Below are 71108 nucleotides of genomic sequence, written 5' to 3'. Positions count from 1 at the left end.
CACACACACACACACACACTGTACTCCTCCTCTTCTCCCCCCCCTCACACACACACACACACACACACACTGTACTCCTCCTCCCCCCCCACACACACACACACACACACACACTGTACTCCTCCTCTTCTCCTCCCCCCCCACACACACACACACACACACACTGTACTCTTCCTCCTCCTCTCCCCCCCACACGCACACTGTACTCCTCCTTTCCCCCCCACACACACACACACACACTGTACTCCTCCTCCTCTCCCCCCCACACGCACACTGTACTCCTCCTTTCCCCCCCCCCCACACACACACACACACTGTACTCCTCCTCCTCCTCCCCCCCCACACACACACACACACACACACACTGTACTCCTCCTCTTCTCCCCCCCCTCACACACACACACACACACACACTGTACTCCTCCTCCCCCCCCCACACACACACACACACACACACACACTGTACTCCTCCTCTTCTCCTCCCCCCCCACACACACACACACACACACACTGTACTCTTCCTCCTCCTCTCCCCCCCACACACACACTGTACTCCTCCTCCCCCCCCACACACACACACACACACACACACTGTACTCCTCCTCTTCTCCTCCCCCCCCACACACACACACACACACACACTGTACTCCTCCTCCTCCCCCCCCCCCCCACACGCACACTGTACTCCTCCTTTCCCCCCCCCCACACACACACACACACTGTACTCCTCCTCCTCCTCCCCCCCACACACACACACACACACACACACTGTACTCCTCCTCTTCTCCCCCCCCTCACACACACACACACACACACACACTGTACTCCTCCTCCCCCCCCACACACACACACACACACACACTGTACTCCTCCTCTTCTCCTCCCCCCCCACACACACACACACACACACACTGTACTCTTCCTCCTCCTCTCCCCCCCACACACACACTGTACTCCTCCTCCCCCCCCACACACACACACACACACACACACTGTACTCCTCCTCTTCTCCTCCCCCCCCACACACACACACACACACACACTGTACTCTTCCTCCTCCTCTCCCCCCCACACGCACACTGTACTCCTCCTTTCCCCCCCCCCACACACACACACACACACTGTACTCCTCCTCCTCCTCTCCCCCCCCCCACACACACACTGTACTCCTCCTCCTCTCCCCCCCACACACACACTGTACTCCTCCTCCTCCTCTCCCCCCCCCCACACACACACTGTACTCCTCCTCCTCTCCCCCCCACACGCACACTGTACTCCTCCCCCCCCCCACACACACACACACACACTGTACTCCTCCTCCCCCCCCCACACACACACACACTGTACTCCTCCCCCCCCCCCACACACACACACACACACTGTACTCCTCCTTTCCCCCCCCCCCACACACACACACACACTGTACTCCTCCTCCTCTCCCCCCCACACGCACACTGTACTCCTCCCCCCCCCCCCCACACACACACACACACTGTACTCCTCCTCCTCTCCCCCCCACACGCACACTGTACTCCTCCCCCCCCCCCACACACACACACACACACTGTACTCCTCCTTTCCCCCCCCCACACACACACACACACACTGTACTCCTCCTCCTCCTCTCCCCCCCCCCACACACACACTGTACTCCTCCTCCTCTCCCCCCCACACGCACACTGTACTCCTCCCCCCCCCCACACACACACACACACACACACTGTACTCCTCCTCCTCCCCCCCCCCACACGCACACTGTAGTCCTCTTCCTCTCCTCCCCCCCCCCCCCCCTCCACACTGTGCTTCTTCAAGGGCCCACAAATTTCCCCCGCTGGGCTGAGCTCCGTGCTGCTGTCACATGTGCCACTATGCAGTAGAGGAGGGCTACACTGTGACTGACAGCGGACCCCAAACCCCCCCCTCCCGGACACATTGTACTGCAGTGGCACCTGACTTCATCCTCGTTACCTCCTCCCCCCGAACCAATCTGTACTGTGGATTTTAGACATGAATTATTCATGAGCACATCTGATGGGAATGTCCTATTTGAGAATTAAAAACAAGGACGTTATCAATGTTTAGCCCACTGTGGTCACTACTAGTTATATGATCCACCTCTTATGCTCAATAGTAGTTTTATTATTATTATTTAAGTAATGTTATCGTTTTATTTATATGCGCATATTACAGTTGTTAATGAACTATTTATGTGTTCACATTTGATCGATTTTATAGATAATAAAATTATCTTGTAATTATAACTATTTTATTGAGTTCATTCATGTCCTGTTGCCTCTAGTTGAGTCTAAATAGCGCAAGGGGTTTTTTAGTTTGAATTGGAATAGTGCCAGGCTCCATGAGTATCTGAAAGGATAATATTCGCCTTGAGTGATGCCGGCAGCTTGTTCCTTGAGGAGTGAAGGAGGGCGCTGGAGAGAAGGGGGCAAACAGTTCCTCCTCCAATGTATCATTTGTAAAACAAGACGCTGCCATAACCAGTCTGTGACATAGCGGAACATCACCGCTCTGCTAAACGCTTCCAAGTCTGTAATCCCCCCCCCCCCCCTCCGCCCTTGGCATCTGAAGTTTAGCATAAGAAATCCTTGGTTTCCTTCCCCCCCCCCCATAAGAATTTAGAGAACATGGAGTTTACAGACCTACAGTCTTTTTTTGTAAGGCGTAATGGCAGCATGTGCAAAATATATGAGAGTTTCGGAACACTACACTTTTGAGGACCGTGGCCCTTCCCAGCACAAGGGCAAATTAACCCACCCGTCTAGGAGAGCCCGGACAGCCGTCAGGACCGTGACAACGTTAACTGTATACAACATTTCCAGTGATGTGGGTATCATTATCCCCAAATACTTAAGAGCCCTCTGGGTCCTAGGGAACTGGGACAATATCGGGTGCCTATTAAAGAAGGACGCATCTCCCGATAGAGGCATGAGTTCTGATTTGGAAAGATTAACCTTGTAACCCACAAAGGATCCAAAGCTATCAATGATGGAGACTATAGGTCCTATCGACCTGCTGGGGTCAGCGATAAATAGCAGCATATCGTCAGCAAACAACGCTATCTTAACCTCCAGCCTGCCCACCAAAATGCCTCTAAAGGAAGACGCGCCACGAAGGGACGAATAGTAGAGGGGATAGAGGACAGCCCTGACGGGTGCCTCTTTGGATGTAGAAGGGGGAAGAAATATAGCCATTGCCTAATACTTGCGTGGCCGGGTCTGTGTATAGGCGGACCAACATTTCTACAAAGGCTGACGGGGGCCCCGAACCTATGTAGGGTATCAAATAAATGGTCCCAAATCACCATATCAAATGCCTTTTCGGCGTCAAGTGATCAAATTACATTGGTGCCCGTATCTGAGAAAGACTGTAACCTCTGCATTACTATTAAGACTGTTCTTATAGTTACCACCGCCTGGCGGCCCCAAATGAATCCCGACTGATCTGGGTGGACAATGGAGGGCAATACAAGTTTTAACCTGTCAGACAATATCTTGGTAAACAGCTTATAGTCCGTATTAAGCAGGGAAATAGGCCTATAAGATTCCGGGAGTTCCGGATCCCTGCCAGGCTTCGGCAACACCCTGAGGAACGCAGAGTTAAAGAAACCAGGCAGGGCCCGACCGGAGAGTAATTCATTAAAAGATACCTGCAATGTGTCCCGGATATGGGGCATTAGGATTTTATAATAATCATTGGAGAGGCCGTCCGGTCACGGTGCCTTTCCAGTCTTCAGTGCCTTAATCACCCTCTCCACCTCCTCCCCCGAGATGGGTGTCATAAGGGATGAGGCCTGGCTGTCAGACATCTGAGGTAAACTCATATTAGCCCAAAAGGCCTCTTTATTGGGCAGATTACTAGGAGGCTGAGAATACAATTGGGCATAAAAAGAGCTCAGCACCTCCGTTATTTTGGCATTAGACCTGACCCTAGTACCGTCACTAGTGCGGAAGGATTTAATTACTGAGGAAGAATGGCGCCCTTTCAATAAGAAGGACATTAATTTACCCGGTTTATTACCATATCTGTGAAAAGAAGCAGACCTATAGAAAGTGTGCTTCGCTTCTAAGTGATTCAGAATATTATCAAAAACGGCCTTTTGTTATTATAACCAGCCCTATTAGTTGGAGTATGTGAATGCTTAAACCTCTGAAAGGAAGTCGTTAAGTTTGCCTGGGCTTCCAAGTATGAGCCGTCTAATTGCCTATCCCTGTGTGCGCAGTAAGACATAATTACCCCTCTCATGACGGGTTTAGATGCCTGCCAGAATGTCAGAGGCTTCTCGGACTCATAACTTGCGTTATTACTCTTATAATCCAGCCACGCCGCCTCCAACATGTTACGAAATTTCAATGAATTAGCCAGATGTGCCGGGAACCGCCACTGCCGCACCGGACCCTTATCCACCTGCACCGCCAGCTTAATCCAACATAAGGCATGATCCGAGATACTTATAGCTTCGATCCCAGCATCCATAACCTTAGGGAACATATGTTCTGACAACAGCAAGTAATCAATGCGGGAAAGCGTACCATATGCAGCTGACAGGCAAGTATAATCCCGCTCTAGCGGATAGCACGCCCTTTACACATCCACCACCCGCAGCCGGTGGGTTATATAGTTAACACCCATTTTAGGGTCACTAAGCCCTCGACTGGAAGCCACATTCCTATCCATAACATGAGACGAAACCACATTGAAATCCCCCCCTAACACAATGTTGGAATCTATATGACCATACAGTTTGTTCAGCATTTCTAGAAAAAACCCTTTGGGGCGATTATTCGGAGCATATATGTTACATAGCAATAGGCGTGTGCAGTCTACTGTGACGTCTGCAATAATATACCGACCCTGCGGGTCCACCTTTGCAGAATGAACAGTATAAGAAAGAGACTGTCTAATCAATATGGCTACCCCCCGTACCTTAGAGGAGTATGGGGCCGAGGCCAACACTGACCACCGAAGTGTGTTAAGTTTGGCCGTCTCTAGAGCAAGGAGATGCGTTTCCTGCAAGAAAGCTATATCCATACGGAGCTTGTTCATATACATAAGAATTTTTTTCCTCTTAGCCGGGGAGTTAATACCCCCCACGTTCCATGTGCTAATCGTTAAAGACGACATGCAGCCAATCTAAATAGACCCAGTGAAGTAATGACGAGCACATAAATGCAATGGTGGTCAAGCCACCGCTGCTCCACCCACCACGCTACTTGAGCAAACATACAGGGGGGACTAGACAAGACACAGAGAGGGTAACAACATATAGAAACAAAAAAGCAGAGCAGGACAGGAGGCTGCAACTCGCCTCCATCATCCAAGAAATAAGGACTTCCAGCCATTTAGAAATCCGTAATATTAACTTCAAACATGGCGTGCTTACCCCTAGCACACCCCGGTCAATAGCTACTTTCAATGAAAAAATTAAACTCCCAGCTTCCCCCCAGCCCAACTGAGCAAACTAAACTGAGATTAAGGAAAAGAGGGTGTTTAGTACTTGTAAACTGGATGAGTATCACTTAAGCAATTTCCCCCCCGCATATGGATACCATACAAATAGCAGGTATGCAAGCAGTCCCATCCGGAACCTCCAGGCCTTTCATCAAGTGACGCGTGAATCTCTCAGCACAGGGCCTATGATGCGGAACGTGGAGAAGCAGGAGAGGATGAATGTCCCGACTTCTTCCTTCAGACATGCAGCCAGCTGCGTCAGCCGCATTAGAAAAGTCACGAAATGATTCCCCTTCAAAGAGCCGTAATCGTGCAGGGTACAGCAGTGCAAATTTCTTGCCCTCCTGGACCAGGCGTGAACAAATCTGGGAGAAATCCTTGTGGGCTCGGGAGACTTCTGCGGAGTAATCCTGAAAGAGACGAATGTCCCTACCATCCCATGCCAGAGCTCTGTGTCTCCTGGAAGCAGACCAAATAGCTTCTTTATGCAGAAAGTTTAAACAACGAAAAATTACCACGCGTGGCCTCGCGTTCTGACCCGTCCTGGGCGGTCCGAGACGATGGGCCCTCTCCACTACCATGTCTGCACATGTATCCTTAATGTCCAGCAACTCCGGAAGAGACTCCTGTAGAAAACGGTATAGGTCTTGCCCTTTAAGAGATTCTGCTAGGCCCATGACCCTGAGGCTATTGCTCCTCGATCTGTTCTCCAGGTCGTCTAATTTATTCATAACTTGGTAATAAGATTTCTGCATAGTGTCAGCGTTCGTTTTCAATTCTGCTACATCTTGGAACACTTCCCCCAATCTCTGCTCCGTGACTAATACCCTCTGGGACAGCTGTTTCATCTGAGACTTAATGTCCTGTGCCACCTGCGTTAACTAAGCAGCGTGTGTGTCCATGAGGGGCCCCATCGTTACCTTGATATCTTTCACGACATCCTCATATGAGACTGGGGCTGCAGGGTCGGGAGAGGCAGTCCGAGACCCATCATCCAGCTGCGGACCCTCCTGTGTGTCCGGTGCGGTGGCCATATTGGATTCTGCCCGACGCCGCTCAGAGCGGGATCTTTGCTGCTTTGCCGGCATGGAAGAGGTGAGAAACTTCTCCATATGGTGGAGGAGACCTTCCCCTCACTGCCGGCACTCACTCTTAACTATTATAGATGCTGCGGTGCCCTCCTGGAGGCGAAGACCTCTGGATACAGATGAGGGAATAGGCGGCTCTCAAACAGATGTCTTAGGCAAAGTACAACGTGGATTAAACTGACCACGTTGTACTTTGCCTAAGACGTCTGTTTGAGTGCCGCCTCTTCCCTCATCTATATATATATATATATATATATATATGCGAACAAATACACACGGGGGCGCTCAGATGTCACAGTGCACTACCAGTAATAAATACAAAATCAAGTGTATACAATATGTGACACTTCCTCTAGAGTGAGAGTGGCTGCAACCTTAAGCAATAAATATGTGCTTGGAAAACACATAAAAAAGATTTTTAGGAAGTGAAGAAAAGGGCGCCTACTAGTGTCTAATAAAATTATATAAAAATATGAAATATAGAGCTGGTGTGATTGAGAACAGGACGCTACTTATCTGGCATAAACAGACTTTTGCTTCAGTCTTAGGACCAGTATAGGTACATGAAAAAAGAAGAACAAAATAACATAGCGCGTACTGTTTTTACGCAATTTTGGATACCTATGCAGGCAGACCTATAGGACAACTGCTGGGAAACCCATGGATGCGTCATTCTTCATTTACCATTCGGTTGCCAGCGTACTTTCTGCTGTTGTGTTTGGAGTCTTTGGACATCGTTTCACCATTGATGACATCTCTTTCCAGAAACTGGTTGAAGGAAACAGCTATCTCGTTCAAAGCTTGGGCTCTAACTGGGGAAGAGTAATTAAGTGACGTGATGACTCAAGATCATCCCATGATGAAGTCTAATTAAGGACGAAACGCGTTGGGACTGATGCACCTGAACTTCCCTTATGGGCAGATAAGCTGTTTTAATACTTATTTTTTGTACGTTTGAATTTTTACTATCTATCTTGGATGTTTATGGAAAATCTGATGTATCCCATTCCTGATATGGACAGATAAGCTTGTCATTCATTTTATCTTGTATGCTCGCATTACTTCTACCTTTTATGTTTTATGTGTTTTATTAAATATTGTGAAAAACTTTTAAAAAAATCCCTGGCTGTGGATTTTAAAATTGTGGGATTTGCCTTTACCCAGAAAGTTTTTTATAACACATAATTGGTTCATTTGATCTGTAGATTGAAAATTGCGTAAAAACAGTACGCGCTATGTTATTTTGTTCTTCTTTTTTCATGTACCTATACTGGTCCTATGACTGAAGCAAAAGTCTGTTTATGCCAGATAAGTAGCATCCTGTTCTCAATCACACCAGCTCTATATTTCAGATTTTTATATAATTTTATTAGACACTAGTAGGCGCCCTTTTCTTCACTTCCTAAATATATATATATATATATATATATATATGTCGAAGTGGCGGCACTTCTTCACAGACCCGGAAGTATATATATATTTTTTTAATTAGCAGACAGCAGCAGCACGTAGGAAGGAGGCCGGAGGCCCTGGAGGACTCACGCCTGCACCTGTCATCGGAGCGACCAGAGCCGTCCGCGCTGAGTGAAGAAGACACCGCAGAAGAGGAGTCCAGCCAGCCGCAGGACCGGTGAAGGACATCCAACCTTCAGTGGATCGGGACCCTGCAGCAAGGGAGCAGACTGACCAGCGACGGGAGCACCGGCAGAAGACCCCGGCTGGCTTAAAGAAGACAGCGCAAATCGGGATCCTGCAGTAAAAGAGAAGATCCCCCTTCGAAGCACAGCAGACCACACTGAAAAGGGTGCATCCCCGGTGCGGTGCTCTGCATCCCGGGTGGCGCCCAAGATGTGGAGTGACGGAGGTGGCAGAAGCGCTGCAGCTTGGGGTGAGAAATCGCTGCAACCCTTCCGCTGCTAAACTCTGCAATTAGTCAATTAAGGGGGTAGGCTCCCCTCACCACAGTGCCCCACAGGCCTTGTTAATTGGCCTTGTTAATTAAGGGGGTAGGATCCACTTACTCAATAATGTGAATCTTGGCTCATACCGTGTGCTATAATGTGAATTTCAGCTCATACAGTGTGCTATAATGTGAATTTTGGCTCATTCAGTGTGCAATAATGTGAATTTCGGCTCATACCGTGTGCTATAATGTGAATCTCGGCTCATACTGTGTGCTATAATGTGAATTTTGGCTCCTACCGTGTGCTTTAATGTGAATTTCGGCTCATACTGTGTGCTATAATGTGAAAGGGGCACCAGTACTAGATAGTATAAGCGGTCCTACTACATTGAAAGACACACCCCTTTTGAATGGCCATGCAAACTTCACTTTGTCATTCCACTTCGACCACCGCACCTACATGTATACATACACACCCTGACATCTTTATATACAGTGACACCGGTGGCGTGCGCACATACTTTCCCTTTGTAGTTTTTTTTTTTTTTTGGGTGGGGGGGTGGGGGGCATTATTGATCTTGCCCTGGGCTCCAAAAACCCTAGTTACGCCTCTGCTCCTGGGTTACACCAGGAGAGAGCAGTAGTATATGTGACTGGGTTACACCAGGAGAGAATAGTAGTATATGTGACTGGGTTACACCAGGAGAGAACAGTAGTATATGCGCCTGGGTGACACCAGGAGAGAGCAATAGTATATGCGCCTGGGTGACACCAGGAGAGAGCAGTAGTATATGCGCCTGGGTTACACCGGGAGAGAGCAGTAGTATATGTGCCTGGGTTACACCAGGAGAGAACAGTAGTATATGTGACTGGGTTACACCTGGAGAGAGCAGTAGTATATGCGCCTGGGTGACACCAGGAGAGAGCAATAGTATATGCGCCTAGGTGACACCAGGAGAGAGCAGTAGTATATGCGCCTGGGTTACACCGGAAGAGAGCAGTAGTATATGTGCCTGGGTTACACCAGTAGAGAACAGTAGTATATGCGCCTGGGTGACACCAGGAGAGAGCAGTAGTATATGTGCCTGGGTTACACCGGGAGAGAGCAGTAGTATATGTGCCTGGGTTACACCAGGAGATAAGTGTAGTATATGTTCCTGGGTTACACCAGGAGAGAACAGTAGTATATATGCCTGGGTTACTCCTGGGGAGAACAGTAGTATATGCGCCTGGGTTACACCAGGAGAGAACAGTAGTAAATGTGCCTAGGTTACACCAGTAGAGAACAGTAGTATATGTGCCTGGGTTACACCAGGAGAGAACAGTAGTATATGCACCTGATGGCTTTCTCTAGCTGGCCTGGCATTGTGGGCTGTTTTAATGGGATGCAGTCAGGATGCCTGAAGTCAAAATCCCATAATGCTGTGCGGAGTTTGTATATTCTCCCTGTACTTGCGTGCGTTTCCTCCGGGTACTCCGCTTTCCTCCCACAATCCAAAAATATACAGGTAGGCTAATTGGCTCTCAACAAAATTAACCCTAGCGTGAATTTGTCTGCATGTACATGTGATAGGAAATATAGACTGTAAGGACTGATGTGAATGGCCAAATATTCTCTGTAAAGTGCTGCGGAATATGTTTGCGCTATATAAATAACTGACAACACATAAATAAATCATAATTGCAGCCTATGCTGAGTTAAGATTACCAGAGATCTGTCTGATTTAAGACGTATCTCTTGACTAAGTATAGGGCTGGTGCAAACGTGGGTTGATGATGATGACAGCTAATTCCACAAGCAGGTGAATAGGTTGGCACGGTCTAAAGCTGGGTATACACTATACAATTATATGGCAGATAATCTGTGGTTGGAGTGAAAACCTGGCATTGGATGAGAGCCACTGACCAGCGACCTTTTGCTCCTAAACACTGGAAATTGGACAAAACCTGTCGTTTATACAAATTGGTTAAGTCACGACAGGTTTTGCCCATTTTCCAGTGTTTTGTAGCAAATGGTCGATTGTCAGTTACTCTCATTCATTGCCAGGTTTTCACTCCAACCACAGATTATCTGCCAGATAATTGTATAGTGTATGCCCAGTTTAAGAGATGTGCAACTCGCATGCGGGCGAATAGCTGCAGTTATGTCCGTGCAAGACTGCAAACGCACCTGACTTGCGTGCAATTCTGAATCAATCCTATTGTGTTTACCTTGAACAAGCTAGGCTGAAACCACACATAAAATATATAACGCAGCTGCAGGAAATGTCCGTGCCGTATAGGGGCCTCTTAACCATACACCGGCACAATGTCTGCCCCATCATCAGTCAGTGTCCAACAGGGCAGATAACGCATTGCAATAATATTAGTATGTCACATGACACCTTTGTCTGCATTCTTCATGCACACATTTTAACCTCATTATTTTCCAATTTGGCCACAATAAAGAAGTTCTGAAGTTACATTAAATGTAAAGCACAGTACAGTACAGGGCAGATCTATTAACCTGAAGACGGCATAAGGAAGTGATAAACCAGTGATAAGTGCAAGGTGATAAACACTCCAGCCAGTCAGCTCCTGTCAATTTACATATTGGAGCTGATTGGCTATTGCGTTTATCACCTTGCACTTATCGCTGGTTTATCACTTCCTTATGCCTTCTCCAGGTTAATACATCTGCCCCATTATTTCCTCCTGGACAGTGCCTGCTGTGCTGCTGAGTCCATAAGGACCATACACTGCTATTAAAGCTATATATTAACATGTGAATGCATGCTGCATCCTCAGCATATACTCAGACATGCAGAATGAAACATTTGTCATAGGGTTTAGTCATTCTTATGTGAGAATGACTAATGTCTGTATGGTTTTCTAGGTATTGCATAGCATTGCACACATTAAACAGATTGCATTTGTTAAATGAGTGTAAAAATACATTACTTTAAATGTACATTATAATTATATTGAGTGTAATTTACAGTAAACGTGTGACATGTATTTTTCTGTAACAAACAATGCATTGAGAGCAGTGGGAAAACACAGCTGTGAGCTAATTAAGGATGTAGCGGATTAGCCGCAGGAGACATGCTAGGATGATCCTTAAATTTCATACGAGTAGAGACAAGTCTTTTTATTTCTCTTTGATAAAGTCTTGGAAATGAAACGCGCCAGACATAGTTCTGTGTACATCTCCAGTGACTAAGTAGGGAGAAAGCAGAATCAATTAAAAGAGCACTCAGGGGTCTATTCATAAAGAAAACAAAACATAATACATTGTCACTTATCACTATATATATATCGCATCGGTTCGATAAGTACCAATTCATGTATACTCACCCTTCCGGCGAAGCGATGCGGTATCCAGGGCTCCAACGACGCTCTCTTCACCGGCGGTCCTCCTCTGCGGTCTTGAAGTCTGCAGGTCCTTCTGCGCATGCGTCGCCGGCTGACCTCCCCGGAAGGCCGCAGTGGCTGATGGGAGGTCAGGTGGGCAAAGCCAGTGCCGGATGCGGACAGAGAGCAGGGAAGCATTGAGCTTCCCTGCAATTACCGCACAGCAGTTCAGGTTACGCCATCCTGAGATGGTGAACCTGAACTTCATGGAAAATCGCACTCACCATACTAAAGTATGGGGATGCCGACGGCCGGTATCCCGTCGGCCAGCATACCGACCCTGGGATCCCGGCCGCTAGAATGCCGGCAGGGGGGCTATGCTCGCCACAGATTCTATTCCCATTCTATGGGTGGCGTGGACACCCACGAGTGTGAATAGCCCGTTAGCCGGGATTCCGGCTGGCGGCATTGTCTGTGGTCGGGATTCCAGCGTCGGTATTCTGACCGCCGGGATCCCGACTGCCGGCAATGTAACTACAGCCCATTAAACATATCCTGTAACAGCATTTCTTTTCCCATCAACACATTTTTTACCAAAACATTGGCATACAGTTTATGTATTAATGTAAACTATACTTGTACACGTTCTTAAATGATACATGTTTGCTAATAAAAATAAAAAGTTCCACAGTGGTCAGACGGGTTAAATATTCCAGTAATTGATGATGGATGAGGCTATCAGGAATTGTTGTGACTCTTGTTGTGCTCACTATGGGTAAGGGCCCTTAAACTGCCATCAATTTCAGGAATGTTTATGAAATACCTGTAGAGGGCCTGCTGACTGTTCTACGTGTGTATACACATTGGGGGTAATTCCAAGTTGACCGCAGCAGGAAATTTTTTAGCAGTTGGGCAAAACCATGTGCATTGCAAGGGGGGGGGGGGGGGGGGGGAGCAGATATAACATGTGCAAAAAGAGTTAGATTTGGGTGGGTTATATTGTTTCTGTGCAGGGTAAATACTGGCTGCTTTATTTTTACACTGCAATTTAGATTGCAGATTGAACTCACCACACCCAAATCTAACTCTCTCTGCACATATTATATCTGCCTCCCCTGCAGTGCACATGGTTTTGCCCAACTGCTAACAATATTCCTGCTGCGATCAACTTGGAATTACCCCCATTGTACAGGGATAATTTAAATATGGTATAATTGAGATTTTCACCAAGCATAGAAAATAGATTGTTTGGTTGTGATCATCTTCCATCACCATGATATCATTGTTTTCTGGCCAAGTAAAACTATTAAATTTGGAAACAATTTGGAAACATTTCTTGGAATAAAAAGCACAGTTTTCATGCCTTACACACAGATTGTAATCTAGTGAAAGTGATTGCTTTGCAAGAAACAACATCGGGGGAATGCTTATGCTTAGGTCAGATGGTGCTATGGGACGTAAATAGCCCAGGAACTTCCTTGATTGACCACAGATGGGGGACACCAGAGCAAGCAAGCCAAAAGTAATTACATTTCACAATGACCCAAGAGTAAGGATAGTAGACAGGACAGTAGGCGGCAAGGAAGTGTTGAAGCAATTGCAGAAATCACTGTATACAGGGGGTTATTCAGAGTTGTTAGAAAACCAAAAAAGTTAGCAATCGGGCAAAACCATGTTGCACTGCAGGTGGGGCAGATGTAACATGTGCAGAGAGATTAAGATTTGGGTGGGTTATATTTTTACTGTGCAGGGTAAATACTGGCTGCTTTATTTTTACACTGCAATTTAGATTCCAGTTTGAACACACCCCACCGATATCTAAATCTCTTCCCACCTGCAGTGCAATATGGTTTTGCCCAGTTGCTTAGGCTTTTTTTTTTTTGCTTTACTTACAAGCATGAATCAGGACCACATTTTGCCATGGATGCAATGCGCATTCAGTAAACACAACTTTACAGCAATTTACATCTTTCATCAAGAATGAAATGCTTCACATGATGGAAATAAAGTTTAGCTTTACAATGACGTAATATCTCATGAGACATATAAATTGTAAAAATAAAAAAGGCAGTGATGATCTCAACATGATCCTTGTAATCGAGTTATCAGACTGCTCAGTATATCAAGAATATTATTTGGTTAGCATTTTTATGCGATGTTTCTCTTTGTATATATACAAATATATATATATATATATATATATATATATATTTTTTTTTTTACATTTATTATACCTCCCAACATGACCCTCTCCATGATGGACAGAATGCTCTGCTCCTGGACTTCCCTCTTAATTTATGATTGCCATCACCTTTGCTGAAACACCTTTCTTATTCATTAACTAGTTCAGCACAGGTGACGGCAATCAGACATTAAAAGAAATGTCCTGAAGTAGAGCATTGTGCCCCTCCTGGAGAGGGTCATGTTGGGAGGTATATATATATATATATATATATACATACCTCCCAACATGACCCTCTCCAGGAGGGACAGAATGCTCTGCTCCTGGACTTTTCTCTTAATTTATGATTGCCATCACCTGTGCTGAAACACCTTTCTTATCCATTAACTAGTTCAGCACAGGTGACGGCAATCTTAAATTAAGAGAAAAGTCCAGAAGCAGAGCATTGTGTCCCTCCTGGAGAGGGTCATGTTGGGAGGTATGTATATATATATATATATATATATATATATATATATATAATATACACACACATTGTTTGACCAGCACAACTGGGGTTGGGAAAGTCAGTCATAGCTTAGTCTCCTAGGAAGCTAATCTAATGTAGACTGAGGGGTCTATTCATGAAGCAGTGAAAAGAGTGGAGGAGTGAGCCTGTGGAGGAGTTGCCTATGGCAACCAGTGTTGAAGTAACATTTATCAAGTGCATTCTATACAATTATACACAGCAACTGATTGGTTGCCATGGGCAACTTCACTAGTGACTCACGTCTCCACACTTTTCACTGCTGCATGAATAGACCCCTAAGTCTACCATTCCATATTGCATTGCACTTGCTTACCACTAATGTGGCTTAAGATATTAGTGTGGTAGCCCCAACTACTTTTTTGTTGGCCCCATCTATATTGGTGCCTATACATGACGCCACCTTCTGTTGTGTTTTTTTTCCAGGGAGGTTTTATGTTTTTAATCCGCCCCTGGGTACAGTATATACTGCATGTGTCAGCTAACACAGCCCTGCACACCAGCAGTAAGTGTACGCTCACTTTATGTAGTATGCGCTGATGGTTAGCTTACATATTCCTCTTTTGCCATGTCACTCTTTTTTTCCTCAGATGTTCTTATTGTCTTATTTCAGTGTGCATTACAGTGGTGTGCTGCAAGGCTACACCCTTTACCACAAGACCAACAAGACCATGGGGGTAATTCCAAGTTGATCGCAGCAGGATTTTTGATAGCAACTGGGCAAAACCATGTGCACTGCAGGGGAGGCAGATATAACATGTGCAGAGAGAGTTAGATTTGGGTGGGGTGTGTTCAATCTGCAATCTAATTTGCAGTGTAAAAATAAAGCAGCCAGTATTTACCCTGGACAGAAATAAAATAACCCACCCAAATCTAACTCTCTCTGCACATGTTATATCTGCCTCCCCTGCAGTGCACATGGTTTTGCCCAGTTGCTATCAAAAATCCTGCTGCGATCAACTTGGAATTACCCCCCATGTCCCTTTTTCACACACTCCTTAGGCCTAATGATCCTAATAAAAAAATGAAGGGGACACTGATGCTCTTTCTTGCACAGGGCATCAAAATGTCTAGTTATGGCTCTGCCCGACTGACCCACAAGCTTAAGAGGTGTATTGCGGCCAGATGGAGGGACACAAGGCCTGACCACATCAGGGGGAGTCCTCAAAGTGCAATGGCCAATGCCCGCTTTTATTAAAGCTCTGTAGCACTCCGATGGTGGCGGTGGATGTCAGCACAGGTGAGGCCACTGCTCAGTGGACCCCGACGGAGAGGACAGAGCGCGAATGCTGGAGGTGAGACATGCTGCTGCAGGTGAACAGTGGTAAGGAACAACGGAAAACAGAAGGAAAGAAAGCAAAGACAGAAAGACATTTTATCACTTTAATAATTTTGTTGATAGCGTTCGCCACAAATGTGTTGCCCAGGGGCCCTCACAGACCTTAGTCCGGCCCTGGTTAGTGGCCATGAGGAAAGCACTGGATGATTTTTGCACTTTTTATTAATGGTTAAAAAAAATGACAGCCAGTAATTGTCTTTCCAGCATTTTGGGGAAAAGAAAAATGTCTGTATAATCATTCTCAGTCTTTTTATACATGTTTGTAAAATGTTGGAATAAACACTTTTACATCTCATCAGCCAGTTCTAAAAAAAACCCTCTCCCATGAACACAACACCCCCACATCATTTACCACATTATTGAGAGCATGCCTTGCCACAGTTTTCCTATTTGGCCATGATAAAAATGTTGCAGGGCATGCTGGGATTTGAACGTAGATCAGCGGACAATGTTGATCAGTGATCCGTTGAGAAATCAGCAAAAAATTCTGCATGTTAAAAATCCCTTGCTCGACGTTCCCAATTAAGTTTTGGTCACAATCAGCAAATCGAGGATTTCCAACATGTTGGATTTACCCGATCCCCCGACACAGGCATATGTGCTGAAACACATAAACAGACATAAACAGATTCACACAACACAAATTTTGGACCTGTATAACATACGGTGCGCTTAATAGGAAAGAAACTAATACATCCCTTTTTAGGAGAGGTGCAGAGAATTTCTCGTATTTCCAATTCTTCTTCAGGTGATATATATCCGGAATGGGTACCCCAGAAGAAATTATAACAAAAGAAATACAATGTGTAGTTTGTTCTTAAACAAGTAACGAGGTGAGAATACAGATTTTTAGAAGCTGCTCAAGGGCGTACCCCACTCACACAAAGGATAGAGGGAGTATACACATCAAGGTATCTTTTAACCGAGTAGTGCCCTGATCCCTTTAAAAGTCCCGTCTGGTGTCTTTCATTCTCTGAAGTGCAAACCAGTCAGGTGATGTTACCCAAAAGTAGTCAGCTTACAATAATTAGAAGGCGTACCCCAACACTCACAGCAAGAGGGAGGGTGGTAAACGCATCAAGGTATCTTTGTGTTGAATGTTGTCCTAGGTTCTTTTTCTCATAATGTATGTCCGGGACATGTGTCCAAATATGAAAAGATATGATAACAAACAAAACAATGTGTAGTATATCCTTAACAACCAGGGAGTAATAATATGGGGTTTTAGGGACTTAATCAAAGGCGTACCCCACTCACACAAAAGGTAGAGGGAGTACACACATCAAGGTATCTTTAAAACCAAATAGTGCCCCAATCACTTTAGAAACCGCTCTGGTGTCTTTCACTCTCTAGATGCAAAACCAGTTTAGTGGTATTACAGTTTATTATGTTATACAGGTCCAAAATTTGTATTGTGTGAAATTGTGTTTTAAATGTGGTGACACCTATTATTTGGACCTGAACAAACTGAGCTGCTTTGCGCCACATTGACGCACTTTCCCCCCAAAAACGTATTTTCCTAGACATAAACAGATATATGTGCTGAAACACAAAGGGCGGTATCCTATTAGCCGTGGTAGATTCCTACGCTAAAAGTCTCGTCTGGGACTATCCTATTAGCCCCGATAAGCCAGCGCCCCGTGGCTGGGTTAAGTATGAATTAACTACTATCAAAATCCCGACGGTCAAAATACAGACAACCATTGACTGATGGTCAAAATACCGACAGTTAAAATATCGACAAGGTCAAAATCCCAAAATTTAAAATGTCAACAGGTCAAAAAGTTGACACGATTTTTTTTTAAAAAGGTTTTTTTTGGTGTTTATGTCGACAAAGGTCGACATGAACACCGTATAAGTGTACCGCGTCCCCTCACATGGCTTACACTTCAGGCACACTATTATATTCCCCCTCCAGGTCCACTGGGATGGTAAAGTATGAACAAGTCGGTTTCAATAAAAAAATCATGAAAAACTCATGTTGACTTTTTGACCTTTCGACATTAAATGTCAGTATTTTGACCATGTTGGGATTTTGACCTTGTCGGGATTTTGACCGTCGGTCAATGGTTGATGGTATTTTGATCGTCTGGATTTTGATTGTATGTAAATTGACCGTATCCCCCTTGGCTTAGCGCAGATTTTGCTTTGGCTGCCCCTAGGCAAGCGAAACCAATTCCCCGGAAACAGCCCTGTTTTCCAGCGAAAACGGGACTGTTTTTCAGTAAAAAAACACTGATCCTGTGTGCTTTTCAGGAGAAAGGGCATTTTTTTTATGGGTGATCTAATAGGATAGCCTGTAAAATAAAATCGGTGAAACATTGGGAAAAATCGCAAAAAAAAGACAGTTTTTCACACCCGATGTTTTACCGTGGCTAATAGGATACCGTCTATAAACAGATGTCAGGGCAATGTCGTATAAGTGTTCCAGACTATTGCAATTTTCACATAAGAAGAATGCAGCCTTCTAAAGAGGATACCAGTGTAACCTGAAAGTGAAAGGTGGAGGACAATTACCACCACGTCATACTGACTGACTACATTATTAAAATACTGCATGAATCGCCTTATACAGTCACAGTTTACTAGTTAGATTATTGCCACTGTGCAAAATGCTTCTTTTCCAGCTCTTTCCTTTAATTTTCTACACCGTGCTAGAATTATCCTGCTATCTGTCACAGTGCATTTGTATATTTTGTCATTTAAATTATCCCCTTAATCTCCATTCTATTGTAAACGGAAGTGCTGGGAACATGGTACAATGGACTTTTATTTTATTTTACAGCACTGAATGAAAATGCACGTCCTTCTGGTTAATATATCCTGCCTCCTACTGTACTGTATACCCTTCATCTTAATATTTTCTAACAATCCACCCTTGCAAGAATAAGTCTTTACTATTATCCCAAATTAAAATTGTTTCCACTCCCATTAATTCCAGTGAGAACAAACGTTTCCTACCACATCTTATCTTGCTCATGTATTTATTTGACCATTTTCCGTGTTTACACGGTTTCCATGCCAATATGAAAATAGTTCCGAAAGTTTTGTCCTAAGACCTCTTCATTGTGTGCGGAGAAAAATAAAAGTAGAACTTCCTATTTTCATTTCAGAATATTGCATTGACGTTTAATTCCATGGTTTTAAATGCTTAACACAGTTAGCCATTAAGAACACTGCATGTACTGTAGTCAGGCCCGGCGACAGGGGGAGTCAAAGGGGACAACCCTCCCGGGCCCCGAGCTTCAGGGGGGCCCCATCACTTGCTTGGTCTGGTTGGTCTTCGCTTTGTTGCCTTCATTATGCTTGCGGCATGCCTCTCTGCCGCCCCGTCCCTGTCTCACAATCTGCTGCCGCTGCCGCTGAAGAGCCGGGCAGCAGAGCAGCAAACACAGGCTACACTGACTGTGTGAGTCAGGGCTCCTTATAGCAGCTGCCCGCAGCACTACCTCTGTCCAACCCTGCTCCCTACGTGCCTGGATGGCACCCTCACAGCCCGTCATACTGTATACTATGTCAAGGTACTGCCATATTATTCTACATAAATGTGTGTATGGTGAGTTCTATGTGTGTGTGTGTGTATATATATATATATATATATATATATATATATATGCAAAAAATGTCCCTGGCACTCCGGACTTCCGTTCACCTTGCTCCGGTGCCCTCCCCTCAGATCTGCATCTGTGTATATGGTCCTTGTATGCCGCCCATACAAGGACCATATATATATATATATATATATATATATATATATGTGTGTGTGTATATATATATGTATAAATTATAATATATATATAGATACTGTACATTTTATATATATACATATATATATATATATAAATATATATACAGTATATGTGTGTGTGTATATATATATATATAATTTTTTTACAGCGACTTTGTGCTTTATAAGAGGGGGGGGAGTCAAGGCAGGGTGGAGGGCCCCGGAGAAATTGGTGTACCGGGCCCCAAGATTTCTCTTGCTGGCCCTGACTGTAGTCAGGGTGGCGACAGCCTGACTGAGTGCATTTGTGCTTTAGCGCGCTGCGTACGACATGCAGATGCCCTGATAAGGACTGTGGGATACTGTGTGCGGTTACTGGTGAATGTATGAACCTTCTGTAACGGCAAAGTTATACTAACAGAGAATACGGCAATGCCCAAACACATGCTGTAAATGTTTAACCCCTTTGCCCTGTGCTGAACCTATTTTGGCCCTTTTTATGCTGGACACATTGGTGGTCATTCCGAGTTGATCGCAGCCAGCAACTTTTTGCTGCTGCTGCGATCAACTAGTCCACGCCTATGGGGGAGTGTATTTTAGCTTAGCAGGGCTGCGATCGCTTGTGCAGACCTGCTAAGCTAAAAAAATTTCAAGCAGAAGTAGACCAGCCCTGGACATACTATTACTTACCCTGAGCGACGATCTCTGCGATGCTGGCGCTGGATTTGACGTCAGACATCCGCCCTCTGTTCTTCTGGACACGCCTGCGTTTTCCTTACCACTCCCCGAAAACGGACTCCAACGGTCCGGTTCCGCCCAGGTACGCCTTCTTCTTGTCAATCTTCTTTGCGGTCGGCTCTGCGACCGATTCCATCGTAGGACGCGACATAATCCCTGTCGCTGGGCAATGTCGGGCACGCGCATTGCGGCCGCCGCGCATGTGCATTCCGGACCCGTTCGCACCGCAGCGATAAACCGCTGCGTGCGAACGGGTCGGAATGACCCCCATTATGGGGAAGAAGACAGATAACTACTCGCCGATGTCTTGAATGATACCTGCATTTCTTCTCTAATTTTCTATAGCAGGAGACCAGTCTGGCCAAAACTACGTGGAGACCCGAACAGCACATTTACTTACCATAAAGAGGATTGGAAATCCTTCTGTATATGAAAGAGTGGACTTGATTATTACCAATATTATGATCATAGGTCACTGGAGCAAGTTGAGTAATTAAATACTACACATTTGATTTATTGGGTTGGTATCGAAATCCCGTCAGTTACTATACCGGCTATCAGAATGCCGACAGTAGTGTCCCAAGGGTCAAAATCCCAACGGGATTTGACTCTACCCCTAACTGGGGTACGTCAGCCCAGTTTTCTGAGAGTGGCAAAGCCAGTGTCTGCATCTTCCAATGTACATTTACTGACCTCACAAGTGAGCAGGAGGCGGCCATTCTGAGTAAGCTTAGGCCTACTTGGTTAGCATTACTGCCTCAGAGCACTGGGGTCATGGGTTCTATCCCCACCACGGCCACAAACTGTGTGGAGGTTGTATATTCTGCCCGTGCTTGTGTGGGTTTTCTCCGGATACTCTGGTTTCCTCCTACAACCACACTGGTAGGTTAATTGGCTCCCTACACAAATGAACCCTAGTGTGTAAGTGTGTGCGTGTACATGGGCAGACTAGATGGGCCAAGTAGTTCTTATCTGCTGTTAAATTCTATGTTTTTTTTACTCAGATGGCTGAAGGTGCCGCTGTCACGACTATTGATTGCAATCATGATCTGATGTGGCGTCTAGGGATGCAGCACTAGGATCTGGGATGCTGACAGAAGACGTCTTATTCCTGGGATGCTGACAGAAGACGTCTTATTCCTTCAGATACAGTACCTCCTATAGGCATTAGTATATTTTTGCACAGCAGCTGCATCCAAAGACCCAGCTGCTGTACAAAATCATCCATCTCCGAAGTAGACCCAATATGGAGCTAAATGTAATAGCCTGTGAGCTGTGGGACTATGGTGGTCATTCCGAGTTTCGCAGTCAGCAACTTTTAGCTGCTACTGCGATCAACAGTCCACGCCTATGGGGGAGTGTATTTTAGCTTAGCAGGGCTGCGATCACTTGTGCAGTCCTACTAAGCTAAAATAATTTCAAGCAGAAGTAGGGCAGCCCTGGACCTACTTACCCTGTGCGATGGATCCAGCGATGATGGGCCCGGCTTTGACGTCACATCTCCGTCCTCCGTTGTCCTGGACACGCCTGCGTTATACTCACCACTCCCCGAAAACGCTCTCCAACGGTCCGGATCCGCCCATCCACGCCTCCTTGCTATCAATCTTCTTAGCGGTCGCCGCTGCGACCGCTCTTGTCGGTAGCCGCGGTATAACCCGGTGACCCCTGTCGCTGGGCAATGTCGCACACGTGCCCTGCGCCAGCCACGCATGCGCATTCTGCACCCGTTTGCACCGCAGCGAAAAAACGCTGCGTGCGAATGGGTCAGAATGACCCCCTATATCGGCAAACTGTGCACTCGCAGTGGCCACATTGCGCCTGCATGGCCTCAAACATTGCGGCCGCATCCCGGAAGGATGGGGCCACAATGTGATTGACATTGGCGGCTGTTCGCAGGGCGGCGAAATGGTGTTGGGGGACATGGCGGGCTGAACGGGCATAGGCAAACGCAGGTTTTTTTTGGTTGCCCGGAAACCCCCCCTTCTCTTGGCAATTGGCTCAATTTTTGATAATAGCAATGGTATATAATACGATTACTAGAGCTGCTGCCACATCATGCAAGTTAAGAGACAGAGCGGAGCTGCTGCACATGCCCAGTGGTAGCAGCTTCTTCTATCAAGTTTGCTGTGCGTGGATCTGAGCACTGCACCAGAGAGTAGCTACCAGGAAGAGACAGGAACCTTATCATGAGGTGGAAGAATGTGTGCTTAGAAAGTGTAGTACTGGTTCCATTGTGTTGGCGTATTTATTTATTATAGTATGTTTAACCTTTTTCATGACCACTTATCTTATTTATATTATTTAAATGTTTGATACAGTCTATACTATAGACCGTCTATAGTGTTACATATTAATACTGTATTCCATGTTCTGCAGAGTGGTAGATTACATTTGGAAACCCCCCTCTAGAAATCCTGCGTTTGCCACTGACGGGGGCATGCCAGGAGTGTTGGCGAACCAACTGATAGGGCGGCTTAGGGGTCAACCTTAATTCGATGCGTCCGTAATTCACACATGCTGGGCGGTTTTGCCCTGTGCTGAGTGGCCCCCAGCATGTGAGGAGATGGACGCAGATCTAACTGCCTACGCAGCGATCTGCATCCATCTCGGAATAAAGTCCTTAGCCCCTAGTGTCTTTTGTACTGTACGCAGATATCACTGGGATCCATATTCTGAGGAGATTCACATGAGGGATACATTCAAAATTTGATTAATCCCCAAACTTTTAAAATCCACATTTTCCAGGATGAGGATAAAATAGCAACATCTGACCTCAACGCAACCCCAGAGCCGGCCATAGGCATAAGCAAACTAGGCAATTGCCTAGGGCATTTGATATGCCTAGGGGCATCAGCAGCTTCTGCTGATTAAAATGATATGCGGCATGCCTATATTCTGTGTTTAGCATTTCATATGCAGATACAGCCACAGTCTCACACAGTATATAGGCATGCCGCATATCATTTTAATCAGCGGAAGCTGCTTGTGCATCCTAGCCACATATCAATGCAAATAAGATGCATTTTCATAAAAAAATGTGCCCGACGTTAGCATTGAGGCAAGATTTATGAGGATACATCTGTATCCAAGCAGAGGCAGAGGTCACAGTGTTAGTGGTAGTGTGAGTGCTGTGTGCATGTGGGTGGGTTGGTTGTGCAGTAGTGTTCAGAATATGTGTAAGAAGCATTATGTGTGTCATGTAAAAATGCATTAATAATGTGCAACATATGTGTAAGGGGCACTATGTGTGTCATTATGTGTATAAGGGCATTAATAATGTGCAGCATATGTGTAACAGGGTACTACTGTATGTATGTCATTATGTGTATAGGGGCACTAATAATGTGCAGCAAAGGTGTAGGGGGCACAAAGTGTGTCATTATGTGTATAAGGGCATTAATGTGCAGCATATGTGTAACGGTACTACTGTATGTGTGTCATTATGTGTATAGGGGCACTAATAATGTGCAGCATAGGTGTAGGGGGCACTTAGTGTGTCATATGTGTATAAGGGCATTAATAATGTGCAGCATATGTGTAAGGGACATTATGGGTATAAGGGCATTAATATTGTGCAGCATATGTGTAAGGGACATTATGTTTATAAGGACATTAATAATGTGTCTCATATGTTTAAGGAGCATTACTGTGTGGCATTATGTGTATAAGGTGCTCTACTATGTGGCATTGCGTATAGAAAGGGCACTACTGTGTCGTCTAATGTGAACAAAGAGCAATAGGGTGTGGTGTAATGTGAATAAGGAGCAATTCAGTGTGATGCAATGTGAATAAGGGGCTCTACTGTGAGGAGTAACGTTTATAAGGTAAAGTGATACTACTGTTGGAAGTAATATGAATTATGGACACTATTGCATGGTCAAATGTGAATAAAACTGCAGTACTGTGTGGCATAATTGGAATTGGGGTCACTATTGTGTGGCCAAGCCCCTTGCCAGCAAAAATACACCCATTTTTGGGCTGTGCGCCAAATGTGCGAACTGTTCCTATTTAAAATATAGGAGGTACAAACACCAAAATAAGGACTGCTATGTATGAGGGGTGGTGGTGCTGGGAAAGAGGGGCAAGGTCAGAGGCGGAACCAGCAGTGGTGCTAGGGGGCACCAGACAAAATCTTGCCTAGGGCATCATATTGGTTAGGGCCGGCTCTGCGCAACCCAATAGTTAGTCTCATCTTCCTGAATTACCTTACAGAGGGGCAAGTGTAATTTTACCACTTACTCATGTTTCAATGTGCAAAAACTTTACACACAATACTGTATATATATTTCTTCCATTTTGAGGTTCACCTGTGTCGAATATCTATCCATATCCCGAAACCGGAAAGAAACAAGAAAGGTCCTAGCCCAAACTGTCGCCACAAAGTTAGGAGCTCACAATTCTATTTTAGGCACAGCCTAAACTATGAAAAACAGCATCAGACCATTATTAAATCTCCACCAAATGTTACAGGTGGCAAAACACTTTCAGACAGCTTACCATTGTCTGGAATTCACCAAACCCTGATCCATCCATCAGAATGCCAGATGGTGGATTCATCACTCCAGAGAACGTGTTTGCACTGCTCTAGATTCCAATGTCAGTGTGCTTTACACTACTCCAGCTGATGTTTGGGATTACTCATGGTGCTCCCATGGAAACCAAATCCAGGAATTTACCAACGAACTTGCACTTATGCTGACGTTGCTTCCACAGGCAGTTTGGAACTGTTGCAACAGAGATGATTTTTACACACTCCATACTCTAGCATTCCGCGCTTCCTGTTTTGTTATCTTTGGTGGCCTACTCCTATGGGGTTGAAGCTGCTTTAGCTCCTAGATAACAACACAATGTAGCTGGGCAGCACCAGCTGGGCAGAAGTTTGATGAACTGACTTGAGTGAAAGTTGGAATCCCATAACAGTGCCATATTGAAAGCCACACAACTCTACAGAACAAATCAGACAAACTACTAATGTGTGACTATGGAAATGGCCGGGTTGTATGCTTTTTTGTGCACCCGTAGGTCATACTTATGATCATGTATGACATGTATTTATCCCCTACTGTAATATAAGGATGTTAGTCACTGCAGAGTTCTAGGACAATATCCAAATATGTTCATGTTACTAATGTTATGAATTTGAAATAAAGAAAACATTCTGTGGGGCCTATTTATTATTAAGGGACCCAATAATTGGCGGATACTTAAATACTGAAGCAATTCTTTATTACTAAATTGCGGGGATGGCTGCTCCAAAAAGCAATACTTACCACTGCTGATTCCACAGCTAATTGGTATTATCATAATTAGATTAATAGAGTACTGGGACCGACCGGCAGTGTTGCTGTGCATGCAACCTAAATTCACACATGCCCACTTTCACTGCCACAGAAAACGCCGGGCCGGAGCAATCTGATCGGATCCCTCTTCGCAACCCAGACCTCCTTGCCATAGGAAGGAGTGGGGTTCCAGGAACATCCCATTAGCAACCTCCAAAATCATTCAGGCCTCTACTAATGAATGGGGCCATTACTAAAAGATGTGTAATGTCCCCACTAGTGATCATGAATAAACCCCTTTATGAGAAGATCTGCATATCTGTATATGTTTTGCATTCGCTTAGGTCTGTGTCAGACTGGCAATTGTCTAACTGCAGTTGGAGCTGGCTGGAAAATTGCTGGAGCTTAAAAATTAAAACCGTTTTCTCACCTCTGAAAAATCTGAGCTTGACAAAAATGTTGTCTGCAGTTGAATCTCTCAGTGTTATCAGTTGTTTACTTTGGTTTTAACTTAACAGCATTTTTGCATCCAGAATTTCCCTAAATATTTCAGCTCTACAGCAGTACAATGATAGCCAGTGGTGCAAGTAAAACATTTTTCTTAGTGGTACTGATAGTAATAGTGGGCGTGGCCACGTGTCATGAGGGGCGTGGTCACATGAAACTAGGGGAGTGGCTACAAGACAATAGTGGCATGGCCACATTATGCCACACACCGTAATGCCCCTTACACATTATGTCAAACACCGTAATGCCCCTTACACATTATGCCACACACCGTAAAGCTTATTACACATTATGCCACACACCGTAATGCTTATTACACATTATGCCACACACTGTAATGCTTATTACACATTATGCCACACCATAATGCTTATTACACATTATGCCACACCATAATGCTTATTACACATTATGAAAAGAAGAAACGGCTGCGCAAGAAGTGGAAGAACAATTGGCAATACTTAATGGGGAATAATTAATGATAAGAGCTGACGTATAATAAAGGAAAGTTTATTATATTAATAACATTAATTAAGACAATTATAGTCTAGATATAAAATTCAATAAAAACATATAAGCAAAGTTTAAATGTATCAACACCTTGATCATAAGATATGTGAGCTGCAGATCTCAGTCTGCTTAATGAAAATGGAAACCACAGAGTCCAGGGTTAATTTATTACAGATGTCCACAGTTCCAAATATACAGCCAATCAATATGTGGCTGATAATAATGTCGTAGAGAATTTCACAGGCAGGTGGGTGGCTGAATAAAATAAGAATTTACTTACCGATAATTCTATTTCTCGTAGTCCGTAGTGGATGCTGGGAACTCCGTAAGGACCATGGGGAATAGCGGCTCCGCAGGAGACAGGGCACATCTAAAGAAAGCTTTAGGATCACCTGGTGTGCACTGGCTCCTCCCCCCATGACCCTCCTCCAAGCCTCAGTTAGGATACTGTGCCCGGACGAGCGTACACAATAAGGAAGGATTTTGAATCCCGGGTAAGACTCATACCAGCCACACCAATCACACTGTACAACTTGTGATCTGAACCCAGTTAACAGCATGATAATAGAGAAGCCTCTCGAAAAGATGGCTCACTACAACAATAACCCGAATTTTTTGGTAACAATAATTATGTACCAGTATTGCAGACAATCCGCACTTGGGATGGGCGCCCAGCATCCACTACGGACTACGAGAAATAGAATTATCGGTAAGTAAATTCTTATTTTCTCTGACGTCCTAGTGGATGCTGGGAACTCCGTAAGGACCATGGGGATTATACCAAAGCTCCCAAACGGGCGGGAGAGTGCGGATGACTCTGCAGCCCCCAATGAGAGAACTCCCGGTCCTCCTCAGCCAGGGTATCAAATTTGTAGAATTTTACAAACGTATTTGCTCCTGACCAAGTAACTGCTCGGCAAAGTTGTAAAGCCGAGACCCCTCGGGCAGCTGCCCAAGATGAGCCCACCTTCCTTGTGGAGTGGGCATTTACAGATTTTTGGCTGTGGCAGGCCTGCCACAGAATGTGCAAGCTGAATTGTACTACAAATCCAACGATCAATAGTCTGCTTAGAAGCAGGAGCACCCAGCTAGTTGGGTGCATAGAGGATAAACAGCGAGTCAGATTTCCTGACTCCAGCCGTCCTGGAAACATATATTTTCCGGGTCCTGACAACGTCTAGCAACTTGGAGTCCTCCAAGTCCCTAGTAGCCGCAGGCACCACAATAGGTTTGGTTCAGGTGAGACGCTGAAACCACCTTAGGGAGAAACTGAGGACGAGTCCTCAATTCCGCCCTGTCCGAATGGAAAATCAGATAAGGGCTTTTACAGGATAAAGCCACCAATTCTGACACGCGCCTGACCCAGGCCAGAGCCAACAGCATGACCACTTTTTCTGTGAGATATTTTAACTCCACAGATTTAAGTGTGTCAAACCAATGTGACTTTTGGAACCCAAAAACCACCTGGAGATCCCAAAAGTGCCACTAAAGGCACAAAAGGAGGCTGTATATGCAGTACCCCTTTAACAAATGTCTGAACTTCAGGGACTGAAGCTAGTTCTTTTTTGGAAGAAAATTGACAGAGCCGAAATTTGAACCTTAATGGACCCCAATTTCAGGCCCATAGATACTCCTGTTTGCAGGAAATGTAGGAATCGACCGAGTTGAATTTCCTCCGTCGAGCCTTACTGGCCTCGCACCACGCAACATATTTTCGCCAAATGCGGTGATAATGTTTTGCGGTTACATCCTTCCTGGCTTTGATCAGGATAGGGATGACTTCATCCGGAATGCCTTTTTCCTTCAGGATCCGGCGTTCAACCGCCATGCCGTCAACGCAGCCGCGGTAAGTCTTGGAACAGACAAGGTCCTTGCTGGAGCAGGTCCCTTCTTAGAGGTAGAGGCTACGGATCCTCCGTGAGCATCTCTTGAAGTTCCGGTTACCAATTCCTTCTTGGCCAATCCGGAGCCACTAATATAGTGCTTACTCCTCTCCATCTTATCAATCTCAGTACCTTGGGTATGAGAGGCAGAGGAGGGAACCCATACACTGATTGGTACACCCACGGTGTTACCAGAGCATCTACAGCTATTGCCTGAGGGTCCCTTGACGTGGCGCAATACCTGTCGAGTTTTTCCCAACGGTTTATAATCATGTGGAAGACTTCTGGGTGAAGTCCTTACTCTCCCGGGTGGAGGTCGTGCTGAGGAAAACTGCTTCCCAGTTGTCCACTCCCGGAATGAAAACTGCTGACAGTGCTATCACATGGTTTTTCGCCCCGCGAAGAATCCTTGCAGCTTCTGCCATTGCCCTCCTGCTTCTTGTGGCACCCTGTCTGTTTACGTGGGTGACTGCCGTAATGTTGTCCGACTGGATCAACACCGGCTGACCTTGAAGCAGAGGTCTTGCTAAGCTTAGAGCATTGTAAATGGCCCTTAGCTTCAGGACATTTATGTGAAGTGATGTCTCCAGGCTTGACCATAAGCCCTGGATATTCCTTCCCTGTGTGACTGCTCCCCAGCCTCGCAGGCTGGCATCCGTGGCCACCAGGACCCAGTCCCGCATGCCGAATCTGCGGCCCTCTAGAAGATGAGCACTCTGCAACCACCACAGGAGGGATACCCTTGTCCCTGGTGACAGGGTTATCCGCTGAAGCATCTGAAGATGCGACCCGGACCATTTGTCCAGTAGGTTCCACTGGAAAGTCTTGCGTGGAATCTGCCGAATGGGATTGCTTCGTAGGAAGCCACCATTTTTACCCAGAACCCTTGTGCATTGATGCACTGAGACTTGGTTCGGTTTTAGGAGGTTCCTGACTAGCTCGGATAACTCCCTGGCTTTCTCCTCCGGGAGAAATACCTTCTTTCTGGACTGTGTCCAGGATCATCCCTAGGAACAGAAGACAAGTCGTCGGAACCAGCTGCGATTTTGGAATATTGAGAATCCAATCGTGCTGCCGCAACACTACCTGAGGTAGTGCTACACCGATCTCCAACTGTTCCCTGGATCTCACCCTTATCAGGGAAACGTCCAAGTAAAGGATAACTAAAATTCCCTTCCTTCGAAGGAATATCATCATTACGGTCATTACTTCAGTAAAGACCCGGGGTGCCGTGGACCATCCCTACGGCAGCGTCTGAACTGATAGTGACAGTTCTGTACCATAACCTGAGATACCCTTGGTGAGAAGGGTAAATTTTGACATGAAGGTTAGCATCCTTGATGTCCCGAGACATCATGTAGTCCCCTTCTTCCAGGTTTGCAATCACTGCTCTGAGTGACTCAATTTTGAATTTGAACCTCTGTATGTAAGTGTTCAAAGATTTTAGATTTTAAAATCGGTCTCACCGAGCCGTCTGGCTTCGGTACCACAATAGTGTGGAATAATACCCCGTTCCCTGTTGCAGGAGGGGTACCTTAATTATCACCTGCTGGGAATACAGCTTGTGAATGGCTTCCAAAACTGCCTCCCTGTCAGCGGGAGACGTCGGTAAAACAGACTTTTGGAAACGGCGAGGGGAATACGTCTCGAATTCCAATTTGTACCCCTGAAATATTACCTGAAGGATCCAGGGGTCTACTTGCGAGTGAGCCCACTGCGCACTGAAATTCATTGAGAACGGGCCCCCACCGTGCCTGAACTTGTAAAGCCCTAGCGTCATACTGAGAGCTTGGCAGAGGCGGAAAAGGGTTTCTGTTCCTGGGAACTGGCTGATCTCTGCAGCCATTTTCCTCTCCCTCTGTCACGAGCAGAAAAGAGGAACCCTTTTGTCCGCTTGCCAACCAGGACTGCGCCTGATAATACGGCGTCTTATTTTGAGAGGCTACCTTTTTTAAGGCAATACTTCCAAATGCCGTTTGGAATCCGCATCACCTGACCACTTTACTGGTATAATTGGACAACGCACTTATACTTGATGCCAGTCGGCAAATATTCCGCTGTGCATCATGCATATATAGAAATGCATCTTTTAATTGCTCTATAGGCAATAATATACTGTCCTTATCTAGGATATCAAATTTCCAATCAGGGAATCCGACCACGCCAACCCAGCACTGCACATCCAGGCTGAGGCGATTGCTGGTCGCAGTATAACACCAGTATGTGTGTAAATACATTTTAGGATACCCTCCTGCTTTCTATCAGCAGGATCCCTAAGGGCGGCCATCTCCAGAGAGGGTAGAGCCCTTGTTCTTACAAGCGTGTGAGCGCCTTATCCCCCTTAGGGGGTGTTTTCCAACGCACCCTAACCTCTGGCGGGAAAAGGTATACTGCCAATAACTTTTTAGAAATTATCAATTGTTATCGGGGGGAAACCCACGCATCATCACACACCTCATTTTATTTCTCAGATTCAGGAAAACTACAGGAAGTTTTTCCTCACCAAACATAATACCCCTTTTTTTGGTGGTATTTATATTATCAGAAGAGTGTAAACTTTTTCCATTGCCTCAATCATGCAATGTGTGGCCCTATTGGAAATCACGGTTGTCTCTTCACCGTCGACACAGGAGTCAGTATCCGTGTCGGCGTCTGTATCTGAGGTAACGGGCGCTTTAGAGCCCCTGTATGAGACGTCTGGACATGCACAAGCTGAGTAGCCGGCTGTCTCATGTCAACCACTGTCTTTTATACAAAGCTGACACTGTCACGCAATTTCAACAGTACATCCACTCAGGTGTCGACCCCCCAGGGGGTGACAACACTATTACAGACACTCTACTCCGTCTCCTCATCATTTTTCTCCTCATACATGTCGACACAAACGTACCGACACACAGCACACACACAGGGAATGCTCTGATAGAGGACAGGACCCCACTAGCCCTTTGGGGAGACAGAGGGAGAGTTTGCCAGCACACACCAGAGCGCTATATATATATACAGGGATAACCTTATATAAGTGTTTTTCCCTTTATAGCTGCTGTATTGTTTATACTGCGCCTAATTTGTGCCCCCCTCTCTTTTTTAACCCCTTTCTGTAGTGTAGTGACTGCAGGGGAGAGCCAGGGAGCTTCCCTCCAACTGAGCTGTGAGGGAAAATGGCGCCAGTGTGCTGAGGAGATAGGCTCCGCCCCTTTCTCGGCGTCCTTATCATCCGTTTTCTTGTATGTTTTGGCAGGGGTTAAATGCATCCATATAGCCCAGGAGTTATATGTGATGCATTTATTTTAGCCATAAAAGGTTTTCTATCGATTTATTGCGTCTCAGGGCGCTGCCCCCCAGCGCCCTGCACCCTCAGTGACCGGAGTGTGAAGTGTGCTGAGAGCAATGGCGCACAGCTGCGGTGCTGTGCGCCTACCTTTATCTGAAGACAGGAAAGTCTTCTGCCGCCGATTTTTCCGGACCTCTTCGCTCTTCTGGCTCTGTAAGGGGGCCGGCGGCGCGGCTCCGGTGACCCATCCAGGCTGAACCTGTGATCGTCCCTCTGGAGCTAATGTCCAGTAGCCTAAGAAGCCCAATCCACTCTGCACGCAGGTGAGTTCGCTTCTTCTCCCCTTAGTCCCTCGATGCAGTGAGCCTGTTGCCAGCAGGTCTCACTGAAAATAATAAACCTAAACTAAAACTTTCACAAAGAGCTCAGGAGAGCCCCTAGTGTGCACCCTTCTCGTCGGGCACAGAAAATCTAACTGAGGCTTGGAGGAGGGTCATGGGGGGAGGAGCCAGTGCACACCAGGTGATCCTAAAGCTTTCTTTAGATGTGCCCTGTCTCCTGCGGAGCCGCTATTCCCCATGGTCCTTACGGAGTTCCCAGCATCCACTAGGACGTCAGAGAAATATGGATTGGATTACCTCTCCTAGAGCTGGTCCGTACCGAGCGTCCTCGGTAATGCGGTCCTGCAATGCCCAGTGTCCGTCTGCGCGGCAAGGAGATGAATGTGTGGTAACCAGACAACCAACGGTATGGTGCAGTTTCAGCCGCGTTCTGAAGAAAGATGTCAGCAGCCGTGTATGGGGCCGATGTATGGGGCCAGAAAGCCAGAGAGCTCTGCGGGTAACTCACTGCCTATCAGTAACAGTCTCCACGATGTGCTGAGAAGAATGGCTGGCGGCCGTATATTAAGCCGAGATATAAGGCCGGTGTGGAGCCGGAATGTCTGTGGCTCAGTAGATAGCTTGAGCTGAGATATGAGGCCGATAAGGAGCCGGGATGTCTGTGGTTCAGTAAGCAGCTTGCTACCTAATGGATAAAACGATCAAGGTGTGCAAAGAGGCGGGGTTCTGACGCGTTTCGTCACAAATCATGTGACTTTGTCAAAGGTATATCCAGCCTCAGGAGTAGTCAGTATTTAAAGCATAAATGTAACAATCAACATGTGTCAATAATTAAATGATTAATCAATCCAATATAAGAACAGATATACGTCAGCTCATGGGGAATTCACGCTCTGGTAGTGCAGACATTTAAAGGCCCAATGGACCCGAATTCATTAGACTTAATGTGTATATTAAAAAAATAAAGTTTAAAAAATAAAAAATGCACAAATGATAATGAAAATAAATAAAGATAGCATGCTTGTCTGAATGTGCTTAGTTCACCATTAGTAGTAAATCATATATAAAGTATTGGTAAACATAATAATAACAGTATGAAAAAACGGAATACAGATAATAAATTTCTATAACCTGTATCAGAATTATTCTGACAAGAGAGTAGACAGTAATAATAAATATAAGAGTTTATAGTAGAGATGAGCGGGTTCGGTTTTACTCGGTTTTACTCGGATTTACTCGGTTCTCAAAACGGCATCTTATTGGCTCACGGATATCACGTGTTTTGGATAGCCAATAGAAAAAATCCGGATAAAACCGAACTGGCGTTAATTCTGGCGTTAAATCCGAACCCGCTCATCTCTAGTTTATAGTGGTGTCGGGAATCGAACAACCGGTCAGACTGAAATGCATTAGAATCTACAATCAAAGAGTCAACCGTATACCCATTGCGCCACAGGGCTCTTAGATGAATTCCACTAGAGGGAATAATAAGAGTAGATAAAATTAACTAATATATATAGCAGCTGTGTGCCAAGATCCCAAAAATAAAAAAATAATAATAATAAAAATAAATATAAAAGTATATAGAGATAACATATTTGTCTGAGTGTGCATAGAGGAGGCCATATGATACAGAGAAAAAACCGAGACCAGAGGCCTTAGATGTGACCAATATCTATAATTTGTCCTCTGCCCAAATTAGCAAACCAGAAATGCAACTTCTATCAAAAGGTCTCAAATTTGCTCCCTCTAAACCTCCTTCGTTTTTCAATTTATTTGTAGTATTAAACAGATATATCCGTTCTCTGGCCCGCAAAAGATATTTTGCCACGAAAAAACTGGCACAGCATAAAATAGATGGTACACCTATTGTCCTGGATGACAATGATAAGTTGGGCTTAGACATATTAGAGTCCCTTGCCTTGGAGAATAGCACATTCAACCATACCATTCCAATTTACAACTGTGATCATAATATTGAACGTATGTCTACATTTAAGAACAAGTCTCAGTTTTTTCCATTACATCACAAAAGTTCTTCCATTAATATATTTTATAAGAAAACTCTCGATGATTTCAATAGTCTATGTAAGAAAGAAAGCAAAAAATTTAGATATAGACATAACATATCTGCTCAAGAGAGATTAGCCCTTCACAAACTGGCTAATGACCCCGCCCTTGTCATCAAGCCTGCTGACAAGGGCGGTGGCATCATCATTCAAAATACTCAGGATTATTTAACTGAAGCATATAGACAACTTAGTGATAGCAGCACTTACGTCAAATTGCCTTCTAATCCTTCACAGGAATTTCATAAGTTATTAAATCTATTGGTTAATGACGCACTACAGAAAGGGGTTATATCCAAACAGGAACAAAGATATTTATTACCCACTCACCCCATCACTTCCACTTATTATCATTTACCCAAGATTCACAAATCCCTCTCTGCACCCCCTGGTAGACCTATTATTTCTGGTGTTGGCTCCCTCACTTCTAATTTGTCACACTTTGTTGATCATTTCTTACAACCACTAGCATCTTCACTCCGTTCAAATATTAAAGACTCCACTTCCTTTTTAAATTATATCTCAAAGATCAAATGGAAAGACTCCTTCTTCTTTCTGACCTGTGATGTCCAGGCCTTATATTCGAATATTCCGCATCAGAAGGGCATTCGTGTCGTTGCTGATCATCTTACGAGATCTGAATCTTTAAGTGAGGGTTTACAACAATTCATTCTTGACTCTATCTCATTCATATTATCACATAATTTTTTTGTTTTTGATAAACAATATTATATACAGAAACTTGGGACGGCCATGGGGACGAGGTTCGCGCCTAGTTTCGCCAACCTATACATGGGTGCCTTTGAGGAGGCCCATGTGTGGGGGCGGGACTTTGGCGCGGACCTCGTCTACTATGGCCGTTACATAGATGACCTTTTTTTATCTTCGATGGGGATATTTCACTATTTTCCACTTTTGCCAATACCCTTAATGATAACACTTTCAATTTACTTTTCAGCAGCACTGCTAATAGATCCTCCGTTTCCTTTTTGGATATCTCTCTGACTATTATTGATGGTCATATCTCTACTAAAACCTTCAGGAAAGAAGTAGATACTTTAAACTTTTTACACTATGACAGCTCACACTACAAACCTTGGATAAACAATATCCCTTATCGTCAATTGAGACGCATTAAACGTAATTGTAGTGATGCTGACAATTATAAAACACAGGCTGATGAGCTTTCTCTTTCTTTCTATAATAGAGGTTATCCCTTGTCGCTTATTAATAATGCTCGAGAAAGAGTGGACTCTCTGGACAGAATAGCCCTCCTGACTTACAAGGAGGAGAAGGAAAAAAAGCGCAATTTTGATAATGACCAACCACATTTCATGTCCCAGTTCAATAGTTCTTCCTCAAAGATTAGGAAAATTATTCACAATAATCACTCTATCCTCCTTACGGATCATATCCTCAGAACTGAATTTAGCGACACTCCGTCAGTTATTTTAAAAAAATCCAATAATCTACAGCAATATCTTGCCCCTAGCTTTTTTAAGGACAATAGAACTCCCACATCTACTGCTGCCATTGAGAAATCTTCACAATGGCTTCCAAAAATTATTGGCTGCTTTAAATGTAGCGCCAAACAATGCATCTCTTGTTCTTACATCCAGAATAACTCTAAGGTTTTTTTTTCATCTAATCACTCACAGTTTGATATACGTTCCTTTATTAATTGTAATAGTACATATGTAATTTATTTGTTAGTCTGCAGCTGTAATTTCATATATGTAGGTAGAACTACACGCAAACTACGTATCAGATTCCTAGAACATAGACGTAATATTCTCAAAGGATTCCTTTTTCACAGTGTCTCCCGTCATTTTTTAGAAATACATCATAAGAATCCTGAAGACATTAAACTCATTGGCATTGAGACCATACTCCCTACCCCTCGTGGTGGTGACAGATATAGGAAACTCTGCCTTAGAGAAAATTACTGGATTCATAAACTTAGGACCCTTACCCCTGATGGACTTAATGAATCCATTGAAATGGATCTATGTTAATATCATATTGTCCCACTATTAGTTTAATCTTGGGACACAGCTGCTAGATATATCAGTTAATTTCATTTACCCTTATTATTCCCTCTAGTGGAACTTACTTAAGAGCTCCGTGGCACAATGGGTAAATGGTTGACTCTCTGATCATAGACTCTAATGCATTTCAGTCTGACCGGGTTTTCGATTCTGGGTGTTCGATTCCCGATACCACTATAAACTCTTATATCCATTATTATTGTTTACTTTTTCGTTATAATAACTCCGACACAGGTCATAGAAATTTATTTTATGTATTTTGTTTGTTCTTACTGTTATTATCATGTTTACTTATACTAGATATACAATTTATTATAATTTATCATTTATTATTAATGGTCAATTATGCACACTCAGACAAATATGTTATCTCTATATACTTTTATATTTATATTTATTATTATTATTTTTGTATTTTTTATTTTTGGGATCTTGGCACACAGCTGCTATATATATTAGTTAATTTTATCTACTCTTATTATTCCCTCTAGAGGAATTCATCTAAGAGCCCTGTGGCACAATGGGTATACGGTTGACTCTTTGATTGTAGATTCTAATGCATTTCAGTCTTACTGGTTGTTCGATTCCCGACACCACTATAAACTCTTATATTTATTATTACTGTCTACTCTCTTGTCATAATAATTCTGATACAGGTTATAAAAATTTATTATCTGTATTCCGTTTTTTCCTACTGTTGTTATTATTATGTTTACCAATACTTTATATATGATTTACTACTAATGGTGAACTAAGCACATTCAGACAAGCATGCTATCTTTATTTATTTTCATTATCATTTGTGCATTTTTTATTTTTTAAACTTTATTTTTTTAATATACACATTAAGTCTAATGAATTCGGGTCCATTGGGCCTTTAAATGTCTGCACTACCAGAGCGTGAATTCCCCATGAGCTGACGTATATCTGTTCTTATATTGGATTGATTAATCATTTAATTATTGACACATGTTGATTGTTACATTTATGCTTTAAATACTGACTACTCCTGAGGCTGGATATACCTTTGACAAAGTCACATGATTTGTGACGAAACGCGTCAGGACCCCGCCTCTTTGCACACCTTGATCGTTTTATCCATCAGGTTGCAAGCTGCTTACTGAACCACAGACATCCCGGCTCCTTATCGGCCTCATATCTCAGCTCAAGCTATCTACTGAGCCACAGACATTCCGGCTCCACACCGGCCTTATATCTCGGCTTAATATACGGCCGCCAGCCATTCTTCTCAGCACATCGTGGAGACTGTTACTGACAGGCAGTGAGTTACCCGCAGAGCTCTCTGGCTTTCTGGTCCCATACATCGGCCCCATACACGGCTGCTGACATCTTTCTTCAGAACGCGGCTGAAACTGCACCTTACCGTTGGTTGTCTGGTTACCACACATTCATCTCCTTGCCGCGCAGACGGACACTGGGCATTGCAGGACCGCAATACCGAGGACGCTCGGTACGGACCAGCCCTAGGAGAGGTAATCCAATCCATATTTATTCAGCCACCCACCTGCCTGTGAAATTCTCTACGACATTATTATCAGCCACATATTGATTGGCTGTATATTTGGAACTGTGGACATCTATAATAAATTAACCCTGGACTCTGTGGTTTCCATTTTCATTAAGCAGACTGAGATCTGCAGCTCACATATGTTATGATCAAGGTGTTGATACATTTAAACTTTGCTTATATGTTTTTATTGAATTTTATATCTAGACTATAATTGTCTTAATTAATGTTATTAATATAATAAACTTTCCTTTATTATACGTCAGCTCTTATCATTAATTATTCCCCATTAAGTATTGCCAATTGTTCTTCCACTTCTTGCGCAGCCGTTTCTTCTTTTCATTATTCATTTACAACAAACACACACACAGTGTTTTACGGCAGCGCAGGTGACAGAACAGTTATATATTTATATTATATTTATTATTTGAGGCGCTATCCAGCAGTTTTGTTTATTTCTCTTTTATTACACATTATGCCACACACCGTAATGCTTATTACACATTATACCACATACCGTAATGCCCATTAAACATTATACCACACACCGTAATGCCCATTATACATTATGCCACACACCATAATACCGTAGAGATTATACCATACCGTATTGCCTATTACATATTCTGCCACCCACAGTTATGCCAATTACACCATTTTATGTCCCACACACAAAAAATGCCCCTTATATAAATTATGCCCCAGCAGTGGGCTGGTAGTACTGTGTACCACCACCATATTTCTTAATGGTACTCCGTACCAGCCTATTTCCAGTACTGATGATAGCACAAAATATAAAGCAATGTTTATAAAACAGTATTTAGCTAAAGATAAATGCTATGCAAATGCATGCAAGCATAGAGCCTTCAGAGGAATTTGGTGATGGGTCAAGGGATGAAGCATGCACCCTTGGCACTGTCCCCTTTTATTTCCCCTATCAGATGCCTTCCTTCCTGCTATGTGCCTTGTGTGGAGAGTAGGGGTGGCCATGGACCATGGTTGTCAACCATCAATGGTCTGATGGAGAGTGGTTTCACCATCAACAGGAGGCTATCCATGGTAAACATTGGTGGCTGATCCCTGATGGGGAGTACCAGAACCTCTGTGTGTGGCAGCCATCTTCTCATGTGCATAGCCTTATCATCAATAGCTCACCATCAACGGTTAATTACTGATTGTGGAAATTATTGACCATCGATGACAGAGACGTTGATAGTAACTACTAGTGGAGAGAGAAGGTTTGTGATGCATAAACTAGCTGCTTCTGCTCCTGATGGACTGGGAGCATGGTGTTGGGCTGTGACTTCAAAACCCAGCACTACAATCCCTGCCCATTACCAACATGGTAAGTGTACGAGTGCTTCATGGAAAATAAAAACCCTAAATTAATAACATCAATCATTCAGTGTTTCAGGTGTTCCATCACTCACACACAAAAAATGGTAATGCCGACGCTGGATGGCTACTACATTCAGACTATAACTAGTTGATACTAAATATCAACAAGGAGGTGGCAGTTGTACATTAACTAGAGGTGACATAATTAGTAGCTCGGCTATGATGTGCTGTTCTGGAGCAGCACATTGCCACCAGCAACATCGCTAGTTTTCCCGTGTACCCCGTAGAGGAGCGCAGGAAATTTAGCAAGGCTGAGCCAACCATAATCCAGTAGGACATCACCGTTAACTGAATCCACCTCATTGACAGCAGGAGTCACCAGATCAGTAGCATCAAGTGCCATATTCATAGAGCATCATGTAATCGGTGTCAGCATCCGCGGGCTTACCGTGGGTCTGGGGCTGCGGGGGTTGCCGCTCCCATGGCTGGTAGGCAGCAGCGGTGGGGGACTGTTGTGCTGGGTCCGCTCGCAGCGGGTGCAGCTGCCGGGAGGCTGGGGCTGTGGTCTGGAGCTGTAATGTCACCGCTGCTAGCGTGTCTGTGTCACTGGAGGCTGACATACTGGAGACCATATCCAGAACCAATAGCAGCGGCTCCACTGTGTGTCCAGCCAATCCAGGGAGGTCTCTCCTGTGAAAAGGGGGCTGGTCCATAGTACGGGTGCCAGTGCTTCAGGTTACTATTCTGTATTAAGTGCTTTAGCCCTGTGCTCCCAGGTTACTCCAGGTGCCTAGGTTTTTCTTCCTGGTTCAGCCCTGGCTAATTCTTTAGCTGCAGCAGTCCCACCGTCCCCAACCTGCTACCATTTGTGGAGGCGCTCACGGAGTCCTGACCCCACAAGGGTCACGGGTCGCGGACAACTGCAGTTTATATTCTTCAAGCCTCATCTTAAAGTCACAGCCACCGTCTTCAGTTCAGTATTATTCAAGCCTTATCTTAAAATCACAGCCACCATCTTCACTTCTTCAGTTCAGTATTATTCAAGCCTTATCTTAAAGTCACAGCCACCGTCTTCAGTTCTTCAGTCCAGTATTGTTCAAGCCTCATCTTAAAGTCACAGCAACCATCTTCAGTTCTTCAGTCCAGTATTGTTCAAGCCTCGTCTTTAAAGTCACAGCCACAGTCTTCAGTTCTTCATTTCGGCATCGTCTTAAAGTCACAGCCACAGTCTTCAGTTCAGTATTCTTCAAGCCTCGTCTTTAAAGTCACAGCCACAGTCTTCAGTTCTTCATTTCAGCATCGTCTTAAAGTCACAGCCACAGTCTTCAGTTCTTCATTTCAGTATTCTTCAGCCTCGCTCTAAGCCACAGCCACAGTCTTCAAGTGCCTCTTTCAATATTCTTTGGTTAGTCTTAAAGGCACAGCCATAGACTTCTGTTCTTTATACTGAGTCCACTCGCTCAGTTGTCCGGAAAACCACAGTCTTTGTAAATTACTATTACTACATTAAATCGTTAAATCTTCCTCTTCGTTTTGTCACTCTTTGGGTTGATATTCAGTTCTTCTTCACATAAGAAGGAACTATATACAGCCTCCTCGTCTCCTCCATTCCCTGGCGACCGCCTCCACAGGCGAACCTCAGTGGCCGGATCCTCACAACCAGCTGAGCGTGACAATTGGTGTGCTCCATCAGCATGACCATGGAAACATCACTGGACAAGGTAAGTGATGTGTATTAAATAGACCCTCTCCGCGTGTGACCAGTTAACACTGCAGCCATTACCAGAGATGGCCTGGGACTGCGTTAAACCGAGACAAAACCAGAAAGCTGCTCACATATAGTATGGGTGTAAGCCATAGAGACAAAAGTTCTCTGATTTGTTAATGTTTATCTTATTGTTGATAAAAGAACAAAATAGGTCTATTGTTACAGGGTTAGGGGGTAGATGTTAGTGCACAGCAGTCGAGAGATCACACAAGTCCAATGTTTTTGGTGCAACTGGCCTCAACCAATTTTATTACGCAGAAAAATAGAATAACACATTAAAATAAATACCTTGCTGTCTGGCACTAACTAAACATAAGTCACTCCTGACTAACTACAAAACCATACGTAACATATGACCAAGTATAGCTCACTTGTTTGCAGCAGCCGGTTTCTCTCACAGAGAATCTGCAGTCTCCTTTTCCCCAGGCAGTGTGTGAGAGCTAATTACACCCTCATGCAGATGAAATCACTGATTAGCCTGCTCTGAGGCTACAGGCCCTAAGACCTGAACTGGGCCTTAATGGATGAAGCCCGTCCTCACTCTTCATCCAAACCCCATGACCCCTTAACTGGCTTTTGCCAAAAAGCTCTCCGCAGAACACACACAACATATTCCTGGGGTTTTAAAATACATAGGTTAGAAACCTGGGGCAAATATACCTTCTTTCAAACACTATTCCAGCGTTTTTGTCACACAATCAAATGCAGTATAGCAGGTAGCGGCTGTGGAGATCAATAATAACGTTGTAAGCTTGCGAGCAGGGCCTTCCTAAATCTATGTCTGTTTTTACCCAGTTTTGTTCTATTACTGTTGTTCCAATTGTAAAGCGCAACGAAATATGCTGCGTTCAATAAGAAACTGTTAATAAATAAATTAATTAATAAATAAATAACTAAATAAATAAATAACATCTCTGCAAACAGGGCAACTTTGCGTTCCAACAATCAATGGGGCAGATGTATTAACCTGGAGAAGGCATAAGGAAGTGATAAACCAGTGATATGTGCAAGGTGATAAAGGCACCAGCCAATCAGATCCTAACTGTTAATTTACATATTGGAGATGATTGGCTGGTGGCTTTATCACCTTGCACATATCACTGGTTTATCACTTCCTTATGCCTTCTCCAGGTTAATACATCTGCCCCATAGTGTATTAAATGTGTATGCTGTTTGCATGCCTTTCCAGGAGGCAAAAAATGCTACGTTCCAAGACTTCCCTCTAAATTTAGAATTGCCATCACCTGTGGTGAAACACCTTTCTTATCAATTTACTAACCTCAACACAGGTGATGGCAATCCTAAATTATGAGGAAAGTCCAGGAGCAGAGCATTTTGTCACTCCCGGAGAGGGTTATGTTGGGAGGTATGTGTTTGTGAAGAAGTCACTGAAAAGGCTGCAATGTCAAAAAGAAGTAGTAATGCATACCCTCCAACATAACCAATTCCATTAGGTACAAAATGCTCTGTTCCTGGACTTCCCTCTAAATTTGCCATAACCTGTGAAGAAACACCTTTCTTATCATCTAACTAGTTCAACACAGGTGATGGAAATCATAAATTAAGAGGGAAGTCCAGAAACAGAGCATTTTCTACCAAATGGAATGGGTCATGTTGGAGGGTCTAGTAATGAGACATGGGGCGGGATGTACTAAAGGAAAAATGCGTTAAAACCCCCGAAAACGGGGGTTTTACTGCATTTTCAAATGTACTAAGACCTTACCGCCGGTTTTTCGACGTCCAGGCGCCGACCCCCCTCCCACCCGGCATACCTTCCTCCAGGCAGCCCTGGACCCGGAAGGTAATCTCCTCCTCCATCTAGCAACGCAGCCGGAGGTCCTTCCGGCTGCAGGGGGGAGGAGGAGGCGCCGGGGGCAGCCTGCTGCTGCTTCCCAGTGTTGGAGGAGTCTGGAGAGCCGAGGGAGATGACGGAGACCCCCCGCAGACCACCTCACAGGTATCGCGGGGGGCCTCCGTCACTGCATTGCGATATTGACCGCATATGTTAGTACATATGCGATCAACATCGCTGCGATAAGCGGCGATGTATCTTAATACATCCCGCCCATGATCTGTTACCTATCATTCTGAATTGTTTACCATGTAAATATAACATTTAGCCGCAGGACTCATAACCAAAAAACCAAACATTCTCAAGAATGTGACGTGCACAAGTGCCTGAACAAGACCTTACTGTAGTGTCACAGGGTGTTTCTGTGGGTCCACATTTTAATCACATTGCACATTTTAATTAACAGATTTTTTGAAACCATATCCCTTTAAGTGCAATATATACAGTATTTCCACTGATCTGTATTGTAATACTGCTTGCACATCGCAAATGCCAGGTCACGCTCGGGAATTGGAAACGGGTCCTTCCCCTGCATTCGACCATTTTCAACTGGCTTCCAGACTCAGCATATTGCCAGGTCAGGTTGCCACCAGGGGCGGGGACAGAGGCGGCATAGGGGGCGAATGCGGCTCTGGGAGATGAGATCATCTCCGCGCCGCCTCTACCTATGCTGTGAACGGGTACCGGGTTGCATCGACCCAGGTAGCCTGTTCACACTGCACCTGACCCGGTAATAACCTGGGAATAACCCTTCTTTATTCTTTTCCCCATTCCTTCTGTTACTCCATCTCTGCAATACAGCAACTCTGCCATCCAGTGATGCTGCCATGGCTACACAATATGTTATATCTCTTGTGCTTCACATGTCGGGCCACTTCTAAGAATAGTACAGGGCCACTTTTAGTTCCCAATCCGCCCCTGGCCTCAGACAGAGTAGCAGCAAAGACGTAAGGAAAGCTGCATTTGCATACAATAAGGGCCTATAAGGAGGGATCCTGCCCCCCCCCCCCAACTGACCTCACCTCCTCAGACCACACCTCCATTAGGGCTGCTTCCATAAATTTTCCTGACTGGTTTTCCATCCCAATCCGCACCTGATAACACCTACTATGAAGCATCCAGTTAGTGTTATGCTGTGGGGATGTATGACCGCAAAAGGTGTGGGACGAATTTATGTGATCAATGGCACTTTAAATAGCAGCAAATACATCAGTGTCCCGCAGTGGGGAGGGGGGAGCAGTTGGGGGGAGCACAAACTATGCAGAGCAGTGGGTAAGCAGCGGGTGAACGCACAGCTTCTAGCGAGTGCTGGGCAAGCCCCCACAGTTACGGAGATGGGAATTGCATGAGGCTCCACCCTTTTCACTAGGATCCACCCCTTTTCTGATGCGGGTGCGCTTTCGGCATGCCAAGGTCCCAACAACTGGCCACCAATGTTGGGAGGTATGTAACGGCAGCAAAAGGCTTCCCAATAAAGTACTTATGAATATTGTGCGAAACTAAGAAATGTTCACTGTATTATGTTGTATTATGTTCTAAATTAACTGTAACATGTATGCTCTTTGTTCCAATACTAAAACATATTAGTGGTATAAATTCATAAACTTAAAAAAGACACATTTTACAACAGGTTTCCACAATTTTGGCCACGTGTGTGTGCGCGAGAGTGTATGTATATATATATATATATATATGTGTAACCCTAGTTTGGAGTATTATTATTAATGGATTACAATAGTAGTGCCTCCACCCAAGCTTTATCACTATGTATATAGGCCTGCTTGGCCCAACAAATACCTATATGAAGTATGGCATCAATTATATACAATTTATCTTATTTTACCTGTTTTCTCTTCTAGTTGTCAAGTCTCCATTCATCAATTACCAGGAGCAGGATGTGTGGTAAGTATGAAAAATTTAATATTACAACTTTAATCAATATCATTTGTTACATTCACAATGACTATGAATATTATATATAATAATATTGGATTTATGTTCAGCCAACTAAATAATGCATATACATTACATCTTAGATTATAGATAATTAAAACCTAAGAGTGACCTGGGTACTCTGAAGTCAATGAGGAGCTCGTTGGGGCCCTTACCTTGAACGAATGTGACTATCGTGGTGAAATTAATTTAAATCACAGACTTTTCATTAATTCTCTGTAGTAGTCGTCTATTCCCCTTTTCTTACTTATAGTCCCATCCTCTATGAGTATTTTTCAAGCAGTCTTACTACAGTCCCTTAATTCCACTACGGTTATAATCCACATATAGATTTAGGGTATCTGCGAGGAATATAAAGGTCCCAATCTTCAGCTATTCTCTCTAGTTCGGGCTTGCTTAAATGAAAGATCAAATGTTGGGGTGTACCCAGGTAATACTCCTGGGTTATATTGGGTCTCAATTTGGAAGTAGAGTAGTCTGTCGTTCTTCTTGTAAGTGATAACTCAGAATTTTAAAGCTATCCTCTCTCGTTGTCCTCCTTAGTTATTTATGAGTTAAGTATACAGTACTGTTTCCATAGGGTTAGTTGGCTCCCTCTTATCTAATTCAGTCCCGACTCAACTCTGCACTCAGTTTCTTTTAATTTTTTAACCATAGATAATAGGTCACCATCTGTTATACTTCTTACAGCTGCTTCTGTATTTTAAACTTTTATTTTATACTGAGTCACCACTAGAGGGAGCCTGTGATCCATCCAGATAGAGACGATTTGTATAATTTCATGGGAGGGAAGGCTATTGGAGGGAAGTGTGATTGATGGGTGTAAGTAGCAATCCCACCTCATTTAGTGCGTAGTTACTCCCCCGACTCCTCCTCTGTTGGTATACAGCTTATCCGGGTCTGTCCCTATGCTGCTGTCCCGGAACTCTATCACTTTCTGCCGTCGGCCCCTCTCACCTCTGTCGCAGTTCACTATTTTACCGCGGTCACACTGGCTCCGTACCGATGACCGGGTAATCAGGTAAGGGTATTTATGGTAGCTATATCCACAAGCTGGCGCCGTTCACAGTCCCTGTAATCCCCGCTCCGCTTCCTCTCCCGTAGTCGCGGCTAGTGTCCTTCAGTGCCCCGACCTCCTCCGGTGCTGCCAAACAGTCCGGGCTCTCCTCCGCAGTGGCGAAATAGCTCGGCAGTTAGACTCTTCCAACGGCTGTCGGCCTTCTCCTTCCTTCCAGCTCGCAGTGTTTTTTTTCTCATCTCCGCGAGGGGTTTCCAGCATGTTCTCCCCCGCGAGTCTCTCTCCACAAGTCGGTTCCCAGTCTTTGCCACGAGCACACCACAGTCCCATATATATATATATATATATATATATATATATAATTTATACATCTATTTTCCCCATCCAGGTGTACATAGGGGTCTTACCTATATATATTATATACATATACATTTATTACACTTTTATACTTATTTTATTATTATTTAACCAGAGGGTTACACTCTCCCCCTGGTGATTCCATTTAAATTAAACTATGGGATCACCAACATATATTTTCTGATATGTTATCAGAAATAAGGCCAATAAGACTCAATATTATAATGAGTGATTACTCTGGGGATAATCTCTGGAGTTCCCAACTGGTCATAAGTAATCATGAGAGGGGGTTGTCTATGTCTTTTGGGCCTATCTATATTGTCCATCTCCCCTCTATCATTACTACAAGACAGATAATCCTCCAATTCTCCCGGTATATTATATCTTTCTTCCTCTAATAACTTCCAGTCTTCTCCTGAAGAATCATGAAAATTAGTTTCTGGACCCATATGGGATAAATAGCCAGTGTTCTGATCATCACTGGTATTCTCTCTCCTCTTCAATTGTTTCTTCTGGTTCCTTGTAGTAACAACCCTGACCTTCCTCTACTTCCTCACTATTTTCATTATCATCCAACTCTCCCCTCTACCTTGGTCTTTTGTCCATCTTTCTTTTAGAGGACGTGTCTGTATCTTCCTTCACTTCTTCATTTTCCAGTCGGACTTCTTTACCTATGTGAAGCAGATTCTGCCTATGATGAGTTAATATAGCTCCTTTCCCATTTTCTAACTGTATCCGATACACAGGTAGATCTTCAAATTTTTCTATTACTATATAGGGCTCTTCCTTCCATCTGTTGGCAATTTTGAATTTTTTTCGCATTCCCAATTGTCTCAGCAATACTCTGTCTCCAGGAGACAAAATCTGGTCTCTCACCTTCCTATCATAATAGACTTTGTTCTTGTCCCCACTCTGGCGGGCTGCCTTCTCGGCTAATTGGTAAGCTGTAGCTAATTCTTCTCTCAATTTTTCAACATATTTCACATGAGATTTATAGGAACTTTCACCTGATGAGACCCCTAGACTTACATCTATCGGGAGCTTTGCCTCTCTCCCAAACATCAGGTAATAAGGAGAGTACCCAGTAGTTTCATTCTGTGTGCAATTATAAGCATGTATCAACTGGTCAATATAACGTCTCCAATGATGTTTGTTCAGGGGACTCAGGGTTCCCAGCATATTGAGTAGTGTTCTGTTGAAGCGTTCCGTTTGTGGGTCACCTTGGGGGTGATATGGTGTAGTTCTAGATTTTTTTATTCCACACATCACACAAAGTTCCTTGATCAGGTTACTTTCGAAATCTCTGCCTTGATCCGAGTGTAGTCTATGGGGAAGTCCATAATGAATAAAGAATTTACTCCAAAGGGTGTTTGTTACAGTGGAAGCTTTCTGATTTGGTGTTATGTAAGCTTGGGCGTATCTTGTGAAATGGTCTGTTACTACTAGAATGTTAAATTTTTTTCCTTGACCTATTTCTAGAGTTAGAAAGTCCATACATACTAAATCCAAGGGACCGCTGCTTTTGATGTTTACTAAATGGGCCACTCGATTCGGTAATGCTTTCCTTACTATGCACTTTCCACAACTCCTACAGTACCGATCTACCTCTTTGGATAGATTTGGCCAATAAAACCTATCGGTTATTAACTTTAAAGTCTTCTCGAATCCCAAGTGGCCATGTTGATCGTGTAAAGCTTTCATACTCCTAATACGGTGTTTTCTGGGTAATACGAGTTGGTACCTTTTTCTACCATCTGGTAGCCGAGTGCATCGGTAGAGTATACCTTGCTTCATAATTAAATTTTTTATTTGTCTCTTTAAAAGCTGGATTTCTAACGCCCATTCTTCTGTCATCTTACCAGCTTTCTTGATTAAAGTTCCTGGCATCACCCATCTTATACACGGATCCTGTAGTTGTTCTTGTCTAAGCTGATGTCTCTTTACCCTTGGTAGATCTTCCAATTCCATTTGACTAATCCAGCAATAGGATAATGGTAATGCCTCGGCGGTTGCTCCCAGGTTGCTTATGGCTTCACTTACTACCATACTAGTTATTTGCATACTATGGCACACTCCGTGTACCTCTCCGGCGGGTATTTCGATCCACTCCTCATTTTCATTTTCTCCCACCAATTGTCCAGGTATTCTTGAGAGCGAGTCGGCATCCACATTACTTACTCCAGGACGGTATTTCAAAGAGAAATCATAGAGTGCCAACGCCGCTAACCACCGGTGCCCAGTTGCATCCAATTTTGCTGTGGTCTGTACGTAAGTTAAGGGGTTATTGTCAGTGTGTATCTCAAATTTTACTCCATACAAACAGTCGTGGAATTTATCCACTACACACCACTTTAAGGCTAGGAACTCTAATTTGTGTGCAGGATATCTCCTCTCGCTTTCGGATACACCTCTACTAGCAAATGATACTGGCCGTAGTCCTTCAGAATGTTGTTGGTATAGCACTCCCCCTAGTCCACTAGTAGACGCATCTATATGAAGGACGTATGGAAGACTGGGGTCAGCATACGCTAAAACTGGTGCATGTGTCAGACTCTTCTTCAGCATTACAAATGCCGCTTCACACTCATTAGTCCATCGCTCACCAAAAAGTTCATTAGGCTGGTGATATTTCCCATTCATGGTGAGTTTCGAGGGTTTTCTTTTTCCTGCATTGTGGTATCCCTTGGTCAGATCAGTCAAAGGTTTTGCCTGGGCAGAGTAATTCGGTACAAATCGACAGTAGTATCCGCAGAATCCCAGGAAAGATCGTAACTCCTTCAGTTTGGTGGGTCGAGGCCAGTTCATCACGGCTTGTACTTTTTCTGGGTCCGTTGATACTCCATATTCACTAACAATATGCCCTAGGTATTTAACCCTTGACTGACATAAGTGACAGTTATCTACTGACAATTTCAGGCCTCCTTCCATCAATCTATCTAGAACTTTGAAAAGTCGATGATTATGTTCTTCGAGAGTAGCCCCGAATACTATAATGTCATCTAAATAGACTATCACTTCCCGGTAGTTCATATCCCCGATTATCTTTTCCATAGCACGTTGGAAAGTGGCTGGTGCTCCTTTTACTCCTTGGGGCATTTGTAGGAACTCGAAAAATCCTAGCGGACAAATGAAGGCCGTCTTCTCCCTGTCTTCAGGCCGCATTGGTATTTGATAATACCCATTTCTCAAATCTAACACCGAAAACAACACACTCCCTTGTAGGCAATCTAAGGCCTCGTCTATTCTGGGCACCGTATACTGATCGGTCACTGTCCGGTGGTTCAGGGTTCGGTAATCGACGCACATTCGGATATTTCCATTTTTCTTTCGTGCTATCACATTTGGTGAGGCGTATGGACTCTTTGATTCCATTATTACTTGGTTTTCCAATAAACCTTTCAGATGTTTCCTTACGTCCTCAAAGTCCGCCGGGGCTATTCTCCGAGAACGTTCTCGAAATGGGGTAGTATCCGTGAGTCGGATACAATGTTCCATCCCTTTGGCTCTTCCTAAATCCCACTCTCCTGTGGAGAAAACCGGCCCTCGGGACTCCAATTCCGAGATTAATCATAACCTTTCAGCATGCTCGAGCTCACTTCCCAAGAAACAGACTTCAAACGGGCTACCCTCCTCCTTCAGATCAATTCCATTTATACCTTCACATAAATAAGACAGCACTTTGGTTCTTTTCTCCTCTTTCTCCAACCATTCCATAAGAAGAGAGTAAATCCTGGTGTTGGTCCCTATAATCATATGGGGCTCGCCCCTACTCTCTGGGACTTCTGGACAAACCAGCGCTATTAGGGGTATTTGCAGCTTCTCTTCCTCTCCCTCTCGATAAATCTCTAGACTAGCCACGATATATCCTAAATACGGATATTTCTCTACGCTCAAACCCCATATCACCAATCCAGATAACGGCTGTAAGGGTACATCAGCGAGGTGTTTCTTGTACCAGTCTTCGAATATAATTGACACTTGGGAACCACTATCGACCAGTACTTTACAATGGTGTCCGTTTATTTTAGCAGCCATTATCGGAGCCGGTCCCATCAACCCCTCAGGCAGGACTCCATTCCACCATGTGTTCCCCATCGCGCAGCGACCAACCTCTAGGAGACCTGTGGGGGGTTCACGGGCCTCCCTTGTCCGTTTCCCCGTTCTTGGTCTTCGCTGTCGGTGTTATGAGATGGAGTACTATACCAACGGGTCGAGTTCCGATTTAGGTTACACTCGAAAGCTCGATGGCCAATCCTTCCGCACTTAAAACAACCCCTGCTATTAAAACTGCCCCTTCTTCCCCCGCCCCGAGTTGACTCACTAGAGGGAATATTCTGGGGTGGATTGTTGTTGTTTTGAGTAGCAATAAATTGCTCTATCCTCTTCTTCTGTTCTTCCATTAATTTTAATATTCTTTCCTCTAACGGGGAAGTCTCAGTCACGGTTTGTACCACCTTAACCTTCTTTACCGTCTTCTCCCTCATCTCAATTAGCACTTCTTCTTGTTTTATTTCTTTTAGTATCTCATTGAATCCAGGAGGTGGCTCTTTTTTCTCGGAACACCTCAACTTCTGTGCTACAGGATCATTTGTCAACGCGCCTCGTAGCACCTGTCTCATGCGACTTTTATCCACTTCTTCTCGGGTGATTCCTTTTTTTTCCACAATCTTATACAATAACTTATCTAATCGTATGACATAGGCACTCAGTTTCTCGCCAGGTTCTTGGAACGTGTGATGCAGTCTTGATAGAAGGTCCCCTACGTCGTCCAACGTGCCGTACGCATAATCCAAAGCTTCGAGGTAGGTCTCCAAGGTGGCATTCGGATTATTTCTCCTAGCAGCTTGTATTATCCCCATAGCAGGGCCACGTAGACTTTCCACTACTCGTTGTCGCTTTATTTTATCTGGACACTGCCATTCCTCTGCTTGTTGGACAGCGGCCTCCTTCCAAGATTCATAAGGTTCTTCCCCTGTAGGCACAGGTACGATACCAGAGAATATCCTTAATCTTCGATAACTCCCTTCGTAATGCCATCTCTCAAGTTGGGAAACCACCCGATCCACCATGGTCTCAAACTGTCCGCCATTCACATTAGTAGTAATATGTCCATTGCCACTAGCTTCTCCTCCATCTACACCCTCCGGCGGGATCATCGCCGAGATGGGTGCACTAATGGTATCTTCTTCCTGTATACTGGGACCAATAATAGACCATCTTCGTCCAGTTTCCTCATCGGCCATTATCATTAATGGGATCAAATTCACGTCTAATTCTTTTTCCGTTTCAACCAGGACAGCAATCTTCTTTCCTACTTCGTCATCCCACTTGTCTATTATATTGGGCCTTATAAAACCATACAGGGTACCCACTTTTCTTAACACTGTTTCATCCGAAACATCCGATAAATCTCCTCCTATTCCAATACACTTTCTGGGATTTACTCCCTTCCGCTGACACCATTTTCTTAATTCTTCTCCAGTTAGCCCCTCCATTGTCGTTGATTAATGTAGTTATTCCTACTGAGGTTTACTGAAATCTCAGCAGTGCCTCCATTAATGTAACCCTAGTTTGGAATATTATTATTAATGGATTACAATAGCAGTGCCTCCACCCAAGCTTTATCACAATGTATATAGGCCTGCTTGGGTAAGCCCAACAAATACCTATATGAAGTATGGTATCAATTATATACAATTTATCTTATTTTACCTGTTTTCTCTTCTAGTTGTCAAGTCTCCATTCATCAACTACCAGGAGCAGGATGTGTGGTAAGTATGAAAAATGTAATATTACAACTTTAATCAATATCATTTGTTACATTCACAATGACTATGAATATTATATATAATAATATTGGATTTATGTTCAGCCAACTAAATAATGCATATACATTACATCTTAGATTATAGATAATTAAAACCTAAGAGTGACCCGGGTACTCTGAAGTCAATGAGGAGCTCGTTGGGGCCCTTACCTTGAACGAATGTGACTATCGTGGTGAAATTAATTTAAATCACAGACTTTTTATTAATTCTCTGTAGTAGTCGTCTATTCCCCTTTTCTTACTTATAGTCCCATCCTCTATGAGTATTTTTCAAGCAGACTTACTACAGTCCCTTAATTCCACTACGGTTATAATCCACATATAGATTAGGGTATCTGCGGGGAATATAAAGGTCACAATCTTCAGCTATTCTCTCTAGTTCGGGCTTGCTTAAATGAAAGATCAAATGTTGGGGTGTACCCAGGTAATACTCCTGGGTTATATTGGGTCTCAATTTGGAAGTAGAGTAGTCTGTCGTTCTTCTTGTAAGTGATAACTCAGAATTTTAAAGCTATCCTCTCTTGTTGTCCTCCTTAGTTATTTATGAATTAAGTATACAGTACTGTTTCCATAGGGTTAGTTGGCTCCCTCTTATCTAATTCAGTCCCGACTCAACTCTGCACTCAGTTTCTTTTAATTTTTTAACCATAGATAATAGGTCACCATCTGTTACACTTCTTACAGCTGCTTCTGTATTTTAAACTTTTATTTTATACTGAGTCACCACTAGAGGGAGCCTGTGATCCATCCAGATAGAGACGATTCTGCTGTCCCGGAACTCTATCACTTTCTGCCGTCGGCCCCTCTCACCTCTGTCGCAGTTCACTATTTTACCGCGGTCACACTGGCTCCATACCGATGACCGGGTAATCAGGTAAGGGTATTTATGGTAGCTATATCCACAAGCTGGCGCCGTTCACAGTCCCTGTAATCCCCGCTCCGCTTCCTCTCCCGTAGTCGCGGCTAGTGTCCTTCAGTGCCCCGACCTCCTCCGGTGCTGCCAAACAGTCCGGGCTCTCCTCCACAGTGGCCAAATAGCTCGGCAGTTAGACTGACTCTTCCAACGGCTGTCGGCCTCCTCCTTCCTTCCAGCTCGCTGTGTTTTTTTTCTCATCTCCGCGAGGGGTTTCCAGCATGTTCTCCCCCGCGAGTCTCTCTCCACAAGTCGGTTCCCAGTCTTTGCCACGAGCACACCACAGTCCCATATATATATATCATTTATACATCTATTTTCCCCATCCAGGTGTACATAGGGGTCTTACCTATATATTATTATATACATATACATTTATTACACTTTTATACTTATTTTATTATTATTTAACCAGAGGGTTACACTTATATATACACACTGCTCAAAAAAATAAAGGGAACACTAAAATAACACATCCTAGATCTGAATTAATGAAATATTCTTATTAAATACTTTGTTCTTTACATAGTTGAATGTGCTGACAACAAAATCACACAAAAATTATCAATGGAAATCAAATTTATTAACCCATGGAGGTCTGGATTTGGAGTCACACTCAAAATTAATGTGGAAAAACACACTACAGGCTGATCCAACTTTGATGTAATGTCCTTAAAACAAGTCAAAATGAGGCTCAGTAGTGTGTGTGGCCTCCACGTGCCTGTATGACCTCCCTACAACGCCTGGGCATGCTCCTGATGAGGTGGCGGATGGTCTCCTGAGGGATCTCCTCCCAGACCTGGACTAAAGCATCCGCCAACTCCTGGACAGTCTGTGGTGCAACGTGGCGTTGGTGGATGGAGCGAGACATGATGTCCCAGATGTGCTCAATTGGATTCAGGTCTGGGGAACAGGCGGGCCAGTCCATAGCATCAATGCCTTCGTCTTGCAGGAACTGCTGACACACTCCAGCCACTTGAGGTCTAGCATTGTCTTGCATTAGGAGGAACCCAGGGCCAACCGCACCAGCATATGGTCTCACAGGGGGTCTGAGGATCTCATCTCGGTACCTAATGGCAGTCAGGCTACCTCTGGCGAGCACATGGAGGGCTGTGCGGCCCCCCAAAGAAATGCCACCCCACACCATTACTGACCCACTGCCAAACCGGTCATGCTGGAGGATGTTGCAGGCAGCAGAACGTTCTCCTTGGCGTCTCCAGACTCTGTCACGTCTGTCACCTGCTGCTGGGTTGTTGCCCTCCTACGGCCTCCTCCACGTCTCCTGATGTACTGACCTGTCTCCTGGTAGCGCCTCCATGCACTGGACACTACGCTGACAGACACAGCAAACCTTCTTGCCACAGCTTGCATTGATGTGCCATCCTGGATGAGCTGCACTACCTGAGCCACTTGTGTGGGTTGTAGACTCCGTCTCATGCTACCACCAGAGTGAAAGCACCGCCAGCTTTCAAAAGTGACCAAAACATCAGCCAGAAAGCATAGGAGCTGAGAAGTGGTCTGTGGTCACCACCTGCAGAACAACTCCTTTATTGGGGGTGTCTTGCTAATTGCCTATAATTTCCACCTGTTGTCTATTCCATTTGCACAATAGCATGTGAAATTGATTGTCAATCAGTGTTGCTTCCTAAGTGGACAGTTTGATTTCACAGAAGCGTGATTGACTTGGAGTTACATTGTGTTGTTTAAGTGTTCCCTTTATTTTTTGGAGCAGTGTATTTTTGCTTCATATGATATATAGATGAATTATATATATCTCCTACTCATTTCACATATTGGTAAATATATGAATTTACCACAGGTTTTTATCTCAAGAATGAATACTAATATTTATCAATGTTAGACCCGATACATGTATAGATATAACCCTTTCACAGGGTTACATTAGAGAACCTTTGGGTAGCCTCATTCTGTACAGAAACTGTAGGGACGAAGAAGGCCAATTTGTATAACTTCATCTGTACTTGTGTGGATGGAAATAAAGGAAGCAGGTGTGAAAACATTGAGGACGGAAACAGAGATAAAGATGATGCTGGGCATGGTGCGAACAGCGAGAAAAGAAATAATTATGAGCAAAAAGAAAATAAGGTTGGGAACAATGGGGGTAATTCTAAGTTGATCGCAGCAGGAAATTGTTTAGCAGTTGGGCAAAACCATGTGCACTGCAGGGGAGGCAGATATAACATGTGCAGAGAGAGTTAGATTTGGGTGGGTTATTTTGTTTCTGTGCAGGGTAAATACTGGCTGCTTTATTTTTACACTGCAATTTAGATTGCAGATTGAACTCACCACACCCAAATCTAACTCTCCCTGCAAATGTTATATCTGCCTCTCCTGCAGTGCACATGGTTTTGCCCAACTGCTAAAAAAATTCCTGCTGCGATCAACTCAGAATTACCCCCAATGTATCTAAACAATTCCATAGGTAACTGTGAAGAAGCTTCTGTAACTAAATGTTTTTTTTTTTCTTTTTCTGTCAAACACTAGAACATTTACAGAATGTGTTTGGTTGCTAAGGGTAACACTACATTTTCAACACAACTATTTCAAAAACGTTTGGGAACCACTTATCTACAACATAATAAGCTATTGACTCAGTCAATATAACTGCTCCAAGCCAGGGCTGTGCCCAAGGGAAGACTAGCAGTGTTTCTGTTTGGGGCGCAGGTCCCTGGAGGCATCAGCATAGCTGTCCCACGGCACCTGTATATGGCTTGCATGCTGTCTAGAATAGCAACCCGCAGCCTGTGGGGCCGCACGGGGCGTCCTAAGAGTACTTTGGTCAGTGAGCTTCTTCCTGTTGCCAGCGGAAAGCGCCCTGCTCCAACATAGGCAATGTTGTCCGGAAACCCCCTCCTCTTGGCAGGTGACTCAAATTATGATAACAATAGCATTGGTATGTAATACTATTACTAGAGCTACCGCCACATCATGCAGTTTAAGGGACAGAGCAGAGCTGATGCACATGCCAAATGGTAGCAGCTTCTTCTACCAGGTTTGCCATGTGTGGGTGGATCTGAGTACTCAATCAGTGCACTGGACCAGAGAGTAGCTACCAGGAAGAAGAGACAGGAGCCTTACCATGAGGTGGAAGAATGTGTGCTTAGAAAATGCAGTATTGGTTCTATTATATTTCTGCATTTATTTATTTATTACGGTATTTTTAACCTTTTCCTGTCCACTTATCTTATTTAAATATGTTTAATATAGCCTACACCCTAGACCAGGGGTGGGGAACCTTTGGCCCTCCAGCTGATGTTGAACTACACATACCAGCATGCCTCGCTACAGTTTTGCTATTTGGTCATGCTAAAACTGTTGCAGGGCATGCTGGGATGTGTAGTTTAACAACAGCTGGAGGGCCGAAGGTTCCCCATCCCTGCCCTAGACCATCTATAGTGTTAAGTATTAATACTGTATTCCATATAGTATCCAGTGTATACAAAGACCAATTATTACATTAATGTCCAGGGTCGTTACTAGGTTCTTCTACCACTTCCCCAGACTCCCGCACTTGCTCCAATGTTCCTGAGAGCTAGAGATTGTGGACTGCATTTGGAAACCCTCCTCTAGAAATCCTGCGTATGCCACTGTCCAGCATTGTACTAAGCCATCTCTTACCTAAATCCTTCAAAAATTAAAAATCTGGATTATTTGCGTGACTTAGAAAACAATCATATTTAGTTATGATAAGTACATCTCCCTCTATGTAATTGGGACAGTACACTGATTTTTTCAATTGTTGTTTATGTTGGCCATGTCATTTGTGGTAATTTGTGTGTTACTCTGAGGTACAAGCATGTGATCGCTATTTCATTTTAAGACTACATAATTATGCATTGCTTTAATCAGACGTATCGCATAACATAAAATTACCGGCAAGCGGACCTGTGATCGCAGATAAAAAGAATATTAAAGCGTATTCAAAGGAAAAGGAAATGACAGATGTGTCAGATTAATAAGTCAGTGTTTGCCTATATGATGTGCCAAACAATGCGTTAATGTGAAACAAAACAAAGAGGTCATTAAAAAGATTCCTACATTACCTATTGAAGTATTAAGGCGAGTATTACAACATCAAACAGAAGGTGCTGAAATGTCTTATAGCCTATCAGTCACCGTCCCTCAATACTTCCATCTCTCAGCTCTGTGAACATGTCTGTAACTGCAATGCCTTTTTTCTGTATTAAGTATATGACGTGGCCAGGGCGGAAGCTGTGTGAAATGTGGGAAACAGCTGCAATTGCTCATTTTCACCACATTTATAAGAGTGTAATTTCTAATACATATTCAAATGGAGCACGTGGCCTATTGTATGTACAGCTTGCGCCTCATTTTCAGCAGCTTCCTATACTGAATTTATCTCTTCCAGGATACCGACGTTCGGCATCCCGGCAGTCAGAATGCTGACACCGTAATCCTGACATTGCTCAGAGTGCCAGTATCCTGAATGCCGGAATCCTGATTGAGCTCTGCTGGGACTCCTGCTTGATAAGTCGCGTAGGGGGAGGGGTGGGTGTTAGGTTTAGGCTGCGGGTAAAGGGTTAGACTACGGGGGTGAGAAGGATAGGTTTAGGCTGCGCAAAAGGGGGGTTAGGTTTAGGCACCACCAGGGAGGGTTAGGCTGGGGAGGCGGGGGGGCAGGGGAGAGGCAGAGCCGGCCTTAGGTATAGGCAAACTAGGCAAATGCCTAGGGCATTCAGTATGCTTAGGGGCACCAGCAGCTTCTGCTGATTAAAATGATATGCGGCATGCCTATGTAACAAATGGTATAGCGTACCTGCTGTCTCACACCTGTCCAGTTCTTGCTCTCACGGCTTTGGTCGAGTCCGGGTACCACGGCTGCTTGACACCTGGGCAGATGGACAGAGATACCCCAATGCGACAAGAGCCCCCCCCTTTCTCTAACACACACAAATAATTATGCCTGGGAACAGTAACAAGTGTTTATTACGGTTGAGACTAGTCCCTGTCGAGGGAAAGCCGGTTCTGAGAAAACGTAGACCTAGCACATTTAAATCAATAACAATACTGTTACTCACATATCATTCACAACAGCAGTATAAACGTCACAAGGTGATGACACAATTACATTTCTAAACGTTAGCATCCTGTATGGGGTTTTAAAAGACAAGTCCCATGAGTACCCAAGTAATACGCTAAATAAACCACTAGGTGGCACTATGAACTCGATAACGGGGTCCCCAACCCAATGTCCATATATGATCCTGGAAAATCCTGCCGGGTATAAGCACGGTAATGTCACTGGAGTTATCCCTAGTCCCCACTGAGAGGAATTGTTAAGTCTTGCACCAAAAACACGTGGAACTAGTATCCTCAGAGGTGAATGCCTTGAGGGCACGAACAGCTGTACTCCTGTTGGGGACACAAGTCAAACGACAACTGTAGTCTTACTGAGTACATCCCCCTGAGTATGTTGGGACAAGGAAGATACTGTTAGGCGGCGTCGTTTTCCTAGGGCCGGCCCGTTTCTTTGATAAAGCCACGGGGATGAGTGGTAGGTGACACTTTGTTCCTTATTTGGGTTTATGTATTCAGTCTTTACTGTGGCTCAGAGAACTCACACTGCAGTGGTATAATGATAAGTGTACGTGCTAAGGAGACTCACTCTGCGGGGACGTGGCTGTGCTTTCTTGCTCTCTTGTCAAGGCTGTGAGTAAACCGGGCTGACAGCATCTATAACGCTGTGGAGTGTCTCTCTTTCAATGCAGCGAGAGTGGGCAGACAGTGGGGGTTCAATGTACCTTGTATCCCGGCGTGGCTTTCTCCGCTCTACAGCTCATCGCCTCTCAGGGACGCGGTCAGCGGCAACGCCTGTTCTTCCCCTACGCTGCTGTTCTGGGGCGGCGATGTCCTCCGCTCTCCTGTCAGCAGCTCTTGCAGGTGCCCGTCCTCCAGTCTGGTCCGTCTCCCTCTCACTCTCCGGCAGCAGGACTCTCGCTGTCTTGTCAGCCGCCGCGTCTCTCGTCCGTCTTCTCCCGCCTCTGTCTCTGCGCACGCTCCTCACTCCCGCCTCCCTTCTCTCTTTCGCGCCAGTCCCGCCTACCACTTTCCCGCTCTCTGGGCCGCCAATCCCCGCCAGCCGGCATATTGTTCCTCCCTGGGTCCTAGAGTCCTACAGGTAATTGTCGGCTCTCGCTCCGTTGCCTAGCAACCGGCCGCCCATTAAACTCTGCGGGCCAGCACTGCTATAGTAGTCAGACGGGGTCAGAGGGCTAGGTATCACATTTTCCCCCTCTGGAATATTGCGTGTCCCCACGCATTAGACAACATGCTCAATTGTTAACGTCACAGTCTTTTAAAATGCGAACGAGAATAACAGGTGAATATAATCAAATTGGGTACAGGCATATAAATATACATTCTTGAACAACGTATCTATGAATCGAAGATTAATCTATTCTCTGTACCTAGAGGGCGGGACGCCCTTTGTGCTACGTCCCGACCTTCTAATTTCTACCACGGAGGCCTGGGGCTCACTATGGGTAGTGACTGAGCTGGGTTGACCCTGACCTGCTAAGGGTCCATTGACCACATGGTCTAAAGTGTCATGGGATGCTGAGCTCAATGCGGGCGGGCCGCACATGAAGAGTAAGAGCTCCATGGGATCAAGTAAGGGTATGTCGCCCGGGGATCCCCGTCCCTCTGCCGCAGGTGGGTGTGCTACTCTGGGTGCTACTTCGGAGGTGTAGAGCTTGAGTTGTTCCCTGGACACAACACTGATGGGCCCCTCTTGACCTCGGCGGATCTTATAGGTGAATCGTTCTCCCTCCGGAATGCTGATGACAACATAGGGTACGTTTTCCCACATAGTGTCCAACTTACTGGTGCGGTGGTTCCGTTTTTTCCAAACAAGGTCGCCCACATACAGGGGCGTAGGACGGAGAGTTGCATTATAATTCTTCTCTTGGCGGCGTCGGACGGTTCCCATCCGCATTTCCACCAGTCCTCTGGCTGCTTCCATTCTCCGCTGATGCTCACGGACCCAGTCGGTTTGCGGAGTGGCGGGCGGTGTCGACCTGGGGGCAAGCTCTAAATCTTGAGGCAATTTGCCTCGCCGACCGAACATAAGATAGTATGGTGTAAAACCGGTGGAAGAATGTTCCGCATTATTGTAGAGATAGACGAGTTCGGGCAGCAAGGCCGGCCATCGGGCGCGGTCTCCAGCTGGTAGGCTTCTGAGCATTCCAACGAGGGTCTGGTTAGCTCTCTCGCACAAACCATTTCCCTGGGGGTGGTATGCCGTCGTTCTTGCTTTCTGACAGCCATAATAGGAACATAGTTCGTAGAATAGCTGCGACTCAAAGGCGGGCCCTTGGTCAGTTAGTATGCACTCGGGATACCCATAGGGTCTGGCGAAGTGTTTCAGGAATAGATCGGCCGTAGTCTTAGCAGTTAGATCTTTTGCAGGGACCGCCACTAGGAGTTTGCTATAGTGGTCGGTCATGGTTAAAGCATAGTTGTATCCACTGGTGCTGGGCTCTAGTTTCACATGATCGAGAGCGACTATTTGTAATGGATGATGGCTCTTGATGGGATGCAAATAGTCTTTCTGGTGTGCATCCGGGCGTCTTTTCAGGTTGCAGGGAATACAGTCCCGACACCATCGTTCTACGTCTTCATGTAGACCTATCCAGAAATACCTGGTCCGTAAGATGGCTTCTGTCTTTTGCGTACCGAAATGCCCCGACTTGTCGTGGTAGGCGGTAAGTAGGAAATTTGCCTGTTTCCGGGGAACAACCACTTGATTCACTGTCTGGTGAGTGCCGGGGTCAATGCTGGTGCGTACCAAGATGCCCTGCTTCAGGTGGAACTGTTTCCGATGTCGCAATAGCTTTACCAGCTCCGGGTCCGCTTCGGCGCGTTGTGTTCGGGTCAGTTGGTGGTTACTTCGGAGGAGGGCTGTAAGTTCCTTCAGTACGGGGTTCTGCTGCTGGATCGACTCCCAATCCACAGCAGGGGCTTCAGACAATTCCGGCCGTCGTTGGTCTGTGACGGCTAATGGGTCCGAGGTGACTGTCCATCTTTTCTTCGAGGCTTTGAAGACAGGGGTTTCTATTTCTTCCGCAACATCCCTTTCTTCTTCCGCTACATCGGTGGTGGGTAACCGGGACAGAGCGTCGGCGTTGCCGTTGGACTTTCCACTCCTGTAGCACACAGTATACTGGAAGTTGGCGAGCCGCGATACCCATCGCTGTTCAAGGGCGCCGAGTCGGGCCGAGGACAGGTGCGCCAAGGGGTTGTTGTCTGTCATGACAACAAATGGCGTCGCGGCGAGATAGTGTTTGAATTTTTCCGTGACAGCCCAGACTAAGGCGAGCAGTTCCAGCTTGAAAGCACTGTAATTTTCGCAATTCCGTTCTGTCTTGCGTAACCCTCTACTGGCATATGCAATGACCCTCTCGCGCCCATTCTGCACCTGAGACAGTACGGCTCCTAATCCATGATGGCTGGCGTCTGTGCAGACTTGGAACGGCTGCTCGTAATCTGGGTAAGCCAATAACGGGGCTTCAGTCAAGGAAGTCTTCAACTGGTGGAAGGCCTGCTGTTGTTCTTCGCCCCACTGCACTGGTGACGATCCCCTTCTCTCACGGCCGGACTGGCCTCTCAGCAGTTCATGTAATGGGGCTGCCACCTTGGCAAAGTGTTCCACAAAACGCCTGTAGTAGCCCACGAACCCGAGGTAACTTCGGACGTCCTTCACAGTCTTTGGCACCGGCCAGTCCCGAACCACTCGGACCTTCTCGGGATCGGGCATCACGCCTTCTGCGCTGACGACATGGCCTAAGTACTGAACCTTGGGTTTGAGTAGGTGGCATTTCGTGGGTTTTAGTTTCAGGCCACACTTCGCCAGTTGTTGGAGCACTTCTTCTAGATGCCGTAAGTGGTCTTCATAACTTTTCGAGAAAATGATTACGTCGTCGAGGTACAGCAAGGCCATCTCAAAGTTGTGTTGTCCAAGACAGTGTTCCATGACGCGCTGGAAAGTGGCGGGCGCGTTACAGAGTCCAAAAGGCATCCTTTCGAATTCAAACAGACCCATTGGCGTTGTGAAGGCTGTCTTTTCTATGTCTTCCGGGGCCATCTGAATCTGCCAGTATCCACTGGTGAGGTCGAGGGTGGAAAAGTAGGCAGCAGTTTTCAGGGCCGTCAGGGACTCTTCAATCCGGGGGAGCGGGTATGCGTCCTTATGGGTAACCGCATTGAGTTTGCGGTAATCGACGCAGAAGCGTAGGCTGCCGTCTTTCTTCTTGACGATCACCAGCGGAGCTGCCCATGGACTGTGACTTTCTTTGATAACTCCTGCGTCTTTCATTTCTGCTATCATTTTCCTCACGGGCTGGTACAAGGCTGGGGGAAGGGGTCGGTGTCTTTCTTTAATAGGAGGAGTCGTCCCTGTGGAGATGTGGTGATACACTTTGTCGGCTCTGCCGAAGTCGGAAGGGTGTTGGCTAAAAGCTGCTGCATTCCGCCGCACTACTCGTAACACTCCCGCTTTCTGGTCATTGGGGGTATCAGCGTTGCCGATCTGAATATCCGCCCACCACGGGGGTTCTTGACCCGTCGTTGACGGCCCCTCGGCCGCCGTCTCCTGGGCCGCTGTGATTACCTCTTGACCTACGATGTCTTGGAAGTCGATTGAGCTTATTTTCGCCACCAGGCAGCGTTTGTGTAGTCTGATAGCATAGGGGTGCGGGTTCAATATGCGTACTGGCACTCTTCCGTGTTTCACCTTTGCTAGCGTTCTGGCCACCGCGAAGGGTTGTTGGCCCTCCGAGTCACAGGGTTCCACCAAGGCTTCATAGTCTCTTCCTCCTGGACCGATTCTTGCTCTACACCAGACTACATGTTCAGCGTTCGGCCTTAAGAGGGTGGACCGCTGGTCGGCGATCCTGGCCTTCCCCACCTCCCCTTGCTGGTTGGTGAATTTCTTCTCCTTCTCCAGCAGATGCACCGTCTGCTGCAAGGCCCTCCACTCTACTGGGGCGGCTATCTGCATCTCTTGTCGAAGGGCTTCCACTAGCTCATCCGGGCAGTTTTTTAAGACATTCATCCCCAGGATGACGGGAGGTAGGTGGTTGTTAGGGGCTGTGGTGATAAGATACCCTTGCCGGGGTAATGTCGCATTCCCAATTTTTGTGTCTGCTTCCCAGTAACCCTGATACGTTATGGGTTGTCCATTGCTTGCCAGCAGATGGAGCCAGGTGGTTGGTGGGGATACAATAGCGGCTTCGTCCCAGCACTGAAGGAACTCGGTGATTCGGATGGTGGAGACTTGTGACCCCGTATCCAACAGAGCTGGGATTTCGATTCCATCGATACAGATCTTCAGGTGCGGGCACTCCCCGACATATCTGGACCATTCTTGGGGCAGTGGCCCACTTACTGGTTCCTCTCCCGAAGGTCGGTCCGCTGCCTCGGGAGTTCCTCGTTTAAAGCATCCGCAGGGCAGTTCCTTTCGATATGGCCACTTTGCCGACACCTTCTGCATATCGGGCTCCCCTGCGAGTCGAACTGATCGGTGGGTCTTCGGCCATATTCCTTGACCACATCCCAGCGAGGCCGGCTCCGCCCACTTCGTTCCTGCCGCCATTCTTGGCGCCTGTTTCTCCCTTGGTCCCTGTCGATCTCGTCCATCCTTCGGTTCATTCGGGAGAGAGTCGCCGTCACCTCCGCCAGCTTTTGGTTGAACGTTTCTATAGACTCTGGACTTGGCGAGGCTTGTGCTTGTTGGAGGACCGTTCCTCCTTGGATTGGTCCATCGGATTTCCTGAGCGGTGTGGTTTCTCTATGGTTATCCTCTTCACTCCACTCCAAAGACGCGTCTTTCTCTACATTATTACTCTGATTCCTCCCCAGGATCTGCAGCATCGTTTCTTTGAATTCGGAGAAGGAGCTTTCTGGTTGTCGTCGCCTCTCCATGCGCATTTGGGAACGGATCGTCTCTCCTCTCGCCCCTTCCACAAACAGGTCTATTAATGTTTTGTCTATCCCTTCAATCTCTCGCTCATCTAGAGCCCGTATAGTCTTTGCAGCTTCTTGTAGGGCCAGCGCAAAATCGCGCAATGATTCATCGGGTCTTTGTTTCCTCGCATAAAGGCGGCTCTTTAATTCCGCTATGGTCTGGCAGTCAAAGATGGTGACCAGCTTCTTGAAGATGCATTCGACGGTCTTCTTCTCGCTGTCTTCCCATGCCTTCACTTCTCGGAGCGCCAAATCCGTCAATTGCCCCATCACGATCTCGATTTTCTGCTCTTCAGTTAGCGAGTACAGGCGGAACATGGAGTACATTTTGTCCTTAAATTCTTTAAACGTACTTGAACCCGGTACTTGTTTTCCTGCGAACGTCGGTAGCCACGGCGCTCCAAAATAGTATGGCATAGTCAACGGTGATGCTGCCATCGTGGTCGTGTTTTCCTGTGGGGGTGGTGGTGGTAGCATGGGAGCAGCAGGAACCTGTGGATCTGTCATCTTGTTCGTATCCTGTTCGCGGACGCCAAATGTAACAAATGGTATAGCGTACCTGCTGTCTCACACCTGTCCAGTTCTTGCTCTCACGGCTTTGGTCGAGTCCGGGTACCACGGCTGCTTGACACCTGGGCAGATGGACAGAGATACCCCAATGCGACAAGAGCCCCCCCCTTTCTCTAACACACACAAATAATTATGCCTGGGAACAGTAACAAGTGTTTATTACGGTTGAGACTAGTCCCTGTCGAGGGAAAGCCGGTTCTGAGAAAACGTAGACCTAGCACATTTAAATCAATAACAATACTGTTACTCACATATCATTCACAACAGCAGTATAAACGTCACAAGGTGATGACACAATTACATTTCTAAACGTTAGCATCCTGTATGGGGTTTTAAAAGACAAGTCCCATGAGTACCCAAGTAATACGCTAAATAAACCACTAGGTGGCACTATGAACTCGATAACGGGGTCCCCAACCCAATGTCCATATATGATCCTGGAAAATCCTGCCGGGTATAAGCACGGTAATGTCACTGGAGTTATCCCTAGTCCCCACTGAGAGGAATTGTTAAGTCTTGCACCAAAAACACGTGGAACTAGTATCCTCAGAGGTGAATGCCTTGAGGGCACGAACAGCTGTACTCCTGTTGGGGACACAAGTCAAACGACAACTGTAGTCTTACTGAGTACATCCCCCTGAGTATGTTGGGACAAGGAAGATACTGTTAGGCGGCGTCGTTTTCCTAGGGCCGGCCCGTTTCTTTGATAAAGCCACGGGGATGAGTGGTAGGTGACACTTTGTTCCTTATTTGGGTTTATGTATTCAGTCTTTACTGTGGCTCAGAGAACTCACACTGCAGTGGTATAATGATAAGTGTACGTGCTAAGGAGACTCACTCTGCGGGGACGTGGCTGTGCTTTCTTGCTCTCTTGTCAAGGCTGTGAGTAAACCGGGCTGACAGCATCTATAACGCTGTGGAGTGTCTCTCTTTCAATGCAGCGAGAGTGGGCAGACAGTGGGGGTTCAATGTACCTTGTATCCCGGCGTGGCTTTCTCCGCTCTACAGCTCATCGCCTCTCAGGGACGCGGTCAGCGGCAACGCCTGTTCTTCCCCTACGCTGCTGTTCTGGGGCGGCGATGTCCTCCGCTCTCCTGTCAGCAGCTCTTGCAGGTGCCCGTCCTCCAGTCTGGTCCGTCTCCCTCTCACTCTCCGGCAGCAGGACTCTCGCTGTCTTGTCAGCCGCCGCGTCTCTCGTCCGTCTTCTCCCGCCTCTGTCTCTGCGCACGCTCCTCACTCCCGCCTCCCTTCTCTCTTTCGCGCCAGTCCCGCCTACCACTTTCCCGCTCTCTGGGCCGCCAATCCCCGCCAGCCGGCATATTGTTCCTCCCTGGGTCCTAGAGTCCTACAGGTAATTGTCGGCTCTCGCTCCGTTGCCTAGCAACCGGCCGCCCATTAAACTCTGCGGGCCAGCACTGCTATAGTAGTCAGACGGGGTCAGAGGGCTAGGTATCACACCTATATTCTGTGTGTGACTGCGGCTGTATCTGCATACGAAATGCTACGTTGCATTGTATTCCTGGAAATCACTGTAATGTAGCATTTCGTATGCAGATACAGCCGCAGTCGGGATTATTTGCTTCGGGATATCGTATATGTATCCCGAGGTAGACTAGTGACTGAGCTACTGCTCCCATATAGGTTTGCATGAGTCTGCCATCAGGGCTTGCTTGCATCTCGGTAAGGGGGATGCTGCATTCTGTCATAGGCCTAGTACAGAAAGGGGGTGTTTCATACAATACTGTACACACGCAGACTGGGATACTGACGCATCAGGCTTCAGAGTAAGGTGTTACCTGAACACTGAAACGCGCTAAGCTTTAGGATGGATATTGCTGGACAAAACTCTGTTCATCTCACTGCAAACTCTGTTTTATCTGGATTAAAGAGGTCATCTGTACGGTATCCGGATGGTAGGTCGACAGCAATAAGATCGACCGTCAATAGGCCAACCCCATATGGTCGACATGCAGGTCAACAAATACAAAAGGTTGACATGGTCAATAGGTCGATGTATAAAAGGTTCACAGTGCTTAGGGTCAACCAATACAAAAGGTCAACAGGTTCAAATGATCGACAGACATTTGGTTGACACAATTTTTTTTAACAAAAATGAATTTTTTTCAAACTCTACCATCCACATGGACTATGACTGGGAATAGTAACCTGTATCAAGTGCAGCGAGTCTCCTTGCCCAAAGCAAGGTGAGTGCAGCATGTGGTCATATATACAAAACTACACCAAAAATGCCCCCAAAAACTGTGTCAACATTTTTGTGTCGACCATAACTTCTTTATATGCTAATCATGAAGGTTGGCATTTTAAATTCTGCATCCGCATTACTGCAAATCAGTCCCTTTCCAAAGAATTAATTATCCAAGATTGCAAAAGACATGCACCTCAGTTTCATTAACGTATTGCTTACAATGAAATGACTATTATAATTATTATTACAGTTAGATCTGAAATATGACAAAAGTAACATACAGTAAATGTAGAATATATAAGTGTATCTGTATACTTTTGTGCATTTGTTAGTTCACACAAATGTCATTGCATTTTCTTTATTATTATCCTCGATTCGTTGATTCTGAACCAAAAATGGAATTGGTGAGAAATAAATAGAAATGAGTGAAATTGGATTCAATGGAGACACATACTCTGGCGTCAGATGAAGATTGCTGCAATTACCCCCCGAGTGACATAGAAACAGTACTGAAGATTAGTTCATCAAGATCCTATTCTCTTATTCAGCTTCATGGGGCACAAAGATTTCTCAGACTTGTACCCCTGCATTTTTTCTGGATATCCATTGGTTTTTTATCCGGATATCTGTTGTAATACCGGTGGTCGCCAGTTGGAACCCTGAGACCTGTCGACAGTAAAGAAACCTTTCAAGGAACATAGGGCACTGTTGTGAGGTGAGTGCCCCTTTTAAGGGACGGGGCTGTGGAATCACCTATCCTGAGAAATAAGTGTGTATGGGAAGAACCTCTAAAGAAACCTTTTGACGTACATAACTCGTTTTGAGGAGGTTAGTCAAAAGGTGCGAATCCTTGAAAAATCGTGGAGGGGTACAAGTCTGAGAAATCTTTGTGCCCCATGAAGCTGAATAAGAGAATAGGATCTTGATGAACTGATGACAATTGATCAGTTATTTGCAGCGCTTGTGGACTACCCTATATATTTTGTTTCATATATGGTCTCAAGGAGTTGTGCTCTTGGGGGTTGGTACTAAGCTGCAGCAAGGGCGCAAGTTACTTTTTTCTGTTGATTGTGGTAAGTACTGAAGATTAGTCCTCTGTCTTTGGCAGGTTTGTACGGAGTGAAAAGTCTCAGTATCGATCACCACCCTGCCAAATGAATTTAGAAACATGGCGCTGGAGAGAGAGGAGGTCATTAAAAGCAATTTCAACTGGGAGCTCCTGTAACTGTCCACAATAGTGCTGAGTAGTTTGCTGAGTACAGTTGTTCATACTTTCTGGCCAGGTAAACACCCAGGGGCAAAATTTACTAAAGTTTTATTTTGGTGATTCAAGGGATTTGGCATTCTGTTTCCATTCGATTTCCATACGATTTGGGTTGAACAGATTTACTAAAGACCAAATCGAATGTCAAATCGGTTCTATTACCAAATTCAACTGACATCCCAATAGAAATCGAATTTCTGAAAAACATTGATGTTTTCCCATAGCCCAACATGGAATCCCCTCCTTTACTAAAGTTTGATTTGAAATCAAACTCAAAAAAGAACTCTAAATCGGATCTCAAATGTTCAGAAATAAGTTAGACATTCGACTTTGGCTTCTAAACCCATTCTTATAGTAGGAAAAATAGGATTTTAATTACCTACCAGTAAATCCTTTTCTCGTAGTCCGTAGAGGATGCTGGGTTCCATTTAGTACCATGGGGTATAGATGGGTCTTTTGGGAGCCACTGGCACTTTAAGAGTTTAACAGTGTGGGCTAGCTCCTCCCTCTATGCCCCTCCTACCAGACACAGTCTAGAAACTGTGCCCGAGGAGATGGACATACTTCGTGAGAAGGAAATACAGATAGTGGTGAGATTCACACTAGCTCACACCAAATCGAAAAAACCATGCTGACCAGCATGCAACATGGAGAAACCATGCTAACCAGCATGCACCATGAAGAAATCAAGCAAAACCGCATGAAACATGAAGAAACCATGTCAACCCGCAGGTAACATGAAGAAACCATGCTAACCAGCAGGCAACATGAAGAAATCATGCCAACCAGGATGAAACATGAAGAAATCATGCCAACCATCATGCAACACGAAGAAAACATGTTATCTAGCATGAAACAGGAAGCAACCATGGCAATCAGCATGTAACCTGAAGAAACCATGCTAACCATGCATGAAAGAGGAACAGCAACAGCTGAACCAATACTTAACCAAGTAGCTACGCAGGAAAACTAAGCACTGGGCAGGCGCCCAGCATCCTCTACGGACTACGGCTTTTTCAACCAGTGTGCCCTGACCAGTTGCAAGGTGTGCTGCGGAGCCAAAGCACCTTCCTGCACCTACAGAGTGAACTGTTGGCCCGGGCTCTTCTTAGAGGATCAGTCGTGCTCCGACCGCGACCTATGCCTTGAAGACGCGGTAGTGTGATATCATAGGTCACGGACGCTGCGTCTCACCACCCAGCCAGCCCACCCGCCTGCATACATATCTTCCAGTTCCTGCCTGCATACACAGCTTTCCTTGCCCACCCACATCCACACCTGCCCGACCGCCCGCTGTTCAGTATTCGCAGCACTCCACTATGAACAACCCCCGCCACTGAGGGACAGGGAGGTGGACAGTTGACCGGTAGGGGCTGATATTTGTTATTTTATTTCTCCTGTGGGGAACAAAAGGATTTATGTGGGGAGAATAAGGATTTATGGGGGGAATAATGTGAATAATTCATGTGGGGAGCAATAGGATTTATGTGGGGAGACATATGATTGATTTATGTGTGAGCAACATGATTTATGTGGGGAGCAATATGATTGATTTATGTAGGGAGCAACATGATTTATGTGGGGAGCAATGTGATTGTTTTTTCTGTGTAGGCCAATGTATGCATGTTGTTTTTTTTACTGTGAGGGCCAATGTGTGTTTTTTGTTTTTTCCTGTGGGAAACTGATGGTGCGCCTTGGCAATTTTAAAATATAGTTCGGTGTGCCGCAACTAAAAAAAGGTTGAAAATCACTGTCCTAGAGGATGCTGGGGTTCCATTTAGTACCATGGGGATGTAGCAAAGCTCCCAGTACGGGAGGGAGAGTGCTGAGGATCCTGCAGAATGGAGTGACCAAACTTTAGGTCCTCAGATGCCAAAGTATCGAACTTGTAGAACTTCAGCAAACGTGTTCGACCCCGACCAAGCAGCTGGTCGGCAAAGCTGTAAAGCTGAGACAACCCGGGCAGCTGCCCAGGAACAACCCACTGTACGAGTAGAGTGGGCCTTAACAGATCTTGGACACGGCAGGCCTGCCGTAGAATAAGCATGCTGGATATTAAACCTGATCCAGTGAGCAAATGTCTGCTTAGAAGCAGGACACCCAACCGTGTTGGGATCATAAAGGACAAACAGAGCGTCCGACTACCTGTGACGAGAAGTCCTCTTCACAGAAACTTTCAAAGCCCTCACAACATCCAAGGACTGTGAGGTAATTGAGGAGTCAGTAGCCACTGGCACCACAACAGGTTGGTGATATGAAAAACCGACACAACCTTTGGAAGAAATTGCTGACGCGTTCTGAGCTCAGCTCCATCTTCGTGGAAAAACAAGTAGGGGCTCTTGCATGACAATGTCCCCAATTTCGACACCCGTTGAGCAGATGCCAATGCCAACAGTGACCACCTTCCAAGTTAGAAACTTGACGTCCACCTACTGTAAAGGCTCAAACCAATCCGACTGCAGGAACTGCAGCACATTAAGATCCCAAGGTGCAGTAGGAGGCACAAAGGGTGGCTGGATGTGCAAAACTCCTATCAAGAAAGTCTGAACCTCAGGAGAGCAGCCAATTGTTTCTGGAAGAAAATGGACAAGGCCGAAATCTGGACCTTTATGGAGCCCAAGCGTAGGCCCACAAACACATCTGCTTGCAGAAAGAGGAGAAACCGTCCTAGTTGAAACTCCACCGTAGGAAACTTCTTGGATTCACACCGACACATACTTTTTCCAAGTGCAATGGTAATGTTTAGACGTTACCCCCTTCCTAGCCTGTATCAGGGTAGGAATGACTTTGTTTGGAATGCCCTTCCGAGCTAAGATCTGGCATTCAACCTCCATGTGGTCAAATGTAGCCATGGTAAGTCTTGATAAGCGTACAGCCCCTGTGGCAGAAGGTCCTCGTGAAGAGGAAGAGGCCTTGGATCTTCCATCAGTAACTCCAGAAGATCCACGTGCCAAACACTTCTTGGCCACTCTGGAGCAATGAGGATCGCCTGAACTCTTGTTCTTTTTATTAGCTTGAGAATCCATGGGATGAGTGGAAGTGTAGGGAAAACATACTGACTGGAACACCCACTGAGTTACCAGGGCGTCCACTGCCACTGCTTGTGGGTCTCGTGACCTGGAACAGTACCTTTGAAGCTTCTCGTTGAGGCGAGAGGCCATCATGTCTATCTGAGGTACACCCCATCAGCTTGTTACCTCTGTGAATACCTCAGGGTGGAGGCCCCATCCTCCTGGATGGAGATCGTGTCTGCTGAGGAAGTCTGCTTCCCAGTTGTCCACTCCCGGAATGAAGATT

General features: G+C 45.3%; 1 long non-coding RNA gene across 1 annotated transcript; it reads right to left on the bottom strand.

Annotated features, from left to right (window-relative positions):
• Positions 1-11397: 11397 nt before the first annotated feature.
• Positions 11398-56930, bottom strand: LOC135058218 (uncharacterized). The gene is made up of 2 exons (XR_010244686.1): positions 56832-56930; positions 11398-11655 (listed from the first exon to the last, which is right to left on the bottom strand). It is a non-coding gene; the product is annotated as an uncharacterized LOC135058218 (long non-coding RNA).
• Between the last annotated feature and the right edge of the window lie 14178 nt (positions 56931-71108).

Source organism: Pseudophryne corroboree, chromosome 3 (assembly GCF_028390025.1).
Source record: "Pseudophryne corroboree isolate aPseCor3 chromosome 3, aPseCor3.hap2, whole genome shotgun sequence".
Taxonomy (NCBI): Eukaryota; Metazoa; Chordata; class Amphibia; order Anura; family Myobatrachidae; genus Pseudophryne; species Pseudophryne corroboree.
Note: the sequence above shows the minus strand (reverse complement) of the source record. Positions and strands in the feature narration are given on the sequence as shown.